At 40.0% G+C, this 72,089-nt stretch overlaps 1 protein-coding gene and 2 long non-coding RNA genes across 3 annotated transcripts in view; 1 reads left to right on the forward strand and 2 right to left on the reverse strand.

Annotated features, from left to right (window-relative positions):
- nrsn1 (neurensin 1) overlaps positions 1-2,523 on the reverse strand; it is a 10,920-nt gene extending 8,397 nt beyond the window's left edge. Inside the window, exon 1 of the mRNA XM_030073228.1 lies at positions 2,439-2,523. The gene's annotated coding sequence lies outside the window, so the exon portion shown is untranslated. The remainder of the gene's footprint in view (positions 1-2,438) is intronic.
- A 6,177-nt stretch (positions 2,524-8,700) lies between these two features.
- Positions 8,701-53,698, forward strand: LOC115374304 (uncharacterized). Its single transcript, XR_003929606.1, has 3 exons — positions 8,701-9,026; positions 52,410-52,549; positions 53,347-53,698. It is a non-coding gene; the product is annotated as an uncharacterized LOC115374304 (long non-coding RNA).
- Positions 53,699-64,368: 10,670 nt separating this feature from the next.
- The window catches only part of LOC115374306 (uncharacterized), a 21,191-nt gene continuing 13,470 nt past the window's right edge, over positions 64,369-72,089 (reverse strand). The window contains exon 3 of the long non-coding RNA XR_003929607.1: positions 64,369-64,379. This is a non-coding gene — a long non-coding RNA (uncharacterized LOC115374306). The remainder of the gene's footprint in view (positions 64,380-72,089) is intronic.

Here is a 72,089-nt window from a genome sequence, read left to right on the forward strand (position 1 = left end):
TCATGTCATTGACATGGCATTAGCCACTCATATTGAAAACATAACATGACTGCAAGAATTAAGTTATGTCCTTCGATTGCATTATTAAATGTCAACTGTCAAGCACCTCAATTGGATTTTTTTTTTCTCTAATTAGTAATTCTAATAAAATGTGACTGTTTGGAAATGCTGTGTACCCCCTTAGGGTTTATTATTTAAATACACCAATTTGTGTACAAAAAAAAAAAAAAAAAAGACATGTAAGACATGGTGTACCATCACATAATCAGTCACGTAACCCAATGAGTGTAATGAGCGTGGTGCTCCAGGAAGATGAGGCCCACGGTTTCCTGGTTCATCACTTTAATTACATCACTGCCTAATGTGTACCTGCCGAGGACTATTGTGAACGTCTGACTCACATGTCTAAAAGTGTCTCTCTTGCTCTCCCTCACTCTGTCTCTCTTTCTCTCTCTGTCGGCTTTGTGTGAAAATATTCTATGCTGACACTGTCACTGTCTCTGTAGCTGCACCTGAACATAGTCACTGCTGAGCTTCTAATCAGCAGTGTTTAAATATTCATCATCCACCCACAGAATGAAAACTGTAAATCTAGAAAGAGTTGAAATAGTTCTGGTTGTGTTGTTGTGTTTAATTACCTTGCAAGATGTAGGAGCAACACAGTGAGGCCTTATACAATGTTTACAGTCACAGTCCTGAACCTGAGAACATCTGTGATGTTAAAATGCAATTTTGCTATAAGAGGATTTGCTGAAGCTCCTTGTATTTGACTTTTCAGAATTTAGAGAGAGGCAGACAAATTTTCACACTAGGAACTGTGTATTTTTTAGGCTAAAAACGGGGGCTTTTAATAGCTGGGGAATTTACCACAGAGATACTGGAGCAAGCGTCGTTTATATTCAAATAAAATGCTAAAAACAACCAGGAGTTTTTCTAAGAACAGCAGGTGTAAAGAGACATGAATCATAACCTGACAGACATATGAGGGTGTTACATTACTCTATCCATTAATGGGAACACCACTGACAATCTTGCATCAAAAATTTTAATTCACTGTCTCTATTGCCATTACACCAATGAGCTCATCCAAACATATATGCCTTCCTTACCTGCTACAACAGAGACATCAGCCTGAAATATTTTTCTTTTATGAACTCAAGCTCTGAGGCAGTGCAGCATCCGGTTCATTTGATGTTTGCTGCTATTTTTTCCCAGGTCTTTCAGGCTTTTAAATCATATGGCAAAATGGGGCGACATTTAATAGATTGTATTAGTCTTTTAATGAGAGTGATGTAGCAGCCCCTTTCAACCTAAAACTGATCTCTTATCCCTCCTGTCAACAGATGGTCTGAAACAGGTGTGAGCTGTGCAGCCTCATGACCTGATGTGATCCACCACGAAAACAGGACAACACAAACTTTGCCCTCTTGTGACCAGAGCAATATCCTAATTATTATTATTATTATTATTACTGTTGTTGCTGATGATGATGATGGTGCCGTTGATTTTTCAACAAAATCAATAGTGGTGTATAGGAGAATCATATAAAATGGTTAAAAGACACTTCTGCTAACATTACACTGACCATGACACCAATAGATACAACGACTTTCCTATGCTATAGCATATCTCAAGTGCAGCCAGCACTTTGAAGCCTGAATTATTTGGACACAGTCTAATGCTTAACAGTCTCAACACTCAAAATTTAAAACTAAAACTAAAACCTAACAGTCCACAAAAAGTATAAACTCCAGTTTGAAAATGACATGCATAAATTCAGATATTAACAATCAAAATGCAGTTTCTCCAGACATTAAAACCCCGCTCGCCGTTATCAGCCCCGTCCGTCTGGAGCTGTCCGTGGTCCTGAACGCCATTTTTTTTTCATCCTCCCCTCAGCACATCAGGAAAACACACAGACGTAATGTGTGACGCCAGACTGAAAACAGACCACATCTATTTGTCCTCCCAGCCCCCCTTAAGACGCAAATAGACAAACAGAACACGTTTTAATTTTGTTCAAAAGATGAACCCCGAGTCGAAGCGATTTTTAAGTAAATCGGCTTTGTTTTTACATTCGAAACACCTGAAAAGATGCAATCACTGACTGTGAAATCAGCAGGTAACAGTTTATGAATGAAAGTCCGATTAAAGTGAATGTGTTTATTTGATATAGCAACGCTTGAAATAAACAGCGATCAGCAAACAACATCCAACACAACACAAGATACGACATGTTCCAGACATTTCTCCACGTCAGATCTAGTTTCAGATGTACAACATGATACCGTGAACACGGCTTGCACTGTTCAGAATATCTATAAATGCAATAAATGCGAATTTCTTCCACTCAGCGAAAATAAGAACGCGATAAAACTGCTGAAACGCCAAAAAGATACATTACAAACAAACAAATAAACATCAAAATCGTCATCTACCTGTCATTACCAGCTCGGAGAGTGATCACTGGCTGCTGTTCCCTCAGCCGGGTCCCATCACTCTAGTCACCTCTCTCTCTCTCTCTCTCTCTCTCTCTCTCTCTCACTCTCTCTCACATTGATGATTCAGATTCTCACGTTGTCTACTGCGCAGGCGCAGGGCCCATGACTATATGATTCAGAATGGATGGATAGAAAAACGTTCATTCAAGTGTCATCATTCAAGCAGATGGGCAGATAGATAGATAGATAGATAGATAGATAGATAGATAGATAGATAGATAGATAGATTTGGGTTTCATTTCAGGACCGTTCAGTTCATCATCAATTATGCATTGGGAAAAGTTTGAAACTTTGAAGAGACAAAATAATAACATACTGTATAATAAGCTCTAATTTAAATTTGTGTATTCTTGGCAATATTTCTGACTGTCCATGAGGCAAAATTCATACTGTGTAATATCTTAATGACAGACTACAAATCCCAGAGTGCATTAGAGGCCAGCACATGTTTCCATAGGAACAGAGGGCACACACAGTCTATCAGGGAACTGGCAATCAAAACACCAATGGAAAATAGGCCAGGGGACACAACAGTGTTGCGCAGGATGTGTATCTCTATCACACTGAACTGTGGCATCCTCATTTTTCATCATCAGACTTCAAGATGTTGAGGTACACTGTTTGTGGAAAGGTTTTGCTCTGCATGTTCTGTTCTGCTTTGGTTTGATCTGTTGTAATGTTAAATCACTGTGAAATATCTGAAATTGCTCGATTTAAATCAGCAGGAGTCCATCTCATTACACAAGCTGTATACTGTATCATGTGTGCATAATCATAGATTTGCATTTGCATACACCTGCAAATAATTGACCAAAACATACTGTATGCAAACATGCACACAATACTACAATTACTTAGAAGTGATATTATAATACAGTTGAAAATAATTTTCATATAATGCCTGTCTCTTCTGCTTTTATCATTTGCCATTTGATGAGATGTTACACACATGTCACACACACACATGAACACAATGGGAATGGGATAGAAAGGAGGAAAAGGTGAGAGAAGCGAGAGGATGGAAAGGGGCATTTAAATCATGTATTAAAATCACATCAAGTAAATATTAAATATTAAACCACACACACACACGCACACACACACATACACGGAAAGATAATCCCTAGATAAAGCATTTTCCAGAATTCCAGTCACATTCCAGGACATTCTATTTTTAGCGGTGCTATTGACGTATATCGTGAAGGGAAGTGTTAGTCACCATCTCCACGCTGCCCTTGAGGAGAATTTGACCTAGAGAGAGTACATAATGATTCAAATAAGGAATTCCCATTCAGAAAAAAATATAAATAAATAAAAATAAGATAAAATAAATAAATAAATAAATAAACACTGTGATTAATGTGAAAAACACTTTAACAGTGACTGATATGATTTAAAAACAAGCCCCCTCTCTATGAGCTGAAAATCCATACAATGTGATTTCATCGTGAGATAAAACTTGGAGCTGCTTTACTGAAAGATTAATTGGATAATATAATTTATCCTATCCTATCATATCCTGATATATATCTCCCCTGGCTGCACAAAGTCATTGTGTCTTTCACTGTAAATGGATCAGTTTCAGGGCTGCTTCATCTTCAAGGGAATCCTGGCTTTGTTTGTAGCTTTAGGAGGGACTTGCTCAGTTGAAAATGTTGCAGGCACTGTTAATTACTGCTCCTGCTTTCCTGTTCCAATGACCTAATGACAGCTGAAATGAGAGATTCACACAAAGGTAGCATCAGTCAACATTTATCACAAAATATGTTCTTGCATCAAGGTGAGGACTACTTCAAAGTGTGGGTGTCACAACTGAAATCCCCTTTTATTTAGTTTAGACCAAGGAACGGCCAAGGAGGAGCCCTGGGACAGATCAAATCATGAATGCCTTATTGGTTCCAAAAGAATATAGTAGAGAGTAGCAAAAGTACATATAGTACAAAACAAGTCTCAAGGTAATGTAGCATCTGTGCCTACTTTTGGTAAGAGTTTTGCACCAGCACTATTTTGCTCAGTAACCTAAACCAACAGTAGATTGAACAGTACTTTATGGCTCTGCAGAAGTCAAGGCAGGACTAAATGAATGACTACTTCTCTTCAGATTGTGAATGTATCTAGTGTTGGTCATTATTCTCAAACAGAAGAAGCAGGCCTAGACTAGGGATTTGATATACTGTTCTAATTTAATACTGGGGCCAAAAATAACTCCTTGGTTCCTGGATGTGGGCTGAATGTGAGCAGTCAGGGGCTCTATTGACAGCTTGATTTTGCATGCCAAGTTGATCAGTGGCTCCTAACACTGTTGTCAGAGATACAGGGTTAATCATACACCCAGGGTCTGTCTTTATATATGTCTTTGTACCTGTCTCCATGCCTCTGTAAGTCTCTCTGTTTGCAGTGTTGGGTTATCATGAGATAAGGTTGCCAACAGACAGTCTGTCAAATCTATTTTTATGTAATGTACATAAATACCTGCATGCTTAAAGCTCTGCAAGCTGGCCAATTTACCGGCAGCCAGTTCATAAAGACTAAGATGAAGATTAAGTAATGTGGAATAGTGTACAAAATGCTATTAATCATCATCATCATAACAGTAACTTCTAGAGTGACATGCAGTGCACTGATCAGTTCAAAAAGACACAGCACAGACAGTTGATCAGTTATTTCTAGATTAATTAAAAAGAAAATATCTAATCTTGGGCATATATCTGAGGTGAAAGTAAACCGTTATTATTTTGATGCCATTTTCAAAGAAGAGATCTCAGTCGGAGATGTTGGCAAGATTTTTACAGAATGTGGGGTGCGTGTGGTCGACAATATGTTCTTTTGCTTGGTGCCTCAAATGAGCATTTCAGTTTTGCTGCATTAAGGAGATAGTGGTTTGTCACTTATTTTAAGGCTTTGCAAATTGGATTCAAGTTTTGTTAGTGGTGTTAAATTACTACATAGTATTGCTTTGTAAATGTGTGTATCATCTGCATAAGAGTGAAAAAGAATGTCACTTTTACAGATAAAACCACAGCAACCACAGAAAAGGAGCATGTAATGTGAGAATAAGACAGGACCATGAAATAATCCCAGGGAGACACCAAGGGGTAGACGTGTTACCATCGAGAATGCTATATCTAGGACCCTTATTTGTATTATAAAAGTCTTGTTTACACTAAAACAACACTTTCTGGGAAGAAATGACATCCTTTGTAAAGATGACATGTCTTGGCCGGTTTGTGTATAAGCTACAACATACAAGTTCATGGATAGGAGAAAATAATTGATTTCAATCTTCTCAAAAAGACAGTGGGATTAAAACTGAATAAAACACACTGGAATTAAACAGTTTCTCAATTTGGCTGATACCCCCCTTTAATTATCCAGATCATCATTTCTTAAAAGAGCATTTTATCTTTCATCTTACACTAGTATTAAATTTGAATAGGCAGACTTGACACAAGGGATCTTCATCATCTTCAGAAGCCTCTGTGTGTAAATGTTCCAGTGGTTCCACTCTGTATGTCAGACACCCCAGGGTAAACTTTGCACCCTTGCCTTGGTAGCTCATAGAAACATGTCTTGGTGAGGCTTTTGCAGCTCATTTTCCATATGAATTCTGTTTAGCCAAATTATGATTATGATTATTATTACTGATGATGATAATGATCAGTATCTTGAGCTGGAAATGCTGCTTGAGCTAAGACTCTTTGAAGCACAGGACTGGAGGGTTCAACACATGGGAAGTGACATGAGCCAGTGATAGAAGTGATTTAGTGCTACTGTAAACTGAAATAGAGACTTTTGACTTTCTTTTTTTTCCACAATAAGTGAATTCATGTTTATTTATTCATGGATAGCAAAAGAAACTGTACTGCCACATCATGAAATGACATGCATGCACCATCATAGCATATTAATGTGCTATTGTTTGGAAGAGTATGTTCTGTTCTCCCTCTCCCCTTCTCTGTCTGTCTGTATGTCTGTCTGTCGCCCCCCCACCTCTCTCTCTCTCTCTCTCTCTCTCTCTCTCTCCCTCTCTCTGTACAAGCTGAGCATCTCAGAGCACAGAGAGGCGGTTTCCATGGCAACCTGAAAAGGTCACCTTCAGGAAGTTATCTGCGAACGTGTGCAGAATGCCAGTTGGATAATCACGCTTCCTGTAATGACTGATAACAGGCCACAGCTCATTAGGGAGAAAAAGGGGGAGGGAAGAAGAGAACGAGAAAGAGAGCAAGAGAAATTATTAGTCACAGGGACAGAAAACAAAAGAACATTTAGACACTGGTGCCACACTGACCAGCACTGTGCACCTTTGCTATGTGAAAGTGTTGGACTCACATGCCTCTGTTGTCTTTCACTGTCATGTTTACATCTCCTTGCAATCAGGTGTTATAGTTTGGAAAACATTTTATACATTGGAGTTCCATGCATCAGTTTAAGAGTTTAACACTATTTTGGGCTTTGCTCAGACACTTTAAGATAGGCCGTCCCCTAAAATGGCATAAGAAATGCTCCAAGGACTACACAGAAAACACTGTCATTATCTGTGCTCTGCTGTCAAGGTACAAAGGTACTTCATGTCCTTATAATAAAACACTTCACTGTCATGTACTCCAGTAAATGCCAGCAAGCCAAGTCGATTGATGGGCTCCAGGAGAGAGGTCGTCTCATTTAGACATCCAACAGTTGATGGCAGCACGACCCGCATCAAAGCGGCCAGCCGCTTAAGTGTTCCCAACAGCGGATGGCAAAGTGAGATTGCTGCTGCTGACCTTAAATGGTTTAAATGACAGAAGAGAAAAGTGAGTAAAGTAGAACTTTTAAGAAAACAAATTTTGGGGCTTGTGTCCATCCAGCGTATTTATTTATTTATTTATTACTGGTCTAGGGCCTGAGATGATTATGCAGAATGGATACAAGAACAAGCCCAGCTGAAGCCGGACAGCCACTAAACCTGAACAATGTCTATCTACTCAGCTATCTCATGTTCACAGCATGCATGTTCATATTATGATACAATCAAAGAATTCCACAAGATCAAGCATCAGACAGAGGCGACATTGTTTTTTTTTGGTCTGTTCACTCAGTTGACAGCCTTTCTGGAGCTGGGTCACCTTCCTCTCCATCTACCGTTATGTGCGGCCACATTCCTGAGAGTCAGGAGCCGTCTCCCCCCAGGAGTTTTTCAGTTTGGCCAGGAGTAATGCTGTTTTTATCAAGTGTTTGTTTGGCTGGGCTCTGCCTTCAGCACCACTTGAGCAGCCAAGTAAAATGACAAATAAGTAACCGTACATGCAATGATTACTTCCACTTCCTGACAGTACATGCATTTTTGTTATTTAGTTGAATGTTGAATGAAGTTTGTTTGAGTGTTTTGATTGCAGCAAAAAGTAAAAGTGTGCAGATGATCTCTTTCTTGCACTTAAGCCAGTGGGTTGGTGTTTACAGTTAGGGCAATCATCTTAATGCAGATAAATTGCTCTGGGTGAAACCCGAAAGAAATCACAGAAGCAACTCAATCAATAATTATTATTTATTGGGTGCAAGAAAAACATGTTTATTGCACCAAATAAATAATTATTATTGATCGATTCGCTCAAGTGATTTCTTTCTGGGTTTCAGCTGGAGCCCTTGAAAAAGAAAGCTGTCCACACACTGAAAATTAAAGCTTCCACAGTATTTATTTGTACAAGGTTTCGACCCCTTGGGTCTTTATCAGAGAGTCAGAGAGTTGCCTAATATGGACCCTATCAGGTCCATAACAACAGTTTTTTCTTTTTCTTTCTAACCATCTTGCCCTGGGTCACACAAAGGCTCCTCAAGAAGCTTAAACATATAATTTATCAGTGTCATTCTGGAGTTGCATTAGTTTCAATTTCTCATTTTCTGAAATACATTCCTCATTCAGTAAAGCTTTCTTTTAATGTCCTTGCAATGTTTAGGCCTAACAGCATTTCCCTAATCTTAAATTTGAAGTATTCCCACTTCTGAGTATTACTTATGTTATTATTATCATTATTATTTTAATATTTTGCACCATTTGTTTAACTGAATATTGAAATGTTTTGTCCTTACATAGATCTTTATTTAGCTGACAATACTGTAGTTTATCATTAATTTCGTTGGAGGTGGTACTACACGTACGTCAGCAACCCCCTTAGCAATAGCAGGGCCCCTGCCAGTCTGACTCTGATCCGCTTCAGCTGGAGGGAGTTTCAAAAAAGCTAGCGAGCAACCGCCACTATGTTTACGTTTTCCTCGCTGTTTTATATACATTTAAAAATGTCAAAACGTCAACATTTGAGGTTTAACGCGCTGAAACCAGTTGAAATCAAGAGCCGACGTGACATGTCAGGACCCGGGTGTAACTGACGTGGTGTTTGGACTGTCAAGGTCGAGTTTGATGAAAGAGGGTCTAACTTAGTCATGACTGACTTTTTGGACGTTTTGCTATTTGGAGTTCATTTTCTGTTTTGGAGGATTTCTGGATTGGATATGGATTTGTACGGCGGCTGCTGGGTGAAGGCATCGTCGGTAAGTTGTTTAAATTGTGTGTGTGTGTGTGTGTGTGTGTGTGTGTGTGTGTGTGTGTGTGTGTGTGTGTGTGTGTGTGTGTGTGTGTGTGCGCGCGCGCGTTTTCCTACCACAGGTGCTGTCTAGCTAGCCTTTGTCAAATTGTGCTGTTTGCTGCTGCTTGAGTGGTAGACAGCAGTTTCCTCTTGGTTATTTTATTAATCCAGGGCTTGACAGTTCCTCTGCACGGTTTGGCTTGCTCACATGTAGTTTGTTGGTGTGTGCTGGTTGATAGTTGGTGGCTTGATTTGCATATAGTTTTTTTTTTTTTTGGCTGCATGTGCTTGTATAGGCGCTCAGGATCACCGAATGTCAAACTTGTTTTACCATGGATGTTACCAATAAGTCAAACTTATTGATAAAAAATTCAAGTAGGCACACTGCACCAAGTCCAACATGCAGCAGCTAAAGACAATACCAAAGTGCTTGAGTTAATAAGAACTCACTGATGATGGAATGTTGTGATTGATTGATTTTATTTATTTATTTTTAGTTTAATTTTGCCATTATTTACTTTTCATTTTTGTTGCCTGTAGCTGAAACATTTGCATAGATACTAGCTAAGGGAAAGCAGGTATGTGACAATGTTACCTACATCTTGCTAGCTAGAATTTATGCGTGAAAAAAAAGGTAATACAGATTCTTTTTCCTTTCCAAGTCCTAGTTATTAGCTAGTCACCAGTCAAGTAGTGAGCAGTGCAATACAACAAATATCCTGGCAAAATGTAATACAAACCGTTCTGTGGACGCAAAATTCTCCCAAATACACACACATGCACATACATTTATATCGGAGTCACTTTTATTCTAACAAACTTCAGAAACAAGTTTCTCAAGGACTTTCGGAATCACTTTTTCAGAGGAAGATTTTATGACACCTATAGTTCTGAAATCCTTGATACAAACCTCAGTGTGACCTCAGCTTTGGATATTCAGAGAGTTAAAGTGAATGTATATTTAGAGCAGTGTTTCCCAAACTTTTTTTCTGGGGACCCTTTTTTTTTTTTTTTTTAAAAAAATGACAAACCACTGCGACCCAAATCACAATGTAGGCTTTATCTATAAATCACAAGAGCGAACTTGTACATAAATTGCCATTTCTGGCCATTTTTAGTGCCATTTCCACTTCATCACTTCATCTTGAATAGGTAAAACAGCCATCTCAAAAAGATATAGATTGTTCTCTTGTTGGGTAGTAGTGTCTTTATCTGGGGCTCTCTTTTGATCTCTTTTGATTCAGCCAAGCAGCCAGCCACTAGTGGCTGGCTGCGCGCGAATTATGGCGAAAATATGGCGGAAACACACTGTTGGTGATCTGAGCGGAAAGTGCGAGTATGGTCAGAGCCCGTCTACGACGAGCCTTGCCACTCTCCATTAACCCCCGTTGTGTCGAACTTGGTTGCAGTTCCACCGTAATTCCACTGGGGGTGATCGCGGGCGAGTGCAGAATGAATGGGGCTCTATGGAGCTAAACGGCTAAATTTGTCTCTTACTCCTGTTTATGGTTGAAAAATCGCAAATACTGTTGTAGTTTCTGAAAGTCCAGTATGGATTATAGGTTAAAAGTGAAATTAGTGAGAACTTATATCATTTCAGTTTCCTACAGTTTGGGCTGTTGTTGGCCATAACACGCTAGCATTTGCTAATGAATGCTGATTGGTCAGTGACGGACTTGCGGCTGTTTACGATGAGGGATCCCACTTGATGGCACCTGAAGACCAAGAGAAACGGGAAACCCCACTCTTAAGGAGGACTTTTCCATCAAAGTTGATATTTGTGCATACAGAGAATGTCTAATATAGCACAGGCGGGCTCTCTCGAGTGTCTCCGTCTGCTCTCCGGAGACGGGCTCTGGAAATCGCCGTAAAGCAGCACCTCTCAATGTGTGACGTCATCACACTTTTTGAACGGCTTTTTGGAACAGATAGGTGAACTTAAAAAATCCAATATTCAGCTGAGTGTATTTTTTTTAGCCCCAACTTTTGAAAACAGTATTCAAATTACTTGACAAAAAATTATTTCCAGAGAAAAGTGGATTTTTAGGGGTGTAGCCCCATAGACTCCAATTCATTCTGCACTCGCCCGCGAGCGCCCTCACATGGACAGAGGCGTGTTTCCGAGACCCGGAAGTTAGACGAGAGTGGCACTTCTCCCCATATTAGAGATTCTCTGGTATGGTTTTAAAAAAAAAAAAAAAAAATTAAAAAAATAACAACGAGCTCCCTCATGTGGCTAAAAGGTGTACTGCAGATATAGATCTTAAATAGGCTAGACTGGACATGGAAGAAATACCGTATTGATCTGAATATATGACGACCCCGATTTTAAGACGACCCCTCTTTTTCAAGACCCTTTTTTGGAAATATACTTTTTATATGGACATTCTGCGACACCAGCCCATGCTAGCTTTAAACTCAGTGCGGGGTATGTTGAGCTGTGGCAACTTCAGGTGCTTTTTGCTGCATCACAGCCCTCGTAACGGGCAGTCCTTCACTACGTTTCTCATTCACAAAATCGCACACCCTCCTGTCAGTCTCATTGAATCGACCAGTTTTTGGACCACGAAAAGTCCTTCTCTGGCTGTGGGCATTTTTTAGCTCTTCTTTCTGAGACCGCCACCGTCTCACATTGCACTCAGGGCCAGGGTTAAGGGATGTTTATTTACCTTAGCAGTTTCGGAGGTAACTTCAGAGAGCGTCCAACTGACAGCCGGAGCGGCATGTCAGCTGGCTGCCACATTCAACCGGGTGGTGGCGCACACCGGCCGGCCCACCTGATGCCGACCGAGGCACCCGGTCAGGTCTGCCGGATCTGACAGGTGCGCGGCGCACACAGACTGCCATATATACATTTCATCATAAATCAACTTTTGTTTATACGCGGTTGCAGCAGCGCCATGGACAGCGACACAGACAACATGGTTGATTATTGATTGTGCAACGCGGCCATTTGCCGGTAATCGAGCCGCGCATTAAACGATTTTGCTGAGGCAGGAGGAAAGTTGCATGATTTACGTTGTGTCCACATTCGCGCGCTGCGTGCGTGACCGTGCATGTGCTCGTGCATGAACGCCCGTACCGTGCTGGAGCACACCCTTTCCAACCGTGCCAGAGCGGGCGAAGTGTGCTGTATTCAAGCACGGAACATATGCAAGTACAATACATGTGTATTTGCTTAGACCCCCAATATTAGACGAGGGCGTTTTTTCAGGACATTTTCAATGGGAAAAATATCGTCTTATATTCAGATCAATACGGTACTACAAATTTATTTGGCGACCCAAATAAAATCTCATGCGACCCACATGTGGGTCGCGACCCAGTATTTGGGAAACACTGATTTAGAGCATTCATTTATATTTACGCTTACCTGCTGATGTTGGAATTTCCCAAATTACTGGGAATGGGAACAGTATAAAATGCCCCCAACCCCCCACACCCCCAGGAAAAAACAAACAACACAAAAAAGCAAAAAAACAAACAAAAAACAATGAGGAAAAAACAATTCACTTGGTCTAAATTTATATGGGATAAAATGTGTGAAAGAAATCAGAAAACCTTTGCCACATTTTAAAATTTTGCTGGGATTTAAGGGTTACTCTGCATTTACAATGGGCAATTCTTTTTACCATCTAAATTAGTGGAATATTTATATCTGCTCAAACATGGAGAACAAAATCACATATAATTAGAATAACTACAATTATAGCTAAACAAATCAATATATAACAGGCAGAGATGTGAATACATGAAAAAAGTGAATGTAATTCAATCAATACATTCCTTTACTCATTTACTCACTTTACTAATAGTGAGTCAGTCAGGAGAAATATCAGTGTCCCCTGTGATGCTGGCCAAATCTCTGACTTATCTGATATTGCAGTGTTGATCATCACAGCAGTCTGACTGACCGTGGTCAGCTTACAGCATAATTGTGAAGTTGTGTCAGTGATGTGGCAGAGTGTGAAGTGTACTGAAGAGTGAGCCAAACTCATTGCTCTGTTGTCACTACGGCAAATCCAGTCGAGCAATGCACCACAACAGTGACCGACCAGTGGTTACACATGTTTGACTGACCCAGCCTGATTATCATAACAGGGAGATGCAGCTATACATAAATAAATAAACTGCAGAATAAATACATATGGAAATAAATTACTATCCTATATAAAGATCATATTTCATGTTAATGTATTGTCTTGCTCAGTATTTATTCATTCATGCTCACTGGATTTCCTGTACATTTTTTATATCATTTATGCATTTTTAAAAAATAACGCATTCATTTATTTTGAAATATCAATGACTCTGTGCTCTGTAGAGGTTTACCTGAAGGGAAGCCATCTTTTTGACACTTTTTTAATCAAGATAAGATGTAGCAGATGTAGCTCTACCCTGATTTTATAAACAAATGGCGATAAACCTCTTAGCCTAAAACTACATCTAGGCTAATACACATACTGTCAGCATTTGTAACAACAGCATACAGACAATACATTTTAGAGTGAAAACATCTTAAATCTACAACATTCTTATGTGGAGAGAGACATTAGTGGGGAGACTGAGGGGAAAAAATCTCCCTATGCTTTATGCAGTATTATGTTTTAACAGAATATGATACATTTCCAAAAATGTGTTTGTTTCTTTAGATAAATCCAACAGAAACAACATTATGAAAGCAGAAGTTTCATTATAAATATGATCCACAATAAAAAGAGTGAAGAAGGAGCATATACAGCAGTATTAATTGCTGAGTAATGTTACATAAATTAGATTATATGCTGTACTAAAACTATAATGAACAAAATGTTATTGTATATATAATAAATATAATAATGATAATAAAAAGATAAATGGAATCCACTGATAAATCATTCGGCCAGTTCACCAGACATAATTTATTGTTCTTGTGCCACCTTGCAACCACCAGCATTACAGTCAGTAACTTTCTGTTAGCAAGACTGCCATCTACTGGGCATCATGGGTTTTGCATCAACAGTGAGTTAATGGACACACGTGGATCTTCTTCAGCCACAGCAATGTTACATACTCCTTATGTTTTGCTGTCTCATCACTGTAAATAACAGTTTGTTCTGTCATGACCTGCCTGGTTAAGACCATGAACTGCATTTGTCACAGTTGACCTATTTAACAAAATCAAATATGTACTGTATCTATGCTTTTACCATTTGCTGTTTGCACTTACCTTACCCAGTTTATTTCTGATTCTGATTCTGATTCTGATTGCCTTATGGTATTCTGACTATTCTGGTGTGCAAATGCCTGAAGCATTCAAAAATGTAACGCCTCCTGCTGGAGCTGTTTCTATAGCAGTAAATGAAACTCAGAGATAGCAACATCCTCTTAAGGTTATACTTGAAATCACGTTCTAAAAAATTAGAAAGAAGCCTAACTGTAGCTACTGTCGTATAACTTAAAGCTTATACAATGGCCACATTTACTTTTTTTAGGGAAGATTATTTAGTTTTTGGTTCTGCCTTTTTACTTAATATGCAGAGTGCAGAGTGACAGGAAATGCAGGGACAAGATGACACAGATAAGATGGTAAGAGCCGTGTGGGGTAATTACAAGGTGTGCACCTACAGGTACATCTATGCTGAAAGATTTCATGAAGACTTTTTGCAGCAATTAAATCAGGAACATGCACTGCTCAACAGTGGAAATGTTCAAATCAGGAAGCTATAAGGTAGCCTGTGAGTAAAGAAAAAAAATGTTGAGTTTAATAAGTCATGTCTTATTTGGGGCAAAACTTTTATCAAAATGTTCTATTGTGTAACCAATCTTAGTGCTGTTGCATTACCCCTCCCCACCCCTCATTTTTTATGATAGATGAGAGGGAAGGACACCACATCCATCCATCTCGGGAACCATAGCCTGGGTGTTGCTGTCCATTCTTCAACATATTGATTCTTCTGTCATTCTGCCACACCAGAGCTTGAAGTTTGCACTTTCCACTCGGGCCTTGCTGTATTTCACAAACCACTGACTACAGGGAAAAAACAGTGTCACTCCATTGGAAATAATCTTTCACTGTATGACAAAGCCGTCGAGTTCTGCTGTACACACATGAAACTGTGCCAACATTTAGTACAGCACAAAAGAATAGATCCATACTTAAATAAAACCTCTGTCAATAGACAAATTATTAAGGAGGACTGGTCTGGTATGATGATCTGGACCCAGATTGCCATCATCATCATCATTATCATCGTCATTATCCCAAATCCCATATTTTGAGATATTTAATGCAACTGAACCCTCAAGTAGAATCATGGAAATGTCACATGATCATGGTATGGTGCAATTATAATTACAGTTACCGCATTTTCAGTGATTTTTGGGAAATCTGGGGCCAGTGCTTTAATTTCTTAATAATTCATGGCACTCTAAGCAAATGATAGAAGATTGAGTGGTACAAAATACTGGAAGTGCCTTCCTTTTATTCATCAGGCCTCCTTAAAGTTAGAGGAGAAAATGAGTTAGAGGAGTAAAACCCACTTGACTGATTTGAAAATTTTTAATGTAAACCTCGCACATCTGCCCCCCTCACTAATGATATCCATATAATAAAAGTGTGGCCGAAGGCTATCTGTTTTACATGCCTTTCAACAAATCTAGTTATGAGAAAACAGCCATTGCTAATGTTTCTTGTAATCATTTATTAACAAACAAGAGCTTCAGGGGGCTAAAGACAATCAGGTTAGTGCTGTAAAGCCACAGTAAAGGATTTCTAAATAGATCAGTTGCATAAATACTGTATACAAAGGTAAGGGAGGGAAATAGGGGCAGAATATTGTATTAGGTAATTTTTCTCAATTATGATGGTGTAGCAACACTGCCTGATTTTTCCAATACAAAATAAAAACTTTTATTTTATTTATTTATATATTTGTTTTGGTCAAATTTTAATGGACAGGTATTGATTTTTGAAGAAGAGGACTCTAAGTGGAAAACATGATGCATTGCTTGCCACAAGTAATCATGGTAGCCAAATACCGACACAGACAGAAAACACAAGCAAAATAGTATGAGGCCATGACACAAGTTTGAGCAGAGGTATTAGGATGTACTTACATTCCAATATACAAGGGATGCTGGGAGAAAGTAAATGTTTCTGTCTCTAATATATCACTGTGCAGGTATTAATCACCAGCCTACTTTCCATCATCTGAAATAATGGCAGGTGATACGTTTGAGCTTTGGCACACCTCCTCACCTACAACCCTCCACCACACACACACACACACACACACACACACACACACACACACACACACACACACACACACACACAGGAGTTAGCGTGGTGTGCCTTTACATAGTGATCCTCCCCTACCCCCCATTTTAATTGTACCAACACTTGCAGTGAGTGGTCATCAGTCACGGGTCTGTGGGGGTTGATGTATTGGTCTGAGCTCTAATAGTCTCTGCTTTTCTCTCCAGGCACAACATCACTTATGAGAGACACACTTAAAAACAATTAATCACACTGGAAATTTCTCCCCCCCTCGCTCGCTCTCTCTCTCTCTCTCTCTGTTAAGCTGCTCATGTAAGTATTGCTGAACAGTACCAAGGAAATGGCTATGTTAAATTACTCATAGGTAATCGCCTCACAGTTTGTGCTTAGAGATGTTTAAGTGTTTCCTGTGGTTCCAACTCCTCTATATTAAGCCAGGTCTTGACCAGCCTGATTTGATAAATTTTCATGAAATTTGCACCACCTTTTAAAATCATGCACCGAGCAGAGAAAAAAACAGTTTTGCGGCTTAGGATAACTATGTCAGACGATGTATTTGTTCATCCATCCATGCATCTGTCCTTTGAGCATTTTGCTCCAAGGCAGCATAGCTTGAAATGTATTGGGCAGGTTACTGTGGAATTTGGTGAACACATTCTTCATACTCCCAAGGATGAACCCTGTCTATTTTGGGGACCCACAGTTCTGTTAGTACCACATCTAGGCCAAAATGTCAACTTTTCACTCAAAATATATCACAAAACATTTATATTGCCCAAAGGAAGATGCCTCTTGATTGTAGGTGACCCTACAATGATCTTATCTCTAGTGCCATCCTGAGGTCAAACATTTGACTTGTACACAACTCATCTCTAAATGTGATGGACAGATTGCCAAATAATTTATTGAGCATACTTAGGGTTCATTCCCTGGGAAACATATCAGTTTTGGTGTCACTATCACCTCTAACACCACTCTTGGAAATACATCACTATATTTTGGACTGATCGCCATGGAATTTGATGAGCCAATTCATGCTGCTCAGAGGATGAACCCTGTCCATTTTGGTAAGCTTTTGATCTGCCCTCTAGCACCACCCTCAGGCTAAAATGTCAATTTGATAACACAAAATCTACTGGCTGGATTGTCATGAAATTTGATAATCACATAAATGGTTATTATTCAACTGTTAACAAACATTCCTATTCCTTTACTAAACTGACTTGCCTAAGCTTGACCCCAACTCTAACCCTTAAATAAACTTAGTTGTGTTATTTTAACTATAGTGTGTGTGTGTGTGTGTGTGTGTGTGTGTCTGTGTGTGTGTGTGTGTGTGTGTGTGTGTGTGTGTGTGAATAGCAAGTGAAATGGCATGTTCTACTCATGCTGTCATTATATAACGCATTTGGCTGTGGAGGAGCATAATCTTCCCATAATTCATATCCAGTCTCCACTGCAGACTTAATGCTCATTCACAGTAATTAAATCTTATGAGATCACCGGTTTTATGAGCCATGCATGTTGTTTCAATTCAGGTGGCACCTCGCTCTCAAATGCAGCCAACACAGGCAGTTGATATGGCTGCAGTGTCATCATTTTGACCGTTTGTTTGCAGTCTTAGGGCTGTCGTTAGCCTGTTAGCCAAGGAAATAAGTTAAATTCATGGGCCATCAGTCATATTTTATCAGTTCTACTTTATTTCTCTCATTCTCTCTAAGTTGTATTGTGAGAAGCTGAAAATATTCAAACGTGAAAAAGAGAAAGAGTGTACTACATTGTAACTGGATAAACTTTTAATAGATTGTCAGTTCCCTGAGTTCATCAAACTTGACTGGACCTTCTGTAGACGGCCTTGCACCTGCAGCCAGTTGGAAGGGCTAAGCCTGGTCCCATAGGGTTTAACACAAAACAAAAGTACAGTATCTTTGCTGCAGTTTCTCTCCCATCTAGATTCTCTTTCTGTCTTCTGTGGTTCCATATGGCTGTCATTTCCCCTCCTCCTTACCCCCCTCTTCTTCTGCTCTCTTTCCCCCTCTTCTTCTTTTTCTCTAATTGCTCATTTAAATGAAAAGCCTCAGATTGGAGGATTAGACGTGTGTGTGTGTGTGTGTGTGTGTGTGTGTGTGTGTGTGTGTGTGTGTGTGTGTGTGTGTGTGTGTCTGACAGTCCCGTGGTGATATGGCGGGCAGTCTCTGAGGGATGTCCTTAAGAACAAAAGCATCTGGAAGAGGCCTCCTTTGCTCTCCCTCTGTTACCGTGGTTACAGGCTGGCAGCTTGTGTTTGTAGAATATGGAAGAGTGTGTGCAATGTATGTTTTCACTATTGTTCCAATGTCCTCATATGACTAAATTATTTGCTGATTAAAGAGGAAATTGAAATAAAAAAAAAAAAAAAAATCATAAGGGATGTTGTGTGAGGATGAGGGTTCGGGTTAGAATGAAAGTAAGTCAGCTGAAGGCACTCACAAATATAGGGGTGTGTCCAAGTGTGTCTATGTGTGTGTATGTGTGTTTGTGAGTGAGTGTGCGGGTGTGAACACATACATGCGCAGACTTGCCGGCTGGTGAGCAACTGTCGCCACGTGGCAACAGCCAACCATGTTTCACTTCTGGCCTCGCCAAGCTCTCCAATTACAGGACCCAGCACTGCCAAGAGCCCCCCTCCTCCCCGCCCTCCGCAGCCCCCTCACTGTTACTCTCAATAGAAGGGATGACTGGGCTGCAGCCCTTGACACACACACACATAGACACACACACACCCAGAGAGCCAATGAATGTGGAGGCGCCTCTCTCCCCTCCTCTCTTCTCGCAGTGCACCTGCCTCCCTGCTCTCCAGGCCAGCTCGACTCTATCAAAGGAGCTGAGCTCTTTTCTTCCAGAAAGCTAATCCAACACCTGTCTCCAGGCTTTATACAGGGAATAGAGGGAATCGAGGTGCTATATGTATGTGCGCATGAAACTGAGAGTATGCATGTGAGAGAGAGGAGAGAATAATTTATGTTGTTTGGACTGAATTTGTGTGAAAGAAAGCAAGAAAAAAGAAATAGAGGGAAAGTGTTTGTGTAAGGGGTTTTGGACATATGGGGACTACAAGGCAGACAATGTGTATATATATATGTATATATATATATATATATATATATATATATATATATATATATATATATATATATTTTTTTTTTTTTTTTTTAACTGGTAACAAGTTTCTAAGGACCTAGTGAATAGATGGGGTCCTACATATTATTTTGCAAGTGTTCAGGTTAACAGATGCAGAAAAACCAAGAAACCTTTCATTGCACTGGTATAACTAGTGTATTTCCATCTGTTTGACAATGATGGCATACAGGAAAAGTCACAGATCTACTTTGAAACCAACAATACTGATACCACAAACCTTTAACAAGCCAAGATCATGTAGCATTCCACAGATAGACTAGATAGACTACACTTTTATTCTTATACTCGATCATCCCTATTTAAGGGATTCAGTAGTCACATGAGGGCCATTTAATAACTAGGGTGGTCATACAAGTGCAGATTTTTTTTTATGCCTTTTCAGCCTTGGGCCCATTTCAGTCTCACCTTAGGTCTGAGCCTCATTGAATCGTGTTACTTCTTGTGTCATGTGGGAACTTGCCAGCTTAGGACCCATTTTGCCACCTGAATCCTCGCTCCAGAAACCATGATGTTAGTGATGCATAGGCTCTTTGTACAGAACGTGGTTGGTGTTTCGGTCTTGTTGCCCTATCTAGTAACATGGGGAGCCATTGAACCTTTTTTTACAGACTTTAATTTAACAGGACGACTCACATCAGGCCCTCTGAAGATTTGCCTCTAGCTGCAGGGGCCTCTCAAATTGGAAATTGGAGGTAAAATAAATCTAAGATTGCTTCCCTCCCTGTAGAGTCCTGAAAATGGCTGCAGGGGATATATTAGGGAGGGACGAGAAGGAGAGTTAGACGGATCGAGGCAGAGGCAAAGAAAAAGTGAGACACAGGGAAACAGGAAGAAAGAAGGAGGGAGAGAGGGAATAAGGGGAAAAGGGAGAGAGAAAGAGAAAGAGAGAAGGAGCGAGAGAGAGATAGAGTTAATGGAGCTTTATTCACGTTAGCCAGCGGGGCCTGAAATAGTCTTTTCCTAGCAAAGGCTTCTAAAACCTCTTTGTGTGTGTGTGTGTGTGTGTGTGTGTGTGTGTGTGTGTGTGTGTGTGTGCGTGCGCGCATGCTCGAGTCTTTGCATGTGTGTTCACTCTTGCACACATGCCAGAGAATGTGCACGAGTCTTGGCATGTCTGTGATTGTGGGTGTGTTATGGGTTCCTCAGTGTGTGTGGATATGCATTGATTTATACTGTATTCTATATCTGTCCAATCGCTTGGATGCAGCTATGATTGGATACACCTATATTGGCATGGCAGAATCCCATGAACAACACTGTCTGACTGAATATGGAACAAGGTTCATTTGAATCAAACATGCAATGCAGCAACAGCTGATCAGTCTCACTGGACACACACCGACCCTACACTGACAGTTTCCCTCTGCCTGCACATGTCCTTACATGAAGAGTACCAGTTAGATTTCAATCTAAATGTGTTACTGGGTCAAGTTTATGAGATAGGAAGATGCATGTCCAATCGATTGTCCGCATGAGGCAAGGCGATGGAAGATAAATTCACAGCCATGTGATATGAAATTACAGTGTCGATGTATTGTCAGATGTTAACGTGATGATATATGGGCCACCCTTTCCGGCAATTTTGCCAAGGATTATGGGTAACACTTTACTCGAAATCTGGTTTGTAACACATTGATAATGCATGAAAGAAAGCTTCATAATAGCTGTGTGGCAAATTTGTGAATACTGAATATGGAAAAATTTGTTTCAGACAGGTGACCAGGTCATTATAGTTGTGCTATTACTCCCCATACAGCATGACTTGTTGTGCTTTATCGGTTGCTACGTCAACCCATAACCCGTAATTGAGTACAGACCACTGTACTTGGTTACCACATTCAGATTCAGACCTTTTGGTTCCATTTCCTTGTAAAACAATGGGGAAAAAAGCATTGGGGTACAAAATTACTGCATCCAACTCAGTCCAAAGCCGACGTTGACTGTTTTGCTTCTATTGTCTTTGGATTTAGCATGGATGTCTTTGTTAGTTGATGTGTTGTGGATGTGGAACAAGTTTGCAGCAGCATCCCTGGCATCGACTAGCTTAGCATTACAGCAGCTGACACCTAAATATATGTCTCGAGCCATGTCTCTGGTCTCAGTTTGATTGCAAATATCTTGCTAATGTCAAAAACTAAACAAAAGAGCCAGATGTGCCCTGGAAACTCCAACCACTTTGGTGCTCCATATCTTTGAATTAGTCACGTTTTCATGTGCTTCTCATCCTCTTCAGACAGAAGGCTTTCAGAGAAAAAAAGTACTCCCTCTGGACCTTAAATACATGGGCAGGATTTTGATGCAGAGTAAATAAGAAGTATTTACTCTGCCTCAAAGAACAGTCAAAGTGGTCAGAATGAATGTGTTAATGTTGTAGTCGAGTCAGGAAAAAAAAAAAAAACAGAATGGAATGAAATTTTCTATATTCTCTTGCTTTTCATTTTTCCATCATATTTTTTTATGATGGTGTATGGTGTAAAGCACTTTGGTACACTGTAATATAGAGGCAAACTTGGTATGTTTTTAAAGTGCTATATAAATTAACTTGAACATGAGCTTAAAATGAATTGCCAGATTGTATTTTGCATTTTAAACCAGCTATTTAAACATTTGTGCACAGTGCTCAATGTTAATGCCTCTGGGCCACTGTATTTAAAACCAACCTCAGCAGGAAGGAGATATATGTATATTTCATATGTTAAAACTGGAACAGGCTCATCCAAACATGGTAGTGTTAATGAAGCAACACCTTTGTCATGATCACTTACAAACATGCACATACACAAATGACACAGCCCCATGGCTCTAAATTTATATATTTACCACCTGTCGTCTTGCATCTGATTACCACTAACCCATTAGGACTTTTTGTATGTCTCATGCCCTGAAATTCTCTCTCATCTTTCTTGCTGTCACATCCTCCCTTACATGCACATGCGCACACATCCAAACACACACACACACACACACACACACACACACACACACACACACACGCTCACAGTGCCTCCAATATACATTTCCTATGCTCTACTACCCTCTCTGATGCACAAACACATACGCCACCCCCGCACACAACTATAGCCTGTCATACACCCTTCGCCATAGACACATTATACACACACACACACACACACACACACACACACATGCACCAGTCACATTCTACTGAGTGCCTTAGAGGTAATTTATCCTCACTTCTCCTTTGCAATGAGATTATAACTGTGTCATTCTGTACTGGCTGAGCAGAGTTGGTGTAACTGGAAGCATGATGAAAAAGGGCAACTGGGGCTTTTCTCTCTCCCTCTTGCTCTCTCTCTCTCTCTCTCTCTCTCTCTCTCTCTCTTTCTCTCTCTCTCTCTCTATCTCACACACACACACACACACACACACACACACACACACACACACACACACAGCAGTCAGGCTGTTCAACTCCTATCAGTGGAGGCTGACTGGATTAGCATATCTGGGTGAGATAAAGAAGCAGACGATGGTTACTTAACTTTGACTTAACGTCCCCCATCTGCCTCTTTCTATCCCTCACTTGCGCTGTCTGAATGTCTGTGTTTTTCACTCTTTCTTTCAGTTTACAGTAACTGAATGGGTTTTTATTTTCTCACTTGCTCATTCTGTCTCATTTTTTTGTCTAATTGTCTTAGTGTGTGCCTTTCTCTGTAATTCTCTGTCCCACTCTGTTTCCCTCTTCTTCCATCTCTCTCTCTTTCTGTCTCTCTCTCTCCCTCCCTCTCTCTCTCTCTCTCTCTCTCTCTCTCTCTCTCTCTCTCTCTCCCTGTCCCTGTTTTGGCAGATGATGATATCAATGAAAACACATTGGTATGACAATAAAATTCCTATCATATTGCATCCACCTTGAGGCCGAGGATTATCTATTTGTGCATTAAACTGGTCTGTCTCTCAATGCACATCTCTGTCACTGCAAATCAAGGACATCTACCAAGAGGGAAATTTGGAAAGTCAATGCGCACACACTACCACCTACACATATATGCACTAATACAACACCTGAACACACAAAGTCACAAATGCACACAAATGCAAATACATGCATGTGCATACACACATTCACACAAGGATAAACAAAGTTTATACCCTGCGTTCAAGAAATGTCATGGGTGTGCACTGAGATAGTTACAGGACCGTGACATTTTATGCCAATTTTTGGAATTTTGGATTATCCAGATAAGGACTGTGAAATGGAAAAATGTCGTATGGTGTCTACACAGCATATCAGCACTGTTTAAATGGGATATTCCTTACTTACAGAGTCTGTGTGTTTGTGTAAAATGCCAAATGCTTTCCTTAAGGTTAGATTTTTTTTCTTCCAAAATGGAACAGGCCTTACTGCAGACTATTTTATTGTGTGAGTGTTAAAACAATATATATTAGTAGCTATCAAGGCCCCCATTAAGCACTTATCTTCAGTAGGTACTTTAGGCTAGTTGTCGCTGCATTGTTTTCCATATTAGATTATGACTGAGTGGTCATATTCTAGTAAACCTTTCAATGAATTGGTGCCCAAATCCCTGCTTCAACTTTCTTAAGGTAATTAACAGTTATTTAGACTTATATAAACAGAAAAGGGGCTAGTTTCCATTGTGGTTGTTGATGTGCCTCCCACTCTAATGGTAAACTTGTCATTTAGTACAGCTTTAATCCAGTCACCTCTTTCAATAATATATGTTTCTCTTTGAAAGTCGAAATTGGTGAGTTCACCCTCCCTGATTGCCTGATTTGATCATATCTTGTTCTGTATTTTAGTCGGACACAACCAAGAACAGCACAAACGGTAATGAAATCAACCCACATTACATTCCATTATTTCACCCCTTTTACAATGAATAACAGTGATCTATGAAGGGATGGTGATTTTCTGTTCAAATCAGTTGGGGTTCGAAATGTCACGGCCATACATAATCATAAGACTGACCCAGAAGTGATGGCTAACAAACCTCATCTGGGAATCTGCACTGCATTGGAACCTATGAATCTCCATTTTGGAGTAAGTTACTGTTTTCATTTGTCAGAGTGTAATAGTGCTATTATTCAGCTCGTTGGCATTTGCTGCCCCGCAGAATGAATTTATGCATATGGTTGTCCGTTGTGAAAAGGGACACGCATGTACAGGCACATACACACACACACACACACACACCCGCACACACACACACACAAACCAGTAAACTTGCACACACATACACAAACACATGTAGCACATTTGGCTGCACAATGTACGCTTAATGATAATTTATTCACTTTCCTGTCACCTGTCAGTGTAATTGAGATTTGCTTGTTACTAACCAACTATACTGTCTGTCCAACTCTGTCCCAAGGGTAAAATAGTGGCTATGAATGCTGCTATGTAAACTAATTCAAATGGATAGCTACTTAGCTACAGGGGTATACAGGCATATACTGTACATGCATAAAGGAACACACACCGAGGCACATATTAATGACTATGATGTTGTTAAGGCAGTTAATTCCCTCAGATAACTGCAGACTAATATCAGCATACATATAAACATGCATGCATCATAAAAATACACACATCCATACAGATATGCATGCACATGTACCAACGTACACACTCACACACAGATACAGGCAAACACAGTAGTGACAAGTAATTGAGTAATTTGGTTGGACAGCTGCACAGCAGCACAGACATACATGGATGTAGCGTATGCAAATTCATACTAATGTTATCTTGCTCTCCCTCACGGGTACGCATACACACTCTGACTTCCATGGTAACCAGGGAACTCACTGATGGCAATCAGAAATGATCTCACTCCACCAAATGATGTCATTCTCAGAGGGGTAATGGTGCTGTGGAAAGCACTACAAGTTGATTTCTAATTATTTATTAATTGAGTCCCTGCGTGTGCTTAAAATAATGCAGTAATGCAACTGCGAAGTGGAGCCTCTCTTCTCTTCTTTTCTCTTCTTTTCTCTTCTCTTCTCTTCTCTTCTCTTCTCTTCTCTTCTCTTCTCTTCTCTTCTCTTCTCTTCTCTTCTCTTCTCTTCCTTTTTCATTGTTTTCCATCCTCATCTTGTCACTCCTTCCCCTTTCCCCATTCTCTTTGTCCCCATTCCTCTCTTATCTGTAATTCCATGATACCACTCTCTCTCTCCTCTCTCTTTCTCTCTGTGTCCCTTTCTCTCTCCCTCTCACTCCTTCTCTCGCTCTTCTCTAATTTACCTCAATGACAGATCCCCCACCTGCCTCAGATAATAAGATACTCCCTCTGGCCGGCGAGACTCATTCCCCCAGAATCCATCACTCCCCGAGTCACATTACTGCCCTTTACAAGCACCAGGGTGTTTTTCTCCTTAATTGTAGCCCTATACATATCACACCCCCTAGTAATAATAAATGGTCTTGTCCTCCATTATGGCCATTAGGGAACTCACACTGAGAGTAGCATGCCGCCCACAGTGTTGAGCGCTTGTTTGGCACTGGGTGTTGTGGCCAAGGAGTAGAAGAATGTTGCTGTGTTGGAAATGCATGTTAGAGCATTCAGTATATTAACTACAGGAGGTTGCTGCAGAGACAGGGTCTCTCTCCCTTCCTCTGTTTCTCTCTTTCTGTTGCTCTCTGTTTCTCACACACAAATAAACCAGACTGGACAGTAGAACTGCCAGGGAAATGCTTTTTTTCTTTTGGGATATGACAGCAACACATGTCTACAACCAGATACCTCAGACGGTGGGCTAAGTTCTATCCCCCCCAAAAAAGGAAATACCTTGAAAGCAACCTACTTATGCCAGAAGATGGCAGTACAATCCCACAATATTACAAGTGTAGCCATGCACCGTGTATTATTCCAGTCATAGACAGGAATGGTGGTTCACAAAAAAGAAAGAAAAAAGAAAAAGAGCCCATATGCACAGTAGGTCTTGAATGAAAAGGTGAAAGGCTGAATGACTGGCTCTGTCTAAAAGCCCACCACTCTCTGTTTTTGGCATTTGCCTGTTTTATGCATCATGAGCGATGCTCACTTAGGACGTTTTTGAAGTTTGATGTCACTAAAATGCCAAAGTGATTAACTAATTGCAAAAAAAAAAACATTAGGCAAGATTTTAAATGTTGATGTTACATTACAGACTGAAACAGCGGTTTCTGTAGGGGTAGTTTTGTTTACTAAGCATCTAAAATGAGCATGAATTTTTTTTTCTATTTTGTCTACCAAATTAAGTAAAAATTGGAAAATCTCAGAACAGGGTGTATCTTGCTGTCATCTATATTTTAAACTGTTCTTTGCATGGTCTCCTCAGAAGAGTCTACAGTAACTAACATAAATGGTTAATGATACAGGTATCATGAATTTTGTTGACAGTATGTGCCACCAATAGAATTTTATGAATGGAGCCACCACTAATAGCAGCTGATTGCATTACTTTGCTTTCTCCACTGAAAATGAGCGCTCTGTCTGATAGAGGAATATTGATGATGTCATCCTCTCCTGTGAACAGTAAACAGGTGCAGTCAAGCATGTGGTGTCCTGACGCATTGTGTTGCACTTGCTGTTTGACTTTAATACTGCTGTCACATAAAATCCTTGTATCCACAACTGGCTGTTTTTTGGATCTGGAATTGAGCAATTGACCATGATTTTTCTAAAAGTTATTCATCAGTGTTTTGCAGAAACCTCACATCTCTGATTTCTGATCCAGTCTTTTAGCTTAATTATAATAGAATTAGTCACTGGTTTGCTTTGAAAGTATGGCAGTGGCAAAATCTATGATAAAATCTTAGTTTTACATTTATGCTTTGTAAGTTTTTTGTTGACTTTATTTTTGTTGACACTATTTGACAACTGATAGGCATTTTAATCTCTGGGTAAAACCATTACACCCGACCAGACTGTACTGAAGGTCCAACTCAACACCCACAGTCTGTAATTTCTGCCTGGTGTTTTGTCCTTGTCCCTTTTCCTCTATAACAACGCCCCCACTTTCTTTATAGATTGATTTCATGTGTTACACAGAGACATTCCATCTCTTTCTCAGCAGTCTGCTGTCATGTCTGTCGCTATATGTGCCTGATACCAACAGGCCAATTTACAGATGGGGACACGAGAAACGGACAAGGAAATCATTACGGACAGATTCATAAATATCGGCAGCTTTGTTTCTTTTAATGGTCAGGAGTCAGAAGTTTAAGGTATGGAAGTCCTGGAGCTAAAAGACTCAAGGATAGATCAATGTCAGTCGTCAGGGGGAATGAAAGCCAGTCTGGTGGAAAAAGGGGAAAGAAGGAAGGAGCTTCAGGCGCTAAAAAGTCATATCATAGAGTCGTCAGGGTGGGCTGTGGTGGTTTCAAATCATGAATTCTTTAATGTACTAAGTCCAAATGGTCCCCTGTGCCCCCGCAGTGCCTTGCCTGGCAGTCTGAAAATAATTGAGGACTTCAGCTAGCAAAAGAGAGAGGGAGAGGGAAGGAAAAAGAGGGAGTGAGAAAAGATGACAGACAGAGAGGAGAGACAGCAAGAATGAAAGAATGAAAAAATGAACAAATAGAGAGATGGAGACTTCGTTTTCTACTGAAAAAATTACCTTCCCCTTTAATGCTACCTCCTTACCTTCTCCAGGAATGTTGCCTCCTTTTCCACAGCTCTCTTGTGACTCGCGGGCTGCCATTCATTTAGTCCTTCCTCTTTTGTATCATTCACATTGATGATGAAGCTCTGTTGGAAGGTGGAACGTAATCTAGCAGCGTTTCGGGAAATGGACCTCAAAGGAATACTTCTGCCATCTGAGGTCATTTATCGTGACGTCCAATCACCTCGCTTTTAGATCAATAGAACAGTCCCGCGCTAAAAATGGAAACATGAAAAGTGATGCTGAAGTATGAAACATGGCTATATTGTCCCCCCCTCAGCAAGTTCACACTTGGTTGGGTCGGTGAGTTGGTGCTGGCTTAGGAGGGAGTATAGAATTTCAGATCAGTGTGAATGACTTGGTCTAGGGGCCTGTTTTTTTCAGGCTATGATTGTGGACCCAATATTGGTTGTGGGTCTACTTCTTATAAGTCTAAATTTAAGAAAGAGATCCTTTTCTCCTTCACTATTCACTAGTCTCAAAATGTTGAAAAATGCCCGATCTTGTGGGTCTCATTTGTGTTTGTTTCTGATTGCTGGCACTGGATTTTGGGTCCAGAGTTGGGAAAACAGGTCACTAAAGTTGCATCAGGGAGTTTACTACAACAAATTCTTCTGATAATACAAATTGTTGCATAACTAGTAAAACCAATTTTTTGAGATAAAAATAGACCTTTGGACAACAGTCCTCAATCAGCACTCTTAGGGAACCTTGATAATTGCCTTCCACAGTTTCTCAGTTCAGTGAGTAGGCCTACTAGCCGCTAACTCTCTTAGCTGGTTGGGTCTTCATTAGAAGTCCTCATTCAGTAGTTAGAAGGGATATGAGTTTTCAGCCAGCCCATTAAAGGCCAAATGTCACTGATTTAACTGTGTGCAGTGCTCATAAAAGAAGCCATGCATGCTATTGATGTTCAGTACCTCTCCATTCTTCATAACGAGCTGCCGGCACAGAATTAAAGGGTATAGAATAGATACTGCTGAATTAAAACAAATGGATAATACGTATTCTATTTCAATGCAATTGTGGCAAATAATAGAACAGCTAGAACAGTTGGGTAAGTTCAGAAAATTACATCTCTTTACTGTAATGCACCTTTTAAAACCAATAAAAGACAACATTTATGCCACATCATCATATTTGAAATCCAAAATCTCAGACGATATTTAGTCTCATATCACGATATTAATTTAATCAATCAATCAATATATCAATATATCAGTCAGTCAATCAATATATCTCCCAGCCCTAGTATCACTTGCATTTTAACACAGCTATGCGTCTTCGTTTTAATGTTGCTATCCTATTTGGCTACCCTTTATTCATTTCATGCAGTAATAGTGTGTGTTCTAGATACTGTAGGAATACACAAACTTGCCTTGTTGTCCATCATGTATATTAGAACCTCGCAGGAACCAAACCAGGCAATGGTGTACAGTACACTGCGACAACATCAAGCCAGATACACTTACTCCATGTGCTCAGCATGAGGGGACAAATAACCCACATCAGCAGACCTCTCAACATGCCCACAAGGGGAGAAAGAAAGAAAGGGATTGGGTTATTCCAAAGATGAATGTGCCTTGCAGCTTTTGGGCACTCAACACAAACCCAGTGAAAGGGAACATCGGCATCATTTGATGAGGCATTCCAAATGTCCCGGGGGTGGGGTGGAGTAGGGGTGGGGATGGGTAGGTGGAGGGGGGTTGAATTGCCAAGGGCTAAATGACAAATATATGTTGTTGGTGGTAGAGAGTGATTTTGCTGGCTGCCCTAAGGTGCTCTGTGGCTGCCAGCACTATTCCATTTGTCCTTGAAGATGTTGGCTGAAAATGTTGTCATCTGCTGGGCTTGTTTTTGTGTCTTGTTTCTCTGCATGCAGTGTCTGCTCTAGACCTCAGTTGGTGTCTCAGCTGTGTAACTCTGAGACTTTCTCCTTCCCACTGCCTGTGCTTCTCTATCCCTCTTTCGCTCTCTTTAACTTCTTGTTCTCTCTTGTTTTCTGTATTTCATCCTTTATTTGAAAAGGTAGGAACGCTATGCCGAAGACACTTGAGAACCAATTATTTGGAGCATAGTCCATCCAAATCCACAACATTAGACAAGCAAGGACATATTTTGATGTAAAAATAAGGCTAAGGTTGTCCCTTGATTGTTTTCATTCTGTGGACTCTTGTAGCCAAGGAATATTGATCTGTTTGTATGCGCTGCTGTTTCAAAACAGCATCTGTTGAAATACAGTGAAATATGTGGGTGAATACTTTAGTGCCAAACTGTAAACTCAGAAAATAAGTTTAACTCTCTTACTGGACTTAAAGAGAAGGAGAGAGAGACAGACCATGTTACACATCCACTGGAATAAAATGAAATTCTTATGAAACTGCTCGAGCATAACTTAACACAGCTGCCTACACACATCAAAACCACCATTTGCATAACTGCACCTTCTATACTGTGCGAGGCATTGTTCCCATTTCAAAGTTTCATAATTCTAAAAGGCTCATACTTACGAAATGCATGGAAATGAATAATTCTACGTGGGGAGACCTATGTGTGTGCCCCCCCCTCTTTTTTTCCTTCCTATCAGACTGAATTATTGATATAAGTCTCAGCGAATTGCTTTCTCTGTGTGTAAGGTGGATTATCCATGCATGTGCCTAAAGACAAAACAACATTGTAAAAACCTCCATCAAAGTGAGAGAGAGATGGAGTTTGAATATTTACAGTCAGTTAATGGCATTTCCATTCTGCAGGCTTGTCAGAAATAACAAAGCCCTGCATTTACCCTCTGCATCTGCTTAAGTCTCTTTTCCTCCTCCCTGTGCCCCAAGTGGCTCAGAAATCCTACTTTATAGCGGAGAGGTGTCAGAATTTTAAACAGGCCCCGTCTTTATCCCCTGCTTCCCCGAGCTGTTTCCCTTTAATTCCTGGAAGACTAGGCCGCGGTCGCCTTTTAACCCTCACCTGCTCCTCTGCTAGAATAATGTTGGCTTCCCTCTCTCTATTCTGTAGAAGGGGGTTGGGGGGTGCAAGAGGAGGAGTGATGGAGGGAGAGAGAGAGAGATGGGAGGGGTGGAGGGTATGAGGGAAAGAGGAGAGTGTTCCAGACAGGAGAGGGAGATAGGGTTAAGATGGGGTGGGGAGGGTGCGATGTGTATGTGTGTGTGTGGCAGTAGGAGGGGGGGCCGTCTGCAGGAGATGACAAAAAACAGGGAAAATACAGGCAGAGAGAGACAGGAGGCATGGACAGACAGAGGAGGCTAGAGTTATATTCTCTGGTGGGACGCTGACTAGCCATTTATCATGCCTCACTGAAAAAAAGGAGAGAAGCAGGGTGAAGGAGGATGGAGGGGATTTTTTTTCCCCATCTTGTCGGACAAAACGTGATGACAAAGCACTATCCACATACCAGGTAATTTCACAAATATGAAATTGGAACAACTTTGCGCCGAGCAAAATGAAAGGCAATGATTGGCCTACATTTGAGTGAACGCGACATGTTCAGTTGTCCTCACAGCAGTATTGTAAACTTGATTACACATGCAGGAGCAGTATGAATGGAGGATGTCCTGCTGCTTGTGTCAGGTTTTTGTTTTTGTAGAGATAATGTCATGGTGAACAAAAAGATTGTTAAAGTATTGATGTATTTATTTAGTTATTGGCACAAAATAGTGCTCAAAAATGGCTGTTTATCAAACCCATTAATTTTTTTTTTTAAAGATTTTCTGACATTCTATCTTCTTTATCTTTATAAAATGTGAGAAAAACCTATATAACAACGATCCTGTCGCTGATGTGATTTTTTGATGATATGTTACTACAATTACAAGTTATAAACATTACACAAGAGATGTTTTAAGAAATCTGATACATTTAAACTTTGTTTTGTCTAAAATCTGCTCAGCATTAAACAGAATAAAATCGCCAGCAGTTTCTAAATGAATTGTCTATAAATGATATTCTGCTGCATGAGTTATTGCCTGCAATTCACTCCCCTTTGAGTCAATCTCATGTGTGAAGTCAGTGCTGTTAATTAGGCCTGTTTTTGTGCTCAGGGAGCCAGCTGAGCCTGCCCCCCCCCCTCCCGCTCTCTCACTCTCTCGCTTTCTCTCTCTTGCTCTCTCGCTCTCTCTCTAGCATTTGTACTTAATTACTGAGGGACTACTGTCTGCACCAGTGAGGCATAACAAAGAGATGTAATGCCATTAGCAAGCTCAAGAAAAAAGAAAAAAGAAAGGAAAGAAATAGAATAATTTCTCTTATTCTGATGTCTTAAGAGAGTGGGCCAGGCGAGACACAATATCGAACATAGCTGTGATATAGCATGTTTGGTATTAGGATTGGTCATCATAATTATAACGAACAGTCTAATTGATGTGTTTTTAAACACATTTAAAAGGTGCACACACACACATTCCTTATAATTGATAAAGTTGGTTCAATCTTGTCACTACATTACAACTACAGGTATAAGTCTATGATATCATTTAAAGAGATGCACTGGAGTGTTCGAAGTTGCTCAGGTTGATACAGTGTGCAGAGTTAATACAAGCCAAGGCTTTGACATAAAACTCATGGTGACACTTATAACATGTTGGAAATGTGACACCACAGTGGTTGGTTTCATTTACGATTAAGATTTGTATCTGTTAACGACATGGCTGTCCAGTACTGATAGAACATTTTACCCTCTGATTTAAACTGTGATTATGATAATTGAAAGGAGTAGTTTAATCTTAATGATGTATTGATGGGTGCAAAACATAGAGATTGTCATGAGGCTCACTGAGACACCTATTTGGTGTTGAAAATTGGATTCACACCACAGTGGCTGGTTTCATTTGTGGTCCAAAATGCAGAAAGTGATGGTGGAGCGCTTGAGTGGCAAGATAAAGAACAGATGCCCCACCCCCCCCACCCCACCCCACACACACACACACACACACACACACACATACAAACTGAGAGGAAGTCTTACAGGTTTTGACACTTCTGATTGCATTTGACACCACAAGAGTCCACTGGACGTGTAACGTGGAAATTATCCATCGATTACAGGCCCATGTCTCAGGTTTTTATATGTAGAGAATTAAATCAGCCATGGCTTTGCTAAGCTCTGCAATACCTGAGGTTATGAAAGAGGGTTCATAATTTAATGCAGCCATAGAACAGCTTGAGCAGCAGAAGCAAAAGCAATCATGTTCCAAATAGTGGAAACTCACATACTTGGCTCACTCTGTTCCCAGAGGGCCATGGCAATAGCTTGATATTACTGATAACTGATAGTAATTTTATTGATTTCCAAAAGATCTTAGTTTTCATTATTACATTTAGACGGGTCTGATGTGATTTAACACCTTAAAGAAAAAAGATTAGACTAGACATATGTCATTATTGTATATTTTACAACATCTGTGATTAACAGAACTTAGATGTATTTATTAGACCTTTTATGGTCTCTATGTATATGACTCAAAAACAAACAAAACAAAAAAACAAAAACAAAACAAAAAAAAACTCAATTTGTCCCAGCTTCATAACAGTCCTTTAAGTTGTGATATTCATAATTTCACATTATAAAAACTCGAGCATGTTGTAAGACAGATCAGACTGCTTTCTGAGGAGCTGCTTTGGCCAGGTTGTGACATGAGGCATCAAAACAGAAAATATCTTCAGGCTTCAGTTGTGCTGTGTTAGCTGTATTAAACTTCAACCCTTCAAGTCCCTTTGGTGGATTCATTGTTGTTGCGTAGCCAGGCTTTGTTCAAACCCACAGAACAAATTTTTAATTTCTAGTGGAGAGCCAAAGGCTTTCAAAGATACCAAATGCATCCTGTTGAATTGAAATGTATAAAACGATGGATGCACAGGACATATGGGTTTTTTTTTCTATTTGATGTAATGTTGGAATGATAAAACACTGGCAGCTCAGGTGTGTCTATTTCATTCTATATAAGTGTGATGCAGCTTCAGTGAAGTGCTGCAAGCAAATACAGAATATATATGTGACACTGTCACATATATATGGAAAGAAGTTGTGTAAGGGAAAATGTTAGGGACAATTCAGGATTTAAGGGGTTTATTTAAAGCTCAGCTCACACTATAAAGTTGAATTATTTCTCAGCTGAGAAAAATGAGGTCCAAGGAGACACCGCTGACAAAACATGGAAATTATCAAGCATGTTATTTATCAGATGGGAACCATGTAGACTTAGTCGTCAGTGCTTATTCCATGTTGGTTGAGTCTAAAAGGTCCTTACTTCAGTCCAATGTTACATAAGCCTAGTGTAAATCTTTAGTGTATCTGTGTGAAAAGTGTATTGTTTTCACCTTTTTCCCAGAATTGATAGTTTTTAAAGACACATTGCCTCAGGATCAGAGATTGGAAGAGAGATACACACACACACTCACACACACACACACACACACACACACATAGACTGGTAGAGTCACACACATAATCAGCCACTATTTACTCATGATGTCAGAATAGCTCTGGACTTATTGTTTCTAAAGCTTTTGATTGATGGCTCTGACTTAAAGCAAACCTATTTCAATTTAAAGAGAGCATCACACAAACTGTATTGAAAGTTTGCATTCCATTGATCTAGCCTGGCAGGTATTTGAGGCAAATTGAATCAGTCCCTATGTTGTGTATGAAGTGAGAGTCCCGCCGTGCATGACTGCATATGGTACTTTCAAAAGTGGGGAAGCCAACCATTCATCACATGGTAAAATAATACAACCTGCCAAATGCAACATAACATCTCATGGATCAAATGTAACACTCCTTTGCAGGCAGGGTCATGGCAATGTTTGTGAATGGTTTCCATACATGAAGGGCTCAGTTGACTCATGAGAACAGTCTTGCTTTCAGCATTCAAACGAGCAGGACAAGTTTCATATTCTGTGCCTATGCCTTCTGGTGCTCTAGTCATAGTGCAGAAGAAAAAAAAAAGCAGCTGACTAATGTCTAAGGCTATCTATCAAAGTGGCATGCATTACATTGTTAATGTGTTGGCTGTTGGTTTTCTGGATGATGATACCCAGGATTTCTGTGAAGGTTTCCCCTAGTAAAATGTGTCCATTTCCAGCACTGACTCTTTGTGTTTTCCATTTGTTCAATGTGGGAATGATTTGGCGTTAAATGTGCAGGACTGAATAATGGCACAGTAGCAGGCCAAACAACCAAAACAGGTTGTTTGTAGCATGCAGTATTATATAACAGGCAAATAAATACAAAGACAAGCCCAGTTCTGTAGAGAAAAAAATTGCACTTGACAAAAATACCGACTTCACTGGTCCAAAGCACTCCCATGTGTCATGACAAAAACAGAGCTTTTAGTCTTAAAATTCATATTTTTTTAAAACTAATTCAGTGTAACCTTTTAGACAAACTGCATTCATTTGCAATGCATCATGAAGGACATTACTCTCAGTCTGAGTAAATAGTACATTTGAAAACAAATTCATAAAAACTCAATTATAAGGGACCTTTACAGTCATTGCCAAGATATGCAAACAATACTTGTCTTTATCCCAATGTGTGTGTGTGTGTGTGTGTGTGTGTCTGTCTAAATGTGTCAGCTTATTTATGACTGTATGGAGTACAATCCAACCATGGACACTTAACCAATGTAAAAATTCCAATTAGTTCTACTGGCAAATTGATTCAATATGCTCACTTTGAAGTGTTATTCAAATTAACAACTGTTTTGTAAAGTGATCCACCATCACCACTTTCAAATCCAGACTACATTCATCAGCATTTGTTATTCATGTAGAAATCCCTCCTATGAAGCTACGGCAAAGTCAAGATAGCCAAAACATTCCTGGAGATGTCAACAACAGAGGGGGAGATGGACAGCACTGTAGCCAACCTCAAGACATGATGCAACTGAAAATAACCATGTTTTAGTGAAATAAAGTTCAGTTCAGATGCATAAAAATCTCTTGACCTCATTGTATTTAATGAAGCTCATGAGGCCACAACATCAGCGTCACCAACAGACAAATCTTGGAGCCAATCCACTGAATTGAACACAAGAAATGGGAATAGTATTAATGACTAATATTGACTATGGCTATATGAATACATTTTTCATACATAACATTTTTGCATCTGAAAGACCGGATTTTATGAGCTCACATCTTGGAGTGTTCACACTGTGCCTGAAAATTGCTGTCATGATTCTCCTGCAGTTGTAGTTACTTAAAACTGAGCCTGCATTACTTTTTCCTGTTCTCCCTCTCCATCTCCTCAGTGACATGTGCAATATCGCCTGTGAACCAGAGAATAACATATGCTAATTGTGTGTAAGAGATGACTTTCACCCCACCGTCTCTTTCTAGTAGTACAATATTACAGTTAACAGTGCATGATGAAGTAGGCCTTAGCCAGCGCCCCATGTTTTTGGTCGGCTGCTCCATTGTTTAATGACAACAGCATACTGTAAAATGTCTCGTTTTTCATATATTAGGCATTTGTAAGGGTGACCTTTCACTTCAAACTACTAAGGGGCGTTTTGATTATCTAGATTGCATGATAATTACAGTGAGAATAGATGATTCAATAAGAGTATTAAATCAAACCAGTATAATATCTCAGTTTAATGTATTTATTATTCATATTCTCATACACATATTAGCATTACTGCTCAAGGGCTTTTTTTTTTTTTACTCACAATGTATGGACTGGGATGTAGTGGTTGCACAAGGCACACTTGTATTTGAAGTCAAAATAAGCATACCATGTTTAACGAATGAGGACAGGATCTCAAAGAAGCCATTCAGTTGATGTCAGATATTTACCTAGTTAATATATGCACATAATCAGACAGTATTAAATACTACTGTACTGGTAAATATGAAGTGTGTGTGTGTGTGTGTGTGTGTGTGTGTCTCCATTCAAGTCTCCTGCCTTGTCAGTTGTAATAAACTCATGGTATTGGGTATATTTAGCCCAACCTGCACTCATGCAGTAAGAAAGTAAAATTGCTGCTACTGTAGTTTAAATCCGTACTGTAAACAGTACAGTACAGTATGTTCTGAAACAACTCACATATGTGCACGTGTGTGTGTGTGTGTGTGTGTGTGTCCATTGTAGCTGTTCATCTGTCCAGCTGAGTTATGGCCCTTAGAAAGAAACAGCAGTTCTTTGTATGAAGTTGTCACCCCATGTGAGTGATGGGGCTTATACACTTCTACTAGCATATACGCACATGTGTGTGCGTGTGCGCCCACACATACACACATACGCCCACACACGCCCCACCCCCCCCACCCCCCCACCCCCCCCAAAAACACACACACACACACACACACACACACACACACACAAATGACTATGCACATGTTCTCTGTCAGTCTCTCATGCACCAGCATTGTAAGTTTAGTTAGTTCAGTTCAGATCTTTATTGGCCTCAAGGGGAAACTTGGCTTGCAGCAAAGGCACCATCCAACAATAAAAACAGTAAGAACTAAAAACAGTAAAGCAGGAAAAAACAACAACAATAAAACCATAAAAAAAATCCAACAAAAGAAGTCAAAATGAAAAGTAAAACAGTCATGGACAAGAATTCAGTAATTACATACCTTTTGACTTGAGGCAGTACAGAGGGGCTGTTGTTTTTAAAATATGTGCAAATATAATAACTGGTGGAAGTGCACTGGCATACAAAGACATGAGACACTGGAAAATGGGTACCTATTGCATTTAGCTCTGAGGGTCCCGTACCTCTTACCTAAAGGTTCAGGTAGGTTCAGACAAGGAGTGGAACAATTCAGGATGGACTGGCCTTCTTTGAGACATGTTGGTAAAAAAAATGTCTGAACAGCTGGGCTTCTCAACACCAGTAATGTCACTGGTCTTGTTCATTGGTGACATCATGGCCATTGCCAAATCGCACATAAAATTCAAGCTAATTCTGTATTATTGAAACCATCAGTCCCAGTTGCTGCTTCTGTCATCCTGGCCTGTCATAAATATCTCATCTTCCCAAACTGTTTACATCATTAGCAGGGCATTTTCATCAGCCAAAATCTTCTGCTCCACGAGAAGTAGGCCTAATACAGCAGAAACTGCTCACAGTGATCAGGGTTACACTGATCAGTCGTTTATAGGGATCAAAAAGCTTGGGGCAGAAACATTCCTATACAAATGTTTACAAACTGTTTAAATAATTGTTTACTGTAATCAAGTAGTTGGTGGCTTACAGTGTTCATTTAGGGTCTTTTCGCACATGAAAATATTATTTAGAAAAAAATTAAAACTAAGGTAGTTTTTGGGCGCCCCGGTAGCTCACCGGATACGAGCGTGTGGATAAGAGCGTGTGCCATGTGCTAGGGCTGAGTCCTGATTGCAGCATCCTGAGTTTGAATCCGACCTCAGGCCCTTTGCTGAATGTCGTTCCCTCTCTCTCCCCTGCCTCTCTTGTCTCTGTGGTTGTTTCTTTTTCTTTTTTTTCTTTTTTTAAAGAAATACACATAAACCACTGCCAAGCTGTTGCTTAGTACATATTGCTTAGTATGTCGCTGTATAACACGATACTGTTTTAGACTATAGCCTAATTATAATTTTAACTACCATAAAACTTCAGTGAAAAGACAACTCCTAATTAAAAGCAGAATTACTTTTATTTATAAATGCAGGTCCCTGTTAGAAGCAAGGTCGAACATCAAACATTCAAATCAAAACTCAAAAAAGTGCCTGTGTCTGGGCAACAGCTGTGGGTTTTCCAATCACATCCTGCTCACTGCACCGGGACAGACTCAGCACACTGGCTAACGCACTAGTATGTTTTAGCACTTACAATTCTCAATGTGAATCCCATCAGGCTCTGATTATATAATTATTCCAGCAGGTATGAGGGATCAGGCTTTTCTCCAGACAACAGGCAGGTGACACTGCGGGTACAGTAGTATTAAAATGCAGTATCACACCGAAATTATTTCATGATTTTAGGTGAACCATTTTTGTAAACTACATTTAATTTTTTGGTAAGTGTGATGGTGTTACATGCCATTGACCAATTCCGCCCACACCTGGCAGGTGAGCAGGTTAAGGTTTCTCTCAGTCTATTTGTTTATACTGGCCCTCTGTTTTTTCCATACAGGAAGGCCCTTTGCCTATATAGCATATCCTTCGCTGGCTTATTTAGCCAGGGTTTGTTAATAGGAAATACTTGCTTGCTTGGTTGGAATAAGAGAGTCTTCATGGTGACAGATGGTGGACAGTGGAGATAACATTCAACAGTGAGAGCCAATATGGTTTTCGGACAAACCGGTCTACAGGTTTAGCAATAATGAAAATAATAGAGGACATAACAACAGCAATTGACAGAAAGAAATTTACAATAGGGGTATTCATTGATTTAAAGAAAGCATTCGATACAATAGATCATTCAATTTTAATTTCTAAGCTGAATACATATGGGGTGAGAGGAGTTGCTCGAAACTGGTTAACAAGCTATTTACACAACAGACAGCAATATGTCCAATTTGCTGGTAATACATCACAATATATGAAAATTGAATGTGGGGTCCCGCAAGGCTCGGTTTTGGGGCCTAAACTTTTTATTTTATATATTAATGACATTTGTGAAGTTTCAAAACTATTGCAGTTTGTATTGTTTGCTGATGACACCAATTTCTTCTGTTCTGGAGATAATTTAAAAACTTTATCAGAAAACATTGAAAATGAAATGGTTAAGCTTAAATCTTGGTTTGATGAAAATAAGTTATCATTAAATTTGAAAAAAACTAAGTTTATGGTTTTTGCTAATAAAAGAAAGGATGATGTCACATTATCTATTGATGGAGTTAATATTGAGAAAGTATCTGAGTTTAGATTTTTGGGCGTCATAATAGATGAAAAGTTGACATGGAAATCTCATATATCATATGTTAAATCAAAGGTGTCTAAGAATATTTTTATTTTGAACAAAGCTAAGTATGTTTTGGATTGTAACACAATGAGAATACTGTATTGTGCACTTATACTGCCTTATTTTAGTTACTGTGTAGAAGTATGGGGAAACACGTATACAAGTAATATAATGCCACTATTTTTAGTACAGAAAAGAGCTGTTAGAACAATTCACAAAGCTGAATCTAGAGAACATACCAATAGATTATTTGCTAAGTCAGGGTTATTGAAACTTAACGAGATAATAGAACTGCAGACATTATTAGTTATGTTTAAAGCCAAAAACAGAGTATTGCCAGAGAACATGCAAAATCTTTTTGTGTTTACCTCAGAAGATGAAAATCACAGAAGGAGATTTGATTTTAAGCATCAAGCTACTCGGACCACTTTAAAACAAATGTGTATTTCTGTTGCCGGTGTAAAACTTTGGAACTCTCAACAGAATGACTTAAAGGGTTGTACAGATATTGTGCAGTTTAAAAAAATGTATAAAGACAGACAAATTAGGAAATATGCTTCTGAAATTTAATTGGATGTCCATCTTTATTGTTTTGAGATTGTACATTTTTACTTAATGGGTTATTTTGCTTTAAGTTGTTGTAATCAAGGGTGCAATCTATGATGAGCAAAGGGTAGGTAACTGGAGACGACGGCCCATCTAGGATTTCTTGTGTTCAAGTAAGGGGCAGACAAAAATAAGAATTATATTCTTCTCTCTGCTCCTTTCTAATCATGAAAAGCATCAATCTGAAATATGTGATGTGAATTTTTTTTGTGCTAATTTCATTACTGTGCATTTTCATGAACGGAATAAATAACAATGAATGAATGAATGAATGTATATATACACTATATTACCAAAAGTATTCGCTCACCCAATCAAATGATCAGAATCAGGTGTCGTAATTACTTGGCCTGGCCACAGGTGTATAAAATCAAGCACTCAGGCATGCAGACTGTGAAACAAGACATTTGTGAAAGAATGGGCCGCTCTCAGGAGCTCAGTGAATTCCAGCGTGGAACTGTCATAGGATGCCACCTGTGCAACAAATCCAGTCGTGAAATTTCCTCGCTCCTAAATATTCCACAGTCAACTGTCAGCTCTATTATAACAAAATGGAAGCGTTTGGGAACAACAGCAACTCAGCCACGAAGTGGTAGGCCACGTAAAGTGACGGAGAGGGGTCAGCGGATGCTGAAGCGCATAGTGCAAAGAGGTCGCCGACTTTCTGCACAGTCAATTGCTACAGAGCTACAAACTTCATGTGACCTTCAGATTAGCCCAAGTACAGTACGCAGAGAGCTTCATGGAATGGGTTTCCATGGCTGAGCAGCTGCAGCCAAGCCACACATCACCACAAGCCACAAGTGCAATGCAAAGCGTCGGATGCAATGGTGTAAAGCACGCCGCCACTGGCCTCTAGAGCAGTGGAGACGCGTTCTCTGGAGTGATGAATCACGCTTTTCCATCTGGCAATCTGATGGACGAGTCTGGGTTTGGAGGTTGCCAGGAGAACGGTATATTTCAGACTACATTGTGCCGACTGTGAAATTTGGTGGAGGAGGAATTATGGTGTGGGGTTGTTTTTCAGGAGCTGGGCTTGGCCCCTTAGTTCCAGTGAAAAGAACTTTGAATGCTTCAGGATACCAAAACATTTTGGACAATTCCATGCTCCCAACCTTGTGGGAACAGTTTGGAGCAGGCCCCTTCCTCTTCCAACATGACTGTGCACCAGTGCACAAAGCAAGGTCCATAAAGACATGGATGACAGAGTCTGGTGTGGATGAACTTGACTGGCCTGCACAGAGTCCTGACCTGAACCCGATAGAACACCTTTGGGATGAATTAGAGCGCAGACTGAGAGCCAGGCCTTCTCGACCAACATCAGTGTGTGACCTCACCAATGCGCTTTTGGAAGAATGGTCAAAAATTCCTATAAACACTCTCCTCAACCTTGTGGACAGTCTTCCCAGAAGAGTTGAAGCTGTAATAGCTGCAAAAGGTGGACCGACATCATATTGAACTCTATGGGTTAGGAATGGGATGGCACTTCAGTTCATAGTATGAGTAAAGGCAGGTGAGCGAATACTTTTGGTAATATAGTGTATATATATATATATATATATATATGTGTGTGTGTGTGTGTGTGTGTGTGTGTGTACATATAATACTACCTACTATACAGTGGAAAAGCATTTCTCAACATCCTTAAGCAAATTGTGCTGAGGTCTTACTATTGGTTTAAAAAAAGTACATTTTAACAGTAAATTTACGAGCTAGGCTATATAACTAGGAACAAGCTGAACAAGTCAACACTGATACTGGATTGTATGCAACAGTAAAACATCCAATTCCAAAGAAAAAAATAAATTTGCACACATACTTTTTTACCTCTGTATTGAATTATTAAAGGAGTCAGTAAATGTTTCAGTTGCGAGAATCTCTCTCAAGACCATTCACCAAGGGAGACTGTGCTTAAATACAAGCTATAATTATATGTCATAGCTGTGTTGGAGGTGTGTTCAAGATGTGTCTTGAGTGATTGTTGTGTGTAATCTTGGACAAACGTCTGACACAGCTGTGACGTATTATGCAATTATAGGTTGTATTTAAGCACAGTGTCACTTGGTGATTGGTATGTCTTGACAAAGGTTCTTGCAACAGAAGTGTCGACTGTAGGGGTGAAAAACGGCATGCAGGAACTGACTTTATTCTTTGGAATTGGATCTTTGGGGATTCCCAGCACCACACAAGAAACAAAGCGAATGGTGTGTGTGTGTTGCCTTCTCTCATCGCAAAAGGCAACCATCCAGCATTTGAGAGATCCAAAAGTAGTTTGTCATCAGTGGCCTAGAACAATTTAATTTTATATTTAAGCAGCACAATTCCAAATTATTCCAATTTATGGAAAACTCCAATTAAAAAACCATAACTAGCCAAGTAGGTGCATACCACCCTATGCAGTTTAGAAGTTATGAGGAAAACCTCTTAACGCAACCATAGTCATGTGTAGCCAGTTTGCCCACAGTGCTAAAAATAACCATGTTTTTAGCTATATGATAAATTAAACTTCAAACAACTGACCATGGTCATTCAGACCAGTTGCCTATGGCCCTGTGAAGAGCGTCTGCGTGCTCTGCAGAGTGACGGTAAAAGGCATCCTTAGGAGGGTATCTTAAGGTCATCACAATCCCTCGCAGCTCACTGGAGCCATAAGTTGATAAATTCAGAGGGGCATTTGCCCTTCAAGCCGCACAATTTGCTAGCGGCCCTGCTTCTGTTAGGCCTGCCCTAATCTAATGCCAACTGTCTGCCTGTGAAGAAAAATGGAAAAATTGTTTGTGAAAAATGAGCGTCCAACCTTCCCTCCCCCTAGTCCCTAATCAGAAATACGGTCAGCAGCAGCATTTATTGGGCCTGGGAGAATTTCTTATGTTTGGCCCTCTAAGGAGACGTAAATGCAGGCAATTATAGATGAAGTGATTTAACATGCCAGCGTTCCATTTTCTACATAAGTGGCTCATTGTAAAGAGCAGGCTAAGGGGCCAGAGCATGCTAAGCACCCTATAGCGGTGCTGCTGTTGCTGTATCACTTTGGCTCTAGCAACGATGTTTGACAATGTCTTTGACGAAGTGGAATAAAACAGAGGAAAATTTTAGTCTGTGCCGTAGTACATGGATATATGGGAATGGCTATGTGCGAAATTGAAAATATAAACAGAGACAAGGTTGAAGAAATATTGGTTATATTGTCTAAGACATAGCCTACTGTTTCTGCTCATCTGTGTACATCTCATAATTTGTGCCTGAAAAAAATTGATGTTTAGTCAAAAGTATTCGGACAATCTCTCACTGTTTTTATCGTTTTGCTCATCTTGTTATCTCCAACCCCAGTCAAATCGGTGAGTTCATCATTGCAAATGCATTCTGTGTTGCCAGGCTAAGGGGTAGGGTTAGGGTTAGGGTGGCTCAAACCCACAGAAGTTTATTTCAAATACTCGTTGAGATTCCAAGGTTCCCAAAGACACCAAATGTGTCTTGCTGAATTACAGGGAAATACAGTAGATGCTGAATATATACAGTGTGTGTGCCATTGTCATACAATATTGGAAAAATGTTTTTCTTTTTTTTTTTTTTTTTTTTTTCTTTTTTTCAAACTTTCTACTTAAATGGAAATTTTAAAGGTTCAAATTTAGTTCAAGGGGTAGTATAGCAAAATTAACTTTAGCCCACTACCCCAGCAATTACCATTAAATGAAAACAAATATATATTTATTTTTATTTATTTTACATTTATTTATTAAATTTCCCAGAGTGTCACAGCATGGTTATGGTCGCCTAGCCTCGTGTCAGCTTTGGACACACTACACGCAAATGCACATGCAAACCCATGCAGGCAGACAGGGCATGCAACATACACCAGACACACACACTCTGACAGGCACACACACACACACACATTCAGTCACACCATAGCCTAACAACCCCATAAGCGCCTCTTCTGCATGCCTCTGCCATAACTAACTGGATTAGTCAGCCACAATCGATTTGGCACATGCTATCAAAACCAAACAGCCAATCTCCTCTCCTTTGTCCATCTCAGCATCCCTCTCCTCCTTCCCCTCTCTCTCTTTCTCTACCCCTCCTCTCCTCCTGTCTTTTGCTCTGTGCCTACTTTCCTTTCCCTTCCTTCCCTCCATCTGTTCTCCCCTCCTCTCCCTCCATCTCTCCTTTATTTCTCTTGCATTATTGCTCCATGCACCCCCTTTCCTCTATCCCTCTCCCTTCCTAAGCTTTGCTCCATCCCTACCTCTTTTGTCCCAACACTAGCTATCAATCCAAACAGCCCTGCTCCTCTCCTTCAGCCCCTCTTAATTTCTCCATCCCTCCTCTCCTTTCCCCAACCCTGGCTTCATCATTCTTTCTCTCTCTCTCCTTCTCTCTCACCACATTGTCTTCCATCTCTCCTCGCCTCCTCTCCTTCCATCTGCCCATCCTGTCCTTTAACTTGCTCTGTTTCTCTACCTGTTTGAGCGATAACAGCCAAACCTCCTCATGCATGCTCCCTCTCCTTCTTTACCCCATCCTCTCTCTCCTCACACCTCTCCTGTCACCTTTCTCCCACTCATTTCCCCTTTCCTCCCTCCCTCTCTTTCACTCCTGTCCTTCACTGTGACTCTTCTTGCTCTCCTCCCTCCATGCCAATGCTCTGCCGTTCCTCTTCTCCTCCCCACATAGTCATCCATCCTTTCTTTCACTTCTCCAGCCAAATCACTCTCTAACAGATGCCACACTCATTCAATTGGCCTCCCAAGTGTACGTGTGTCTGAATCTCTGTTGTGTGGCTCTGTCTGTGTAATTATGTATGTATGTATGTGTGTGTGTGTGTGTGTGTGTGTGTGTGTGTGTGTGTCTGTGTCTGTGTGTGTGTCTGTGTGTACGTGTGTGTTTGTGCATATGCATGTGTATGTGCATGTGTATGTCTCTGTGGAACAGGGCTGGCCAAGGCTAATTGCTGCCTCCTACCTGGTGGTGACAGGCCTAATCAAGGATGATGAGCTCACTGTTGCAGTCTCTCTCTCTCTCTCTCGCTCTCGCTCTCGCTCTCTCTCTCTCTCTCTCTCTCTCTCTCTCTCTCTCTCTCTCTCTCTCTCTCTCGCTCTCTCTCTCTCTCTCTCTCTCTCTTTCTCCTTCTCTTTCTCCCTCCCCTCTTTTGGCAGAAAAAACGATAGACAGCCTCCAGTCCCCCATTATGGGTTGTTTTTGGAGAGGAGAAGGGGATGGGAGGATGATGGCAGGAGGAGCTGGAAGGAGGGGAAAGAGAGAGAGGGAGGAAGACCAGCGAAGCTTTTCCATTCAGCTCTGTCCTCTTAAGGACGGCGGCATGGGACCAAAAATTGGCCAGAGTGCTTGAGGGCTGGAGGTACACAGGTTGCAGCACAATGGGCCTATTCACCTTCTTTCAACTAGTGAAGAGGCCAAAAATGATTGGATGAATGTATAAATGAATGAATAAATTTGGCTTCGGGGTGTTTTGTGGGGCAAGGTAAAGTGTTGAGAGAGCAGTGGAGGTGTGTGTGTGTGTGTGTGTGTGTGTGTGTGTGTGTGTGTGTGTGTGTGTGTGTGTGTGTGAGAGAGAGAGAGAGTGTGAGGCTCCTGTTTCTGGCATTGAAGAGCACAGCAACACTGCAACTGCCTAATGCCGTGCAGCATTCCAGAATTTCTCGGGCCATGTATTAGTTAGCAAGTGTATTAGTTGGCCTCAGCAGTACTATTATAGGTGTGTGTATCTGTATGTGTGTGCATGTGTGCGGCCATGAAACTGATTGCCAAGTGGCTATTTGAGTGGGTGATATGCCTAGCCAAAAATAACCACTCAAGTAACAGAAATTCCAATCTTATGGGCAGTCACTCATAATCTCTCCCAGTCTGTCACTCATGCACACACGCACAAATTATACGCTCATCTACAAATGCATACATAACTGCAGACATGCATTCATGTTATGTGAAATTGTATTGATTCCCATGGGGACGAAACTCCCAAATTCCTCATTTCTCACATCCCACCCCTATGCTCACATAGGTCAGAGGTCAGGGTGAGAGACAGAGCAGCTCCACTTAAGCTGATACAGATTCAATGTCTTTATGCAAGGGCGAATGCTTGTCAAAATGACGCCTTGAACCCAGGTGCTTTGCTTCAGTTCTCTACCTCTTACTGAAATGTTGAAAGTGCATGCATAGATTACATTTTGTTCTCATACAACTTCATATACCTTCATATGTCGCCATTGACTTTCAGACCTTCACCTACCTTCACTTTTCTATTTGTATTGTGTTAAAGTTTATTACAGTTAACACTTGTAGAAAAACTTAATGGCTTTAGATTTGGCAGCAGGTCAGAATTTGTGAATAAATGCAATAAGGTCAGAAATACTAACAGAAAAATCATATTTTTGATGATTTTTTCCTGTTTATTCTTGAATAGTTTACTTTTTTGGTAGTACAAAATTTCTACAAGGCACTGTAGATTTCCACCAGTGGCCTCCATAGTTCATATTATAAATGACAGAGATTTGCATTAACATCTGCAAAATTCATGTATTTTGTGCCTACAGCCATATTTCCTTATGCAGAGAACAAGACTGAGTTTGTACGCTCATGTGGCAGTTTTACAGTACATCATTACAGTACAATTGAAACTTATTCAAAGATAGAAATACGTTTACCAGACTGGTAACACAGGCCACGCTTGTATAAAGTTAGCCTCAGTAACCAAAAAAGTGGGCATAAATAGGACTAGTATAGAAGGTAGACATATTTCCATCACTGTTAATTATGTTATTGAGTTTTTGGATGGAAAATAGTTGTTAACGAACCTTAATGATGCTAACTAGCAATGTTACGTTACGTCAAGTTTCCTAACCTTAACCATGACCTTTTCCTACCCTTAACCAAGTAACTTATGAAAGCTAATGAAGCAATTGATGATAGGAATAGATGATAACAGCCTTCTGACCTACTAGAACGTGCAATAGGTAGCAACTAACTCATGTTGTGGGGTTGATTACGACTGATAACGTCCATTTAATGGTTTTACAGTCAAAGTCAACAGTCAAAGCAGGTGAATATGCCCCCCTTTTGCCAGCAAGACAGAAAACCTCACAACTATGCTGCTGTCACAGGAAGTTTGACTGAGACATATCACTCTTGTAATTTTATTACTGCGGTGTTAACACAGCACTCTGGAACCTTGGGAGAAATTAATGCTTTCAAGAGGAAGAACTCTTAATTTCCTCCATGGGGAACACCAAGGAAGTGTGTGTCCATTTTCCTGAGCTGACAAAGTGAACTCCATGTTGGTGAAATTTTATAGATGATACTATGATGCCACGTTCATGTGAAGGCAGCATGGAGCTGCGCCACAAGCTATCCAGCTACAGAGATTTGACAGAAACACTGAAGTTAAGAGAGTTGTTGCTATGGAAACGCATTGGTCAAACGCATTTTGACTTTCTTTTGCAGGTTTGAACTTGTCTGATCATGAATCTTTGGGATAAACGCGCCTGTAATGCATTGAAGCTCTAATAATCACATTAGTTAAAAAGAGAGCATGTTGCATCGTTTATTTATGAGCTTTAATTTTGACATACTTGAGGCATGGCTTATCCTTTGTATTGTTTCAGATGTTAAGTTAATACAGTACAGATATTAGTAAAGAGCAAATGCTACATCTTAATGCAAGCAAGGGGACTGGCCAGTGCTTCTGACTAAAACTTGACTAATGTAAAATACATTACTAAAATCTGACTATAACAAAGAATTATTTCAGGAGATGACTGAGACTAAAACTAAAATTCAAAAATTAACTGATTGTGGTACACAGTTACAGTATGTGGCCACAATCTTGCTTCAGTCAACCAGTTCAACCCCTTAATTCAATAAGGACAACATCCACACAGCACCCAACAAAAGAGCAGTCATTGCTTTAGTTGTGTAACCAGGAAGTCATCGCTCATTGGTTGTGTAATCAGTTCCCACTGTGAGATTCAGGGTTAAACACACAGTAGGAATTCCTGTTATGACTTTTAGGATTGAGAGAAAAAAGGCAACTGGGCATGGAAACGGTTCATCAGGGGTTCTTAAAAATATTCATCCAAGGACCCAGTTGGAATATTTATTGTCTTGTCATAGAACTACGTCCAGTAAAAACAGTGCTGCACTTGTGATGTGAATACCCTCATTATGTAGACCAAACTTGGTTCCCAAGCCATAATTTAACAAACCAAGCCTCTTATTGAAATGTAAATATACCTGCTTATATATAAGAAACATATTTCTTGAAAACAGAACAAAACAAAACAAACAAAATAATAATAATAATAATAATAATAATAATAATAATAAAAAAACATGTCCCAAAAGTTCTAACTCTAGGAAATGTTTCAAACTCCAGGAATACTGAAAAAGGTAGAGTATTAATTATCCAAGAGTTTCACATCACACATTGCATTTTCATAGTCATAAAAACGGTTTATAGCTCCCTCCCCCAAAGCTTAAATTAAAACTTGGCGATGAAAAGTGTTCTTATAATAATACTTATTATTACATGTGGAAGATTAAGAATAAATTCCATTTTTCATTTCTGACTGTTTTTAAACTTCAGAAATTGTCCTACACTGTGCAATTTCAAAGAAGGTCCTGCAAATCATTAGCTTGTCCTATCTCTCCCACCCAACACCTAAGCCAAGAAAAAACCCATTCCCATATTTCCTCATTTTATGAGAGTAAGATATTTAGGCCTTTAAAATGATAGCCATCAGACTCTGTAGACCCTAAAGAAGTAGGGGACTCCTAACGCGAATGAGAGTTTCATCACGATGGATTTGGCTGGGAGCTCTTCATCTTGGTATATCTCTTATGTGTGTGGTGCTCTAACTCCCTCTCTTTCTCTCTCCTCTGCTCCCTGCCTATCTGTTGAGCTGTCCCTCTCACATGTTGCCTTTTTCTCTTCTTGCTCCCGCTGTCTTTCTCTCTTGCTTTCTTGTGCTTTTGCTATTTTTTATTTATTTATTTATTTATTTTGCTATGACAATCTTTCACTCTCTTTTTCCTGCTCTCTCTCAGGCCACCTTCCGTTTTTCTCACATCTCTCCCTCAGAAATGATTTGCTCTCTGATGCTTGTCAAGTAGGGGGAGGATTCACATGGATGGCTATCTACAAGTCTGGGCCACCACTGCATATAGGAGTATTATCTGGCCTCTTTGAATCAAAGGTAATGGGATATTGAATAGATCTCTATGGAGAGATTTGCTGGAAATCTTTAATTTATATTCCACTCGAGTCTCTGTCAGATAGAGGAGTATTTAGGTGAAGTATGAGGAAGAGTGAATGTGATGAGCACATGGAACACATACGGAGGAATTTACATATACTGCCTTTGAGATGCCTTTGTTGTGTCTTAGCCACTGCTCAGCTGTACAAACTTTTGCATCTGTTGCACTAAGACAACTGTCTTTAAGCCTCATTCTTTATCACAATAACAGTGTTACAAGATGCATGCCAGTCTGTCGTAATGAAACTTTTTAGGCAGTCAGTGTTGGGGAAGCACATTACTAAGAAACATGCTAGAGTACTGAGAATACTTTTTTTGTGTTAGTGACATTACATAACATTTGTTTTTCCATTCAAGTAATTAAATAGCTACTTTTTCACATAATCAAATGGAGGCTAGCAGGAGCTGAGAGATTCAAAACAAAGGTTGTGTTCTGACTGGATTGCTCCAGTCTTATGTGTGAAAGTAGCTTTTAATCCACAGTGGAACATTAAATGCAACACAAATCTGATAATAGGGCTCTAGCTGCATAGAAAGGACTTTGGATAAGTGATGATAACTAAAAAAAATTATGAAAATGTCCCATCTATTTGAGTTTGTGGGTTAAAATACAGATAGAAACAATGATCAGCATGCAAAAGGCATTGCAAGGAATTCTATTTTGAGTAATGCTGAAGTAATCAAAAGTAGTTGCCAAATAATGATGTAACATTATCTGTTATTTTTAATTGTAATAATGTTATATGTATATGTGATATACATACAATACATAAATACTTTGTATTTATATCACGTTGTATGGCATAATACATTACTTTTAAAAATAACATTCCTCAACACTAGAGACAGTGGACATGGCCATTTTCCCTTCAGCTGGGATAGGAGCTGACAAATAGGACCACATCTCTGTATATGGCAGATCATCTGTTGTGCAAATTCAAGATGCATGTACAATGCTGTTGGTCATACTTACAGACTCTCTCTCTCTCTCTCTCTCTCTCTCTCTCACACACACACACACACACACACACTCACAGCACTTCTTACCGTAACACGCACAACAAAGACACAATATAATGAGGACAAATAAATAAAGAAAAAACGTAACAGATGATGGGCTATATGTCATTAACTGCTGTCTCTTTGTTGTTGTTTTACAGGTTTTATCTCTATTTGTCAGTGGCATGATTAGTGCCTCTCTGTTAGGAGTTAATCTTTTCTGGAGCTAGGAGCAACAAGAAGTAGTGTTTATGGCCTAGGCAAATATATGACTCTGGTTGCAATAAAATTTCATAATTTCCCCAGTGCATGATATCACAAAGACACACACTCTGAATCTTCCTTTCTGGTGTGGGTAGGCTATATGAATTAGGTGACTGTGTGACTCTGAAGCTCGGGGCATTCCCAGGAGATCACAAGATGACATTGGTGATGATCATGTGAAAAAAGTGAAAAAATATATTTTTAATATACAAATATATTGTTGTGCTCATAAAATCACCAATATTTTCTTTCTTGAGAAACAGTGAATAAGTGCAATAACAACAGTTAATCGTGCAGGCGATCACAGTTAATCAAAATACACTACACTTTGCTATGCTTATTTTGCACGGTCTACTAGCCAAGGAGATTAAGAATTACTGCCCTAATATGTGGGAACTGTAATGCCATTTTGTAACCCAACTGCTTGTTCGTTTTATTTCCTCTAGTACCCTAATTTTACATCGTAATACAATCGGAAAAATACAGTCTTCTTGGATTCCTGTGATAGAGTGTTCTGTATGTGCAAAAGCACTGAATCAGGCCTTGCAGAAATGGTTGAAAGAAAAGAGTCTGGTTTGAGTTTTAAGAATATCTGAGGAGCTGACAGGCCTGACCTGCATTGTGCTCAGAAGCTGAAAGGCAAAGTTTTAGCTTTAAGTACAAGAATTCCTTTTTTCCGCTTTTTTTTTTTATTGTCCATGACACTTGGTTTGCCACCTCAATTTCTGCACCTTTCAACGAAAATGCACTGTGTCAATATTAAATGCTGGTATGACCTTGTCTTTCTTTATGCATAAAACATCTTTCCATTACTGTGAATGAGCCGACATAAGGGAAAGGTATACAGCAGCGTTTCACGGCAACACTCCCAAAGGACACAAATCTACTTCTCTATGGCTGAAGGTGCTTTTTCCACACATGAAAACACAATCATCACAGTATCAGAGGAAGAAGTAGTACAGGGAAAGGTGAATTGGTCCAAATAGGAATTTTAAGTGTGCTCCATTCATATACATTTTGCTGAACAGTTTATTGAGGTGTGTAAAGTTGATGGGTGAAGACATTGACCACAATGAAACAGGCCTTCATAGAGGCACTAGGTCTCCTCAAATATTACATTTCAGAGCATTCCAGCGATAATAAAACTTTCCTTTTTGCTCTCACAGCAATAACGGAATCTAAACTGCACCACACAAAAAGAGTGCAGCAGTGTCAGTTCCATCAAACCTAATTGATTCTACCGTGTCTTCATTTCCAAGGAAAAACACGTTGGGCCGGTGAGAATGATGGAGGACTTGATTTATGAGGCGCAGAGCGGGATGTGGACATCTCAGGTTGAGAAAATTTCATCTCGGATCAGGCCCCCGATGCTGCAGAGATAAAAGCAAAAGAAGGAGAGGTTTGTACTTAAATGGATTATGTTTATGGCTCGTGTATCACATGCCAAAGTGTGTTCGTACGAGTGTAAGTGTGTGTGGGTGTGCGCGTGCATGCGTGTGTGTCAGCAGCTCTGCCATTGTAGCTGTCTTTTTTGTATGTAGTGCTCAAATGAGTGGCCTAAGGCAAGATAACCTTGCAGAGCTATCAAAAGGAAGCACAGTGATGATTTACAGAGCTGTCTGCCAAACCATCACCACCACACTCACCTCTTATGGCCAACACCGCAGCTTGCGTGTACGCTTGCATGTACGCTTGCATGTACATGAAGACTATGTGTGTGTCCATGTGTTGGAGTGCGTGTATTTGCATGCATATGTATGCGATCTCATTGTGTTTTCATAAGGCACCATTCACTGCAACAGAAGCCATGAACTCAGAAATGAATGCCTTTTGATGAATATAAAAGTGTTGTTTCACTCAGAAATATTGTTTGCCCTCTGGCTAAAACCAGGGACCTCAGCTGTGAGACCCAAAGGAGCCACTAATAGAGCAATTAATGGATGGGAAATAGAATTGCCAGCCTCAATTCATGTTTTATAACAATGCATATTTAGAAATCAAACACCCATTCACATTTTGCACAAGAGTATGGCATAGAATACATGTACCAGTAACTGTTGTTGTAGTTAAATTGTCTGCTTCCTTCCTTTCATCCATGAGAGATCCTTTTTTGCTCATGATTTTATCTTTATTTTAATACACCTTGAGAAAGAGTTGATGAATAGTGATTTTCTATCTTTCTTTTTTTTTCCACAGAAACCTTGTGTTGAACCATATAAACAATATATTATTTATGCTACAGATGATTAGGCCAATTGAAATTGAAAAAGTTGAAAGCAAAAATTGACTTAGAAAAAACACAAAAAGCACCTAAAACAGATGTAGATAGCCATAGTGGATGGAAAATGGCAACGTAGAAGTAGAATAGTAGAATTTTTCTTACACACACTAACTGTGACCAGGCATGGCAGGTGATGCTTGAAAGGCAGCGTCGGAATGAAGAAAGTTAAAAGTGTGTGCAATATAGCGAGGATCATGGATTTCAACTGAGAACTTCTTACAATATCTTACAGTGTGTACTGCTGCTATCCCCCCTCCCCCACCCCTGACACTGCCTCTGGCTATGCTTTGTATAGCGGAGGCCAATAAAGCCTAAACTACAGACAGCCAGTCTTTCTCAGCTCAGTAATATGCCACTGGAATCCTACACCTGCTTTCAAGTCTTCTTCTCTCCTCTCTACTGGCCTCAGCCTGGGTGTGTAGTGTCCGGCTGGGGGATGCGATAACTTAACCCATAAGCCCAGTCAAACCAGCTTAATTCTCTCTAGGTCAAAGTGAGGCTTCAAACTCGTCCTTTTTAGGGTTTAAATATCACAATGTTCATGTGATTTCTAGTCTTTGGTCAAACATCATCTTCATCATTTCGCCAGTTTTACTTTTTTGCTCTCTCTCTCTCGCTCTCTCTCTGTCTCTCTCTCTCTCTCTCTCTCTCTCTCTCTCTTTTCTCTCTCTTCTCTGAGCAGACATTAAATAAGGGATAAAGCTTTGGCTGGTCTTTGCCAGCAGCCCCCAGCCTTGTGAATCCCCCTCCGCCCATCAAATAATAGTAAAATGATTTCCTCAGCATTTGATTTAGTCATGTCAAAAGGCCAATGAAATGAACCTCGGTGACACCAAATCCCTCTGTGCCAGAAAATTGGAACTAAACTTATTTAATATTAACAGAAGCTTTTATATCACCTCCCCACATCCACAGACCTCTTTTTTTGGTTCACTTTGCAGCTTTCTGCTTTGTAGCTGGAAAAGATGGGCTCCTTTTTGATGGGGCCTGTATCTTTATCCTCTTTAAACTCTGTCCTGTCCCTTTCCATCTCATGATGGGGAGGATGTGCAAGGTTCCAGAGTGTGGACATTTCTGTAAGCTCCATAAAACTTCAGTTTACAAAGTCCCTACAATAAATGGATCAAGTACCTATGCAAAATGGCAGATACTGGGTGTATGTAAGGCTAGTTTAGTGCATATGCCTCCTGTTCCAACTCCCATCCCCAACCGTTTATCCATACTTACAAATGAACAACATTTATGTAACATTTCTACAGCATACAACCATTTTCATCTCATTCAATGCCATTTTCAGCAATCATGCCTTGCTTTCCCCCAAATGTCTTAGGTCAGATCATCTTTTTACACTTTCGCATAATGGCACTACAATGGTTGTGTATCTCATGGCACTAACCCTGCCGTATATGCAACTATTGTAAATGCAAAAGTCACAAAAGCAAGTGTGTCACATGCTTCAGTCGCACCATGGCAAATTCAAATTCCCTCCAGACTGGTTTCCATTCTAGTGTCCCTCTAGGATGCTGTACACATTTTCTATAGTAGGAAATCCTTTTAAAAGTGGAAAGTGGACTAAAATGTGTATGCTCGACCAGTATACACATGGAGAAAAGCATATAAAGCACCTAGCTTTCCTTTATCAAGGGCAACCATAAGGGCTATTTTTATAACCTTAACTAGTCTATTACAATAGGAACTGTGAATATAGACCCTTATAAGTGTCAAGCGCAGAGAAATGTAGAATTGAAATATAAAGAAATTGCCAGACCCTGTGTTCATTAGTGTCTACAGTGACTGAATTATCTGAAATTACATAATTTTTCAATAATTAGCTTTTTAGCATGGAAGCCACAACTCTGGAGGGCCAAGCAATCAGACCAACAATTAGCCATCAGCGTTAAGACAGTTAAATGAGGGGCATGCAGTAATGGCAGCACATGACAATAGTGGTCAAACTCATTTCCATTACAATCAATTAGTCTTCAGCCTAATTTGATCCAAAGCTAGGGTGCATAATTCATTAAACAATGATGCTTAGTGAATATCAAAGCATCTGTCTGTCTGAATTTGCTCACATCGAAATGCTTCATAACTCGCTGGCTGTTTCCCAGATCCTGATCTTTAGAAATCCTTACAATGTGAAAAAGTAGGACTTTTTCACTGTAACAAAAATGGGTACCAGTGTCATCTAATGTTCATTATTAAAATGTACATTTGAGCAATTTTGTGAGAATAGACATTTATTGAATTGCATTTTTTCATTTATATACTCAACATATACTTTGGAACAGCTGTCTTTTGACACACTATAACATACATACTGAAAATGCATATTATGCAGCTATATCCACATTATAAGGAGAGCAGGCTGCATTAATTGTTCATTGGAGGACTTTTACTTGATCACAATTTAGTCTTCCACACTTTGGGTTGGATAGATATGCAGGGAAAAGGCTATCTTGTGTTTATCTTGAGACACTACTTAAAAATGTAGTTGTATGCATATTTTGCTGATATATTCATGGCTTTAGTGTCTATACACAACATAATATCCACCAGTTTTGAGTATAAAACATATATAGCTGTCTTGTTGGTGGGAAATGCCCTCCCAAAGCCTTGTTGGTGAGCCAGATCAAAGACACAGACATGGTGTTTTTCTGTGTCTACAGGCTTTTTTTGAAGTGTAAATCAGACTGGAAGCCATCTCCCTGATGCTGTAAGCCCCAAGCCTGATCATAACTGAAATGCCAATTATTTTCTTATTGCTGTAAGCCCTCATCATCAAAATCACACACACATACTCATACACACACACCTAATGAGCTTGAGTCATCCAGTATTAGTTTAGTGACCAGCACAGATTGTATAGAGATAATCACATATTTCAGAGGCTAATTTTTGTGAGCTTGTTAGGTCAGTACCTTGTTGCTCTTAATGGTTGGCTTTCAAACAGCAATATTGCAGCCAAATGAGCTGTAAATGACACATGATGGTAGCTTTTCACATCAAGTAAATCCCAAATGACTATTGCAAACCAAAAAAAAGTACAACATAATGACGTCTAGGTTATAAAGCTCTACTCTTAACACTTTTTAGTAAGACATCCTTCAAACTGAACTACACACTTTCCCCAAACTAGTTCATCTTACTGTTTGCCCTTTTATTTAACTCGCATGAGGGTTCATGCAAATGTGTTACGCTCCGAGGTTCAGCCAGCGCGTATCCCAATCTCCTGACGATTGTGAGGGATGCATGGTGATGCGCTTTACTAATTTCACAGCCAAGGCATTTACTTAGCCCAGGGAGGAAATCAATAGAGAGGCATATCTTTGAGAGAGAAAGCAAAGTAAGACTCTGCATCCTCTCGTTGATTCTTTACGGGCTCCTACACATCTTCCAGTGACAGCAGCATTTCAGGAAAAAAAGAATGGGAAAAGAGATACTGTAAAACTTTCTGGAAGATATGGCCATACTAAAACTAAACACTTGATATTTTTGTGCAAAAACTTAGATTCTTATGCAAGAGACAACACTGAGCATTGAGAATTTTTCTCAGTAAAACAGTGTTGGAGGTGCGTACACAGTGTCACTGAGGATGATGCAAATTGTGAAAATTTCACAGGGTGCCTTTGATTTAGTTAGTGGACAGAGTTTGTATGGGCAAAAAAAAAGCAGGTGATGACTTCAGCCTGCCCACCACTGTTTCAAAATGAAAGTTTCAGGCGCACCCAAGAGGAATAGGCTATTACCACCAGAAAATTCCAGGGTCCCCAAAGGCACTCTCTGTGAGGCAACGCTGCATCTCCAGCTACTGTGACTCGTGGTTCAGGCTGGATGTGGACAGGCTGCAAAGCTTAAGGAATGTGCAGGAGCTTGGCTGTTCAAACCAGAAGTGCATTGCTCAGCCCCTCCCACCTTGCTCTAATGATGAGCTCACTGTTTCAATGTCTCTCTCTCTCTCTCTCTCTCTCTCTCTCGACTGTCTTTCAGTTTAGACACAACTGTCAAACGTGTGGAAAAACTACATAATTTAATGACCGAGTCTGCGTGGTTCTCATGAGTGGACTGAGCTATAACCACAATTTCAGTTATTTTAGCTCTAGACATGAAGCTGTTTTGCCTCTGACAGAAAACTGTGTTTTCAGTGGAGATGGAAATAATTGGAAGACAGACCTGCCAATGAGGAAACCATGCAGACTCTAGTTTCTAACATACTCTGTTGACCATTCAGAAACAGCAGGGATACTGATTTAAACAAATATAGTAGATAAGCAGATTCTGCAATTTCATAAAAATGTGGGAGAAAATCAGGGGGGATGAAACACCAGGAGAACAGCAGGGAGAGAGCAGGAAAATCAGAGGGGCTGGCAAGCATGGGATCCATATTTGACCATCCACAGTGTGTTTTCAGTGTGTTTTTCAGTGAAATTCATTGGTGACACGCAGAGAAAATAGACTTGACGCCAAAACTGTGTGAGCTGTCCATGGAGCTCTGTAGTGTGTTGCGTCCAGTCTAAAAAGTCCAGTTGGTTAAGATGGGTGCTGAAAGGTAATGGGCAGCACTTTGTGGCGCCTCTGCATCTGGTCTGAGCCAGCCATTATGACTAGGTTTTAGTTAGGATGAGGTTTAGACAGGCAATTTTTGGGGCAAGTACCATGAGTTCCAAAGTACCATGAGCCCCCAGGGATGACAGGCAGCTTGGGAATATGCAAATTTGATGTCTGATAAATATTTGCAAAAAACATATGTATAATTATTAATATCACTAGTGATACTTAGTAAAAATAACAATTTATAGTGAAATCACTGGGGTAAAATGTAATGCAGCAGTTAGTGGAGCACTTGGCAAAACCAAGCTCTGCAGCAGAAAAATTGGAGCTGGTACATTCATTCTGGCGATTTAACAAAACCGTACTTTTAACTACTGATAAGGTAAGTGATTAATGAAAATACAAGCTATATATTTATATACATAGCTAGTTAGCTGATATACTGTAATGTGGATTGTAAGCACAGTTATGTCCACCAGTGAGCTTGGAGGGAGGCAGTAACCAACAGATTTGGCTGAAACCTCAGCTCAAACATCAGTCAATTCAGCACTTGTGGTACGGAACTGGATCCAGTTACCAACAGCTACTGAATCATATTTTGTACACACTTATTCCAGCAAGATTTTTTTTTTATGTACAGATACAATCAAATGACTGTTGACTGTTGTTGAAAAGTCAAAATAGGACTATTATGGTCCTTTTGAACCATCATTATGCTTATGTTTTAAAATTTTGTTAAATATTTTAGATGAGTCATTCTGTGTTCTGTTGCAAGAGTGATAGAGTTGTTCTTCACTGTAGGCTGTAAGTTATTAATTCAGGGATTGAAGGTCTGTCTGTCTGTCTGTCTCCTATTAGTGGTTTTAGGATCATTCTTGCCTTACAGTGTAACTGAAACAAAAAATTACACCACTAAAGAAAAAGCAACTTTGGTTAATTGCACCCTACTTTGACTTTTGACTGTCCTTCAAGTGCCTCTGTATTTAATAGTATGTCCTGTCTACTCCGCTTTGTTTGGACTGTGAGTTGTACCAGAACTCTTTTCCCTTTCTGCTCCTATCAGTTCGTGAACAGGCAGGCCCACCAGATGTTCCTGCCAACAACATATCACAGCAGCTCGTACATGCAGGTTTCAGAGGGAGCAGGATTATGAGAATAACAATAACAGGACCACTTGTTTTGTGTACACCTGAGATTACCAATACTCCAAACAGCTTTTTACATCAGAGTGAACACACTGAGCAGTTATTACACAGGTAATTTGCTGATTATTCAAAATTCTGGTATTTTGCATGACACAAACTGTATTGTTGAGAAAATGTAGCGCTTGCAACACAAAAGTGATGAAAATTTCACACAGATACACATTTAAAATCACAATCACAATGGCTTTTTGAATGTGAGTCAGGTTGTTTGGGGCGCAGCTTAACATAGAGAGGCATCTTTCAAAAGTGCAAAATAAATGAGATCAGTTAAGGTCCCTAAAGACTGCACTTTCCCCACAATATTGCTTGTTGCAGGCAAAACACAAGAAAATGTGACAAGATCTTTGGTCGTCATAACAGGCAGTTGTATAGAATGCAGACCAGAATGCAGAATACCCATGCCGTTGTATTGTATGTTAGGGGAAAATTTAGGGATTGTTCCTGAAGTGTTCACAAATGCGATGTTGGTTACTCGTGATTACACTGATTACTCATGACATCGCCACTGAAGATCCATTGTTTTCTAGGAAGAAGCAACATTGAGATTTTACTGTGAAAATGCTAAATTCCTAAGATTTTATTGATAGATGGGTGACTGTTCTGATACTGAAAATTAGCTGACAAGTAGAGAAAGTTATTTTTCATTTCATGGTGACATTAAATCATCCTTTCTGACTATGCAGATACATGCAAACTCCCTCTAGACATCTTAGGAACATATGCACCAAACATACATGGCAAATTCCAAAAAGCCCAGTCATATATATGTTAATGTCCACAAGCAGCTAACAGTGAAGACACGGGGTGAGCAAGAGGACTTTGTGGAGTCATCCAGAGGCCAGTAGGGAGATTGTCTGTTGGGTGGAGGATTACAGATTCCTGTGTTCTGCCTCCCACAATCCAATTGGGTTCACTCTGCCATGGCTAGATTACAGAGCAGAGCCTGAATTCAGTGCAGTTTTAAATGTGTATCAACAGTTTCCCTATGTTAAGATGGTCTTAGCACCAAAATGACACTTCTGAAGATGTGTGTGGGTAAGCAGTGTGCACATACGGGCACACACACACACACACACACACACACACACACACACACACACACACACACACACACACACACACACACACGTGCACGCACACTCACAAACAAACAAATGCTCAGACACAGCTTATAATATTTGGCCACAAAATCATAAACACAAATGCTGACACCATTAGTAAATGTATTAGCACATGCCCATACCCGTGCACACACACACGCACACACACACCACATAAGCAGCTTAAGAGGAGGTGTATGAAGAGAGATCTTGTACACACACCACATCACACACAAATGCTACAGTATTCACACAGGCTTCTTTTCATACACATAGAAAAACACACACACACACACACACACACACACACACACACACACACACACAAGGCGACATGCACAAATGATGGAAACTCGTGATGTTAGTACAGATAGTACATGTAAAATCATAAAACTGTTTGACTGAAGTTTCCCAAAATACATAGCAACCTCTGACAACCAATATTTCATTTGATTTCATTCAAACATTCAACACATTATTCTCCACTTGAATAAGTTTCCCTTTTGTATAGCTGTGCACTGCAGCCTGTTTGATCTCGAAAGCAAAAAATAAATTCAAACATTTTTAAAAGCTTAGATTTTAAAATAAAAATAAATTATATATCTGGAATGATAATTTTCCACTTCATCCATTACATTTTCTTACAGTTGCAGAGACAATAAAATTGAAATTTCACAGACAGCTCTTCTTGAGGGCAGAGCCATGCAAAGGGAAACAGTAATCCAGTGTTATATGCAATAAGAGAGAGTTCTACAATTGCTGAAGCTATGAATGAAAAAAGACATGAAATATAATGATCAGCAACTGCACTTGCCCTTAGATCTCCCCTCCTATCATAATGCTTTACAAATCTATTTAAAACAAAGTGAAAGAGCAAAAGAACACTGGCAACAATTCACAGACAGTTCTCAAGAGTCACACCGCCCAAGATATGGCCCAGGACACTGGAGCAATGCTCCAAATTAACAAATCTCCAAGGTGTGGGCCACACTTCAAGACAGTGAGAACACTCATAAAACATATTCCTAATTGCTCAGTTACATCAGATATTGCATCCCCAATGCACTTTATTGTCCCCCATTAAAGGCAAGCACCATTCAAAGAAGTTTGCATTAATGCATCTCTCATTAGGGCCAAAACAGCCCAGAATAACAAGAGAGAGGCAATTAACTTTAAATTAAACGCACCTTATCCTATGCCTCTCCCAGGCCTAAATTGTCTTGACAACAGGGGCAGAGAAGAAAGATACCCCCATTTTATGAAAAAAAAAAAAAAAAAAAAAAAAAAAGTACTATGTCCATTAATGGCTCAGAGACTGATTTGCATAATTTAACATTCCCTTCCCATTAGCAGGCATTATTTTCCCAGTATTTCTTTATACTCCTGGGTTTTGGCCGGGGCATAGGCTATAAATCTAGGATAACTTTGACATCCGTTTGTAGGCCCTTCTCAGCATGAAGATTTGGTTTGGCAGTGGAAAGAGTTCTTAGTTTGCTTTAGCTATTCACCAAGTGTCTCTCCTGAGGTCTGCTTTTTGAGTTGTGTATTTGACCTAATTGTGTTTGTTTCATCATGTACGTGAGTCTTAAAGCAGCTTGTTATTTAGCAAATGACTGTACTGGCTATAAAAACAAAGGGCCAAATGAGATGAGAATGGTTATTTGGAAATTATGCATAAACAATGTTATGTGATTACTGCTTCCTCTGGTTTGATGTGGTAGCTTTAATGTGCAGTTGCAGTGATAGTCATTCAGTCTATAGAAGCTGAATGAATAGAAGAATAGCCATTCAGTAAATACTAAACAGGTGGCTGTCCATGGACCCAAGCCATTACAAACTAATTTGAAACAGGCCCACTGAGCAGACAAATGAATAAGATCTCAACAAAAATAACATTCTTTTAATTCTTTACACATGTTGTAAGTCTGTGTCCTTATCAACGAGTCTTCCATATTATATGACCACATATGTCATTTATTCCTACCCTTGAATACAACACACAGTAAAGTTTCCTAAACTGGCACCCCTTGTGGCAGCAGGAGATATGCCACAAGCCACGGTGTGCATGCAGCAAAACGATCGCAGTTTGGTTAAGTTTAGGTAACAAAAATACTTTTTTGTTAAGGTTGAGGTTAAGGTAAGAGGACCTTTTAGATCAGTGAGACACTGGGGGTATACTTGTGGTTGATAATTTGTTCATTAAAATGTAACTAAAAAAACATGAAATTTTAACTGGTAAGCTTAGGTAGCACAGGGATTGTGACAGTTAAGAGTAAAACATCAAGGTATAAAATAAGGATCACATACTTTGGCTCAGCACTGCAGAAAATGTAGACCCCTTAATTTGTCTATCATCCTACAGATACTGGAAAAGGACACTCAGTATCTTAAAGAAAGACTTCATTCCTTACCTGGACATCTGTGTGTTATTCCTGTGATGTTAAACTGTTCAGATTTTACAAGACAAAACTAGAAGATGATCTGCAATTTCCTCAAAAAAAAAAAAAAAAAAAACTGACAAAACAAAAGCTTCTCCGACAAAGAATTGGAGACTGGCATTGTAGACTAAAAATGACATGTTTGCTTGAGCTTTTATCTTTGGTAAATCACCATTGCTAGTGTCAGTTTTGTCCATAAATAAATTGTCCATAAATCAGTGCCCATTTGTAGTCACTGGAGTAGCTCTAAGGTTTCTTCCATCACTGTTTTCTCCAGCTGTGGGACAGACTTGTTCACAAACTGAACTTACCAAGATCAGGGGAAATAACTGTGCGTCATCATCTGAAATCTGTTTCAAGATCTGTTTTCCTAGCTGCATTGTCTAAACAGGTTCAGCAAATTAGTAACATTTCTGAAGTGAATACCATTGTGTCCAGACACACCTCTGAGAACATTCTCCTACATACTAGCAGCACTGTTTCTATTACATCTATTCCTTGTCCAACCAGTAATATCTTATTCCAGGAGGTCATGTCACCCTCCACAGATCTGTGAAGAGATTTTAAAAGGTTTTCAGACAACCTTATGTTTCACTATCTATGGTGAGGATAGGGCAGGGGGAAAAATTGGCTGTTCTGGGGTTTCATTTAGTCTCTTCTCTTCTCTTCTCTTCTCTTCTCTTCTCTTCTCTTCTCTTCTTTGCCCACAGTTCTCTTTATATGTACAGTATCTATGATGATTTACCTCAATGAGTCCAGGTAGAATAGCCATGGCAGCTAAAGAAACAAATACTTAAACATGCTCTCTCCGACTCATTTGCCATTACATCATAGTGGCGTGGAGGTCAGACAATGGACTGACTTTGCAGGGATGTTATTTATTTGCCAGCCTGAGGGGGGCAGGCAAGACCTGTGGAAGGAAGCATAAAAGAACCATTTCAGCACATTTTCTGTTGCATTCAGGAGAATGGTCTGGTTTCTCTTCAGACTAAATAAATAAATAAAAAATCTCTACATTCCTCATCAAAAGTGCTTTTTACTGATAAATTTCACATAGACATGGTGAAGTGAAGGGAGTTAGAGGACATTTTTGTCTTCTTTTTTTTCATGTGTACATCCACGACAACCTAACAAAAGAGTACATACACACACTGAGTGCATTTATGCAGATTAAAAGTGTTTAATTTTTCTAATTAGCATCCAGGCCTACACAACAGATGGTTCATTTGAAGTAACAAAAATCTTTAAAAAGTTTACAAGACTAAAAAAAAAAAAAGGAGTTGTAAAACACATCAAATAGTTTGGTCTTGATAAATCCATCACTAAGTAATTTGTATTGGACATGGACTCATTACATGAATCAGTAATGCATGCAGTTAAAAATGTGTCTATTAAGGTTGGTAGGGGTGCTACTTGCAGTTTGTGCTATACTCAGTTAGCACACATCCTTTATTCTTTCATCTCATTCTGTCTCTCTCCGTCTCTCACAGTGACTCAGTGTGTGCTGCCCACACAGTGCATGAATCAGTTGATGATTTTTATTAATCACTTACCTCAGTGTTTCCTCTTCCTTTTGCCATTTTCTCTCTTTCATAGGGAAGCTGTTATGAAGTGTATGAGTCAGTCAGCACCATTTCATTAATCACTCAGTCCTCTGTTTGCCATTTCTCTTTGCCTCTTTGCAAACGATTCAGTGTGTCCCGCCAGTGACACGAGTCAATCAACACATACTTTGTAGTTCATGTTATTTTATTATTCTTTCATATCTCTGTCTCACTCTCTTTCACACAGCTTGACTAGCTTCCAGCTACCTGTCAGTCAGTCAGCAGAGAAATGTTTTCACTAATCCTATGTGTTATTTCTTTACTTTTTTTTTTTTAATATCGTTCTGTTGTAGCATTTATTCTCCTGTCTGTCTCCACTTACTCTGCAGCTCTCCTGACATTATCATCACCACACACACACACACACACACACACACACACACAAACATGCCCATTTTTTCCTCACCATAATTATTAATCTGTCAGATTCATGACACATAAAGGGCCACATTAGCCAATCAAATATCAAGGATTGTGGGGAGATGTCATGTGACTGCCCACAGTGGCCAATGGGCACCTGTGCTGGAATAATTGTGGTGATTACACTTCCTGGTGCATCTGTGGAGACCCTTTAACCTTTTGTGAGTGTGTGTGTGTGTGTGTGTGTGTGTGTACTTGTGTATGTATGTGGATCTGTGTGTGTGTGTGTGTGTGTGTGTGTGTCACAGTGAGCCTAGAAAGCATTTACAGAATTGCTTGTTTTACATGTGTGTGCATTATGCTGCAATCACAAAAATCAAAATAAAGTTATAGAATATGTGTCTAATCATGAATTGTCTATATAATGGCATAGAAAGAATATAAAACTACAAACAACAACAACAACAACAACAAAAAGTACAGATGGTGGTCAAAACCCATTTTATTTTTGCATGGATGTGACACAGATCAGATTTAAAAAAAAAAAAAAAAAAAAAAAACAGAAAATCAGATGTTTTTAATTGTGTTTTGGAACACATTTGCACATGGTCCATCGATGTGGTCCATCAATCAGCATCTGATATGCACCAATGCTTGTGATGAGTGTGATTCACACATTTTTACTTCCCACTCCACAGCATCTCTATTATTGTCACTTTGTAGAAAAAAAACAAAACAAAACTGTGGGATGCAACAGATATGGAAATTATCTTCATTAACAGATAAAGTTTCATTCACTGCAAATATTACTTAAAACTAATAATTGGACCGCAGTCACACCAGGTTCAGAGGTGTGGCGTGTCACAAAGATGACATCATTGGTATTTCATATGTAGGCCTAAATGCTGATCATTTCAGAGATCCATTCATTCTGAGTCACTTTTCAGACAGGGTTGAGTACAGTTAACACCATAAGTCAGATCAGAGCAAAACATCAGAGCTAATCATCAAGGACTGTAATGTGAGAGTAGCCTAAAAGGATATAGAAACATCACAGTATGTGTGAAAATACGGTTTTCATATGCAGTCCACCATAAGGCCACAGAACGACCACATGGTCAACCAACCTTTTCTTTTATAATGGAAAGAGTACAGGCTTTCAGTGTTTGAAGTGGCATCAAACTGAAACCATCATGCTTCTTTATATAGTGTGCCATTGTTATTTTCTAAGAATGTGGCATAATTGCGTAAGAGTGAAACATACTACCCAATAAATTCAGACTTAGACCAAAAAAAAAAAAAAAAAAAAAAAAAAAAAAAAATCAAAAGGAAGTTAGCAACTTTGTTTGAAACAAATGCTTCCTGAATTTCACAGATCATTATCTGTTCATCTGTCATGCAGACAGCAGGCATCTGTAAATCTGTCACCAGCCATCCTAGTGTGAATTCTATTTTAGGCATTGTGGAGAAAAAATCTTATGAGAATCACAGAAGCACTCTATTTTTAATATTATTTTATTTGCCATTCATATGATTTATTACCTTAAACTCATTGTACTCCAACTACACACTTCCTTGCTGCTGTAATGACCCAGTGTCCCCACTGGGATTGCAAAATATCTTACCGTATCTTGTATTGAAAAGCTATCAGCGTCATTCAAATTCAGCCCATTGGCTGATACATAAATAGCTTTTTTGTCAGAAGAGATGGCTTTGGGACATCAGTTTTGGAGCATTATGTAAGAAATGTCACACACTAACATAAGTGAACATTGTCAGTTTGTGTTGTGTATATTGTCTTTGCTACTATATGCTGTTCTTACTGTAATGCATTGTGCCAGGGTAAACAACACTACTCTAGATCTTGGGGTTGAGGAGAGAAGAGAATCAAACGAAGAGGGGAAGAGGTCAGGAGAAGTGAAAAGAAAAGGGGGAGTTGCAACAAGGCCAGGCAGGTTGTGAGCTCCCGGCGAGTGGTAGGCAAGTGTGAAGCTAGGCTGAGTAGACAGACGGAAAAGAGGAGCTCTCTGTGTGTGTGTGTGTGTGTGTGTGTGTGTGTGTGTGTGTGTGTGTGTGTGTGTGTGTGTGTGTGTGCGCACGCGCACGCGTGTGCATGCGTGCGTGTGTGAACATCAGAAGCACTTTTATGTGTATGACCATCAGCAGCATTAAGTACATCCATAAGTGCGCATGCAAAAATGTGTGTGTGTGTGTGTGTGTGTGTGTGTGTGTGTGTGTGTGTGTGTGTGCGTGCGAAGGAGAGAGAGAGAGCAAGTGAGAGAGAGAGAGAGAGAGAGAGCGACAGAGAGAGACGGAGTGGGTGTGTGAGAGAGCAACAGAAGCATTTTGATATTCCTATGTCTGTGTCTTCCGGCGCTAAATCGGTTGGGGGTTCAGACCAGACTCATGCTGGGTCCCTCCAAGCACTCACACTGCTGTTCAGCATTCATTCATTCCCTCACTCTCCTCCCCTCTCCCTTGCTGTCTTTTCCCACTATTTTTCTCTTGCCCTGTTCCTCTGCTGCCTCTCCTGTTTCTCTCCTCTCACCCCCTCTGCTCTCTTTTGCCACCTGTCTGGCTCTCTGTTTACCTCCCCTGCTCTTCCTCTCCTCTCCTCCTGCTCTCTCCCTCCCTGCTCTCCCTCACACTCCATCTCTGTGTTTTCACCACATCCTTTCTTTTCATGTGTGGATGGTGGATGCTCATGAATTTATGGATTTCTGCATGGGGGGCTCTGTTCCAAGGGAGACCAAAAATGATTTCACAGCCCGCTGTGTGGAATATGGGCTTGTGGGGGAGCAGGGTGGAAGCTCAAAGCACCAGACAACTGTTTTGTTCTGGTCCATTCTCCGCCACAAAGGGATTGGTCCACCTGAAAATAGAGCATAAAGTGGCCTTTCTTACAGCAGAGGTGTGAGCAAACTACCAACTGACTTGTTTCCTCTGGTGACTTTTCTGTAGAGCGCATGCATAATATGATGTAACATGCATGTGTGGTTAGTTGACTAATCTGTTGTTTATGGCTTCAGATAATGCAGATTGTTTGTCTTGTTTTCAGATCCAAATGAGAAATGCAAATGCACAAAACCTTTTTAGCATATTTTTTCTTTATGCAGAACAATCAGTCTGTAATGCCTCTGATCAGATTCTCTTTTCCAATTCTTTAGGGTTGCAAGATATCCAGGTTTACAAAATCCTCCTAGTGTTAACGCACTGTTAACATTCTAATGTTGTTGCTGGGCCATTCATCCCCCAAGCACCTCACTGAAGAAATATAGACCAGAGCAGAATTCCAACGCATTCCAATTATCTGAAAAGTTTTCATCATATTTCTCATGTTCATATTCACCTGGCTGACCAGAGCCACTATTCACAAAACATCTTAAGGCTAAAAGTGGCTCCTAACTCGCCAATTTAAGAGCAACTCTTACAAACAATTCATAGTTTTCACACATCGTCACATCCTTACAGGAATGCCCATCTGGAGGGCAAAACAAGGCTTTCTGCTGCAAGTTATTTTTACCAGGTTTGTTTAGCCAAAATGCCAGATAGTTGTTGTTCAATTGGTTACATTAACCAATGAGGAGACAAGCCTGGGTTGTGCTTCTATAGATCCCATCCATGAAAAAAAAAACCCTCAGAGGAGGAGATTGTGGATTTGTGCTCTTAAACCTGCCTTCATCCCTGGGGAGGGCAAAGAATGGCAACCATCGAAGTACACAAGTCTTTGCAGCAAACATGTCATCAAAGGTAAGCTCATGTAAACTCTATATTTTTAATTATTGTATTTTTAGTCATTATATCTCTAATTGCCCCTGAGTCTGAGTCCGAGTCGTTTGATTTTGAGTATCTGCCGATACTGAGTCCCGATCCGATACCTTGGCAGTGCAGTAAAAAAAAAAAAAAAGAAAGAAAGAACACATCCAAGTTGTCTCTTAAGGTTTTTTAATTATTATTATTGAAACAATGAACAGATCTATGCCCGAGTTGCTGCAGTGTACTCGGAGAATTGTGTTGGGTGCTTGTTTCTCAGGTGGCGAAATCATGTTCGTTGTGTTGAAGGCGCATTTTTCCTTCCCACCGCGCGAAATCTCCATCTTGCAAATGTTGCATGTTGCTGTAGCACTGCTTTCGCTTTCCACTTTAAAATATTTCCAAACAGCAGACATTTGAGACACTTGTCTTTTCAGTTTTTCGAAACCGCTTTCTAAGCCTAATACCTGTGACCAGCTCACGGCTCAGCTCACTGCCACTGACGCATGAAGGCACACCCACTCATAGAAATACACAGTGCTAGAAGCCTCGTTGCCTACTCCGTGACATTGAATATGTGGTATAGGGCTGACACGACTAGCTCTAGTCTGTATATTTCTATGCGGCCACTGTCCTCACATGTATAGTGTTTCCAACATGGACGTGACATTGCGCAACATTACATTAGTAGGTCTACATCAGTGATCTGGATCTTTTCCACCCAATTCCGAACCTTTGAAAATTACGTGATCGGGCCTGATTTCCAATCATAGTATCGGATCGGGGACATCCCTAGTCTTTATGGACTAACACAACCAACTATTTAGTTTAAAGTAAGGTTCATTTCAGTCCGAGGAGTTACCGGCAGTTTTTGGAAGGGAGAGAGGGTTTTGCCTGTCTGCAGGAATGGTATCACAAATGTTACTTACATTGCTCCTAACTCGTTGACATATTATCATAGGTGCCAAATCTGATGACCCATTGTCCCCTGACTGGGTTCGATCTGCCATCTCACACTACTAGTCACAAAGAAGAGGAAAAAGGAAAAAGACATGGGAAGGTATGAGCAGCACAGCAGAATGCAGAATAAGAGGTGGAGGGGAAAAAGAAGCAAGATGCAGTGGATGTCCTAGAGCAGTGTTCCCCAACCCAGTCCTCAAGGACCACCTGTCCTGCAGGTTTTCGTTTCAGCTCTGCTCTTTCACACCTGATCCATTTAAGGGCCTCATGCTGATTGGTTGAAGCAGATCTATCTGAACAGGGCGTGCAGGAAGATGGGTGGGCCTTAATTGGGTCAGGTGTGCAGGAGCAGAGCTGAAACCAAAACCTGCAGGACAGGCAGTCCTCGAGGACTGGGTTGGGGAACGCTGTCCTAGAGTCATCAGCGCCAGACACTGAACCAGTGCCACCTGCTGAGGATGAACAACAACCCATGCAAGGAAAAGACTGCAAGATTACACAGGGAATGTAAGGCTCTCAGGGAGGAAAACTAGAGACTGAAGGACATTATTAAATCAAGAACATTTGATGAACTGGCTTTAGAAAAAGATGATGAAAAAGTGAAGGCAATGACTGGAACCTTTCTCCTTTCCAGCAACTGCTGTTAACTCTTATGAGGCTCAAAATAAAACTTCTACTTTAATTGTTTGGTTGTATCTTCAAGATCTCAGTTCCAGCTGTCAGCAGAGAATTTAGAAACACCACTGAAATGTTGAGTGCAAAGTTTGTTCCAGCACTCATGCTATAGCCAAGTTTAGAACAGCTGCCAATGCCTTTGAGATTTAGGCAGGTCTTTCATAAATGTGCCCCGTATTATTGACTGCTTTAAAGTTTTCCTTGAGACGTCTACAGACAGAAATGAAATACAAAATACAATCCCCCCCATAACATGACAAATCTAATTGACATAACATCACAAGGAAGATTTCTTTAATATCCAAAGAATAGGGTGGCAGAAGATCAGACAAACATCTAACTGTAAGAAGTGGAGTTTTGGATCACCTCAACCCAAGTGATGTGATTCTGGCTGATAGAAGGTTTGATGTGGCAGATTTAGTTGGTCTGTACAATGCTGGGCTTAAGATCCCATCTTTTATTAAAAAAGCAAATCAGGTCCGTCAAATTGTAGTCCACACAAGGACTTGCATCGGTTAGAATCCATGTAGTCTGACCGACTGTAGATAGATAGATAGATAGATAGATAGATTGATCTGTATACAGTTCACAGTTTGTGGCCTGTTTTGAATAATTCATTCATTCATTTTCAAAGCCACTTATCGTAATTTATGGGATGTGTTGAATAAAACACTTAAAAGTTAGATTCAGAGTTAGTTGTTCAGTTGTTTTCGGTTATCCTTTTGTGTATTTCTTAAATACAGTCACTGTTGCCAACTTGAAATTTTTAAGTGAGTGGTGTCAACTTATATGAATGTATGTCTATGTCTTTTACAAGTTCCTGATTTACCCTCAGGTCTGTCTTCATTATGCAGGATGGGCACACCACAGCACCAGACCTTGCTTTCAGATGGCTTGGTGGTATCATGTGATCTTGCAAGAATAGTGGCTGTAGACACTTGAGCTACCAGCTCTGGAATGACACATTTCTGGACTATTGTGTGAACCTTTTCACACATGGTTTCAGAAATGTCAGTATCAGGCAGAATTGTGTGGGTTTCCCCTTTGCCCTGTTTCCCTGGTCCCCAGACAGTAAAGTTGCACTAGGTTGCTGGTGTCAGATGAATTTGTGTCTCCACCCAACAGAAGTATTGATGGTCCCTCTTCAATGAGAGTTTACCCTCTACCTCTTGGTGATAAAATGTGCTATCCTGTCTAATTTTCTCCATTAAAGTGCTATTCTGAGGGCTGCCGACTGCCTTTACTTCCCACACACCAATCTCATGGCAGTCACATGTTAATATGCCATCTGGGGATGCTCCTAACCATGGGTGTTGAGGGTTGATGACCAGCCCTCTCTTCCTGTCAGTGAGGTTCTTGTGGTGGCTTTCCATCATCTTGGTGTACTCTTCACCTATCTTTCCCTCATGTTCAGTGACCTATCTAAAATAGAAAAAAAATGTTATACACCTTAAGTACCAAATGATAGTAATAAATGCTAACCTCAACAATGTACACGGTTCATTTCACAGTAACATGACTACTGTGACGCATCATTTCAAATGGCATCCTTATTAGCATACATGTTATGTAGCTTGTTCTTTGTATTTTGCCGTCAAGGTGATAAGATAAGTGGATGTAAACCACAAAAGTGATGGGGAGAGAAGTCACTTGGATAATAATGTGTTTGGAGTTGCTCTCAAAAAATATTGTGTGCAAGTGGTCTGCATATTGATGTAAGGCTTTGTGCTTTTGTATAAGCCTATAACACTTTAAAAGGAATACTTAAAGGCTGTATGAGAAACTTTTTCACACATTGCCGTGGTTTCCCTCCCCATCACTTTTGTGGTTGCTTATGGCCTATTTGGAAATCCCTCTTTGTGTGCTGCTTTCATCCAGTGAAGTGGATGTGAATACCTAAACATAAACATCCCATCTGTTCAGAGGGCAGTGTGTAAGATTCTGGAGGATCTGAACCCATATCCTCAACAGACGTCTCTGAGGAAAGCTCAGAAAGCTCTGCAGTGGCAAGA

The sequence above is a fragment of the Myripristis murdjan genome, chromosome 16 (assembly GCF_902150065.1).
Source record: "Myripristis murdjan chromosome 16, fMyrMur1.1, whole genome shotgun sequence".
NCBI lineage: Eukaryota > Metazoa > Chordata > Actinopteri > Holocentriformes > Holocentridae > Myripristis > Myripristis murdjan.